This window comes from Physeter macrocephalus, chromosome 2 (genome assembly GCF_002837175.3).
Source record: "Physeter macrocephalus isolate SW-GA chromosome 2, ASM283717v5, whole genome shotgun sequence".
In the NCBI taxonomy this organism is placed as follows: Eukaryota; Metazoa; Chordata; class Mammalia; order Artiodactyla; family Physeteridae; genus Physeter; species Physeter macrocephalus.
Window position 1 is genome coordinate 100,703,289 of NC_041215.1, and position 72,089 is coordinate 100,775,377.

The window sequence follows — 72,089 nt, forward strand, 5'->3', positions numbered from 1 at the left end:
CAGGGGACGCGGGTTCGCGCCCCGGTCTGGGAAGATCCCACACGCCGCGGAGCGGCTGGGCCTGTGAGCCATGGCCGCTGAGCCTGCGCGTCTGGAGCCTGTGCTCCGCAACGGGAGAGGCCACAGCAGTGAGAGGCCCGCGTACCGCAAAAAAAAAAAAAGACACCATAAAGTGAAAAAAAACAAGTGAAAGACAAAGATTTAATTCCAGATTAAAGAATACCTACAATTAAATAAGAAAAATAGAACCCAATTTTTTAAATGGGCAAAGGATATGACAATTCAGAGAAGAAAATTCAGCAATTCAGAGAAGAAAAAAAATCCAAAAGGTTTATAAACATGAGACGATAGATTTCAACCTTGGTAGTAAGCAAATGCAACAACCATTTTTCTCCTATCAATTGGGAAAAAAATATCGGGTGTGAAGTGGACATGGGGAGACAACTAACCTCCCACAATCAACACAGCCACCTGGGAGGGCAGCTCGGTAGCATTTACCAGACGATTCTGACTATTCTGACTATACACAGAGAGGCAAGCACGGTTCTTTTCTTTTTCCCCTGGAAGGGTTAAATCAGTAACTACAAGTCCTTTGCATCCTTAGAGGAAAAGTCTATGTCTTTCCGGACACAGCAGAACTTCAATGTGTTCATACGCTAACCGGCTCTGTCTCTTTTCTCAGGCTTACCAGAGACCCTCTAGAAAAAGAGTAGGGCTAGGAAGAGATTAAGGAGAGGGGAAAAACCCCGTCCTGTCATTTAACACTTCTTAAATTGTCAGGATATTTTTACCTTTTGATAATCTCCCGTCAATAAAAATCAATGTGAATTGTTCTTTACTCATCCAAAGCTGGTTTGAATCTGCTTCTCAAAAATGGCACGAGAGTCGTGCTTTCCAACCTTTTCCACGTCGTGGCACACGATAACTGGCACTATCTGCAGGGCACGCAGGCGGCTCCAGGATTCTCTGGCCTCTGCAAAGCCTGACGAAGTGAACAGCACGGCTCCGGCTGGAAGATTCTCGCGGTTGGGAAGGTCTGTGAATACCATGCTCCCTCTAGTGGTCAGAGTACCTACCTTTCTCCCTTTAATCACGGAAGAGAAACACCTGAAATGGAGAAGACGCGCCTCACCCACGCACAAATTTACCAAGCATCTCTGTCCTAAGAAGGCAGAACTAACTCTGCAAAGTGTTTGTTAGAAAAATACCTCTTTCAACTGTCCGTAGGTACGCAGGTGGGCTTAAATAAGAAACACTTGTTTTGCTGCATTCAACGCCCCCCCCCGAAACTAGAAACTGAAATTAGTCTACACCACTACCTAGCTCTAGAAAGAGGCAACGACTGACATCCTTAGAACTCGCTATCCCAGGAGTGACTTCCTCCGGCCCTCTTGACACAGCTGCGGGCCCCTGAGTCAGAGCTGTGTTTATCAGCTTTCTCTTTCCTCTTTTCGCTTGCTTGAACTCCCTTTTCTGAACACAAACACCTGAGTGTCTTTGCTAAAATGCCAAGTGGTCTTGTTAATGGTCACTCTGATCCTAGTTTGCTTATCCTGAGTCCAAAAACAGGGTAGATTTCTTTTCGTGCATGGTGTGGGTACCTTGATAGTTCCTAGACATTCTTTTGCTCAAGGCCAAAAAAAATGGGCAGCAAGAAACACATGCTAGGGCTCCAGCTGTCCTCTCCATGCTGATGGAGAGCAGTGCAAAGGGACAGAGCTTTGGGGATATGATTGCCCAAATGTGGAGAGTGATTTTGCAATTTTTTCTCTTCAGGTAAAAATAATTAAGCTTATTTGGGGGAAAAATGTTAAAAGCTGGCATAACTGTATTAAGACAATGAAATGATGAAGTACAATTCTAAATTTATAAAATGTATGGCCATCTACTGCATATAAAAAAATCATTGTACATCCTACTGGAATTATTTATAATCAAGCAATCACATACCTTGAAATATAAATGAATTTATAAGATACGGTAACTGCCGCAAAGAACTTGTATTAGACTGTTTTGTAACCTTTAATTTTCTCATCTGAAATTTTCTCATCTCTTCGGTTTTCCTTTGTCCTTTTTAAATTCTATTTTCCCCAGCCCTTTCATGGAATTGATTCTGGCTGTTACATTTTTAATTTGATAAATCTCTCTTTTATTCTTTGAATATTCCTTTTTATAGCATTTTCTCTTCATGTATACAATATCTTCTCATCTGGGAATATTAATTACATATTCTTTAGTTTTCTACTTCCTGCACTAGTTCTGTTCCCTTGAGTTTACCCCCATCCCCTACCCATTCACTTATATGAATCTCTGTCATTTCAGAGGCTTTCTTCAAACATCTAATGATCATTAGCTGCCTGTTCAGACGAATATCAAGGTACCTCCAAGCTGACTGGGGCACAGTGAAAGTGGGAGGGGTTTGTCCACTGGGAACCCCCAGCTGTCAGTATCTACAGGTCTTTTATCTTGGGCCAGGTTTTCCTGAGAGGAATCCTCTAATCCCCTGCTTGGAGGATATTAACTTGGCTGCCAGTTTTCTGGGGGTTTAATAGGAGAAGGATGCTGAGATCACTGTTCCGTGTGTAGACTTTTACTTAATCCTCTGCTTTCGGTGTAACACTCTGTCTTCAGCTATGCCTGGTATTACTGCATCCAGAGATCCTGATTCAACAGCTCCAGAAAATAAACCACTGGTGTTCTGCAGGGCAGGGGTGAAGTGGTAACCTACTCGAGGTGAACAGGGCAACTGAGAAGATCTAACGGCTTATCAGACTTTCAGCTGTTCCACCTGTTTTTAGCCTCACCTCACCCGCCTTTGGAGGTTGCTGACGTCTCTAATGTGTGAGCCTCTCAGCTTGAATCACCTGGCGTCCGACTGCCTCTCCACCACCTCCTGTGGGCACTTCGCTTTCATTTTCCTCTGGCATATTTAGTTGCCAATTGCCTATTTGCTTTTTACTTTCCAAAATTATTTCATCTGCCTGTCTTTTATTCTCTGTGGTCTTGAGTTTATACTGTATTTTTTGTTTGGTTTGCTTTTGTCTTTGGGTTTTTTGGATTTTTTGTTTTTTGATCTTGAAACCTCTGGGGTGTCTCTGTAGACCAGTTAGTTGACCGTTTTCAGCTCTTAGCGACTTCAAGCTATGCCTCAGCTTCGGAGCCAAGCAATGCTCTTCTCACGGGGGCCCCCAGCCAATGACTGAGCAAGGTGGAGATAAATAACCCAGATCATGCTCGTCTCTGCTGAATTCTAGGCAATGACTGAGCAAAGCTGGAATGCAAGGGCCTAGCCGTGTCCACCATTAAGGAACTCTTCCAATGGGCAATCTGTGCTCCAGAGCTCCCCATTGAGCTGGCTCAGATTGTGTCGTCTTCATCAAAGTCTGATGGCTCCCGCTGCCAGGCCTGGGCCTGTTTACCTTTTGTTTTCAACACCTGCTTCCTAGAGAAGGTAATTGGCATGCTAGCTTATGTAAGAAAGAGAATCTCTTGGAAGGATACAGAGTTATCTTAGAGAATCAAATGAAGAATCCACTTGTGAAGGAAGAAGCACTCCAGGTGCCTCAGCAACAGGACTCTGCCAGACTTTCCCTTAAGGCACTGCGTTGGTGTAATTTAGTTCCAAGGACACTGAACTTCACCAGCATCTCTCAAGGCTGAGCTTCAAAATATCAGGAAGAGAGAATATGATTGGCCCAACTTGAGTCAAGTTCAATTAGCAGTGGCCAGGAGGACCTAGTACTAATTGAGGGCCATTTCCATAGAGGGAGGAAGTGCGAGCTACTAGTCATCCAAAAAAGATGTTACTGCTAGGCAGATGCCATTTGCCAGTGATTGTACAGGTGAAAATGAGGGACAATATTAGGTAGATATGTCTTATGAGCTAGATTCAGAAAAAAGAGAAATACCATTTATTCTGGGTCACCCAGAAAAAAGAGTAATCGCCCTCCCACATGTCTGCCATTTACTATTTGAAAATAACTATCATGTTTCCTTTTGAGTCTTCTATAGTCTAGGGTAGGCATCTTAATTTTCTTTCTAGAGTTCTCCATTTATTATTTTTTAAAGAACCCTCACTTTCCTATTTGTCATTTTCTGGAGAGATTTTATGTAAGTGGAATCTGATCGGAGTGAAGGAGACTCTTCCTTTTAATGAGCTACTAGTAAACTAGCCACAATCTGCATTTTAAAAATTGATGTTCATGACCTTAAGTGCTTATTTTTTTTCTAAACTCTTATTCGTAGTTCATTTAGTTTTCATTCTTGATTCATATGGGTACTTATTATAACTTTTAGTTTTTTCACATGTATAGTTGACAACCTCTTATATCTTCATCTAAATTGTTGATGTTAAGGAACCTGGTGGCATATTATCATTCGTGATTTCTCTCCAGTTGACATCAGTCTATCAAGATTCATTCTTCAGGTTTGGTCATTCTGCCGCATTTCTCCATTCAATCCACAAGCATATTACCACAGGCTTCCTCAAATACTGTTGAAATCCAGATAGATTGAAGTTACGGTAGTCGCCTGAGCCACCAAGTCCCCTTCCAAGGAAAGGGAGCACATCTAAATAACATCTCTTCTACATGCACACAAATTGGCTAGAATCACGTCAATATCATGCTCAGACGGTTTCCAGCATCTCCTCTTGCCTGTTTCAAAAATTCAGTTCATTTGATTTTCTTCTTTAGTGTGCCTCAAAAATTACAATTTGCAGTTTCAGAGCATAACAGCAGTTGCTTTGGGGACTATGGACCTGGAGATGAAACTCATTTATAGTTATCCCGTATCATATTGTTAACTACTTGGGCATTAACCCCTTCTCTTCCATGCTTTTCTACCTTGTTGAGTATTAATGCTTCTTACAGAATTAACTACTATAAGAAGCACAGTGGTCAGACAATTCTATGGTCTTACGTTGACTTTACATCACCAAACAGTAGACACATTCCTACTGTAATTGCTCTGAAGTTTTTGTTTTTGTTTTTGTTTTTGCGGTACGTGGGCCTCTCACTGTTTTGGCCTCTCCCGTTGCGGAGCGCAGGCTCCAGACGTGCAGGCTCAGCGGCCATGGCTCACGGGCCCAGCCGCTTCGCAGCATGTGGGATCTTCCCAGACCGAGGCACGAACCCGTGTCCCCTGCATCAGCAGGCGGACTCTCAACCACTGTGCCACCAGCGAAGCCTGAAGTTTTTAAAAGTCTCTCTATTGTGGATTAGACTTCATAACACTACTTACAATTCAGTGACATCGTCCCTGGTTGCTATATGTCCTTCCCTCTTGTGAAAAAAGCTGAAAAGCATGAATGTTAAACGAAAAAGAAGATGGAATAATCGTGGATCAGTTAGGACTTTTCTGGGTGCACTTAACAGACAAATTCAAGCTAGTGTAAATTTTAAAGTGAAATTTATTACAGAATCAGGGCTATCTTACAGAAAGAACCCAAGGGTAAGAATGCAGCCTTACAAAGGATGGGAATGGAGAACTGGAAAATCTCTGGGGACCCAGGGAGTGCTCTCTCCATCTCTCATCTCTGCTTCTATTAATGCACAGGCTTTTTGTCAATGGAATGGGTTAACTGCTAGTTGGCCCACAAGGAAAGCAGAAAATGTCCTCATAGCTCTCAAGTTCCAGTCCCACAGAAAGGCTCTATCTCAATTCTAAAATTCCCAGGCAAGAAGGGTGTAAACTCTTGACTGGTCCAACTTGGTTCAGGGGCGGACTCCCTGCTGAATCAACTGTGACCAGTAGAAAAGAATCTCATTGCATAAAGTGGCTATCAGGATCCCACGATGGGGCGAGGATGATGAATTATTAGCTTTTTAAAAGACACACCAATAGATGTTTCCAGGCTCTTAATAGGCAGAAGGGCACCTTCAACCAAGAGCCGAGGGGGTACGGGCAACTCTTCCCGCCATCCCCCTCCCATCTACCATACCACAGGCACTGGGCCTCCGCCACATGAGAAAACCTCTTTGAATCTCAATTGCCCAGTGTTAGCAAGAAGTAGGCGCTCAGTAAATATCTACGGAACAAATGAATGTGAATTTCTGAAGGCAGGAATTGTGAGAAACTACTGCTCTCCTGTTCTCTGGTGCACAGCTCTGGTCTCTAGAAATTGCACAGATGGCAGAATAGGACTTGAGTTCACCTCCTCTCACAAAAACACCAAAATCACAACTAACTGGTGAACAACCATTGACAAAAAAGACTCAAACCTACAAAAAAAGATCTATGCCCAAAGACAAAGAAGAAGACAAAATGAGATGGTAGGAGGGGCGCTTTTCTGGTATAATCAAATCCCAAACCTGCTGGATGGGTGACCAACAAACTGGAAAATAATTATATCACACGAGGTTCTCCCATAGGAGTTAAGAGATCTGAGCCCCACATCAGCCTCCCCAGCCTGGGGATCTGGCATTGGGAGGAGGAGCCCCCAGAGCATTTGGCTTTGAAGGCCAGTAGGGCTTGAGTGCAGGAGCTCCACAGGACTGGGGGAAACAGAGACTCCACTCTTGGAGGGTGCAAACAAGGTTTCATGTGCACTGGGACCCAGGGCAAAGCAGTGACTCCATAGAAGCCTGGGCCAGACCTACCTGCAGATCTTGGAGGGTCTCTGGAGGAGGTGGGGTCAGCTGTGGCTCACTGTTTGGGCAAAGACACTAGTAGTGGATGCCCCAGAGAATACTCATCGGCCTGAGCTCTCAGGAAGGTCGCCATTTTGACAGAGACCTGGACCTACCCAAAAGCCTGCAGGCTCCAGTGCTGGGAAGCCTCAGGCCAAATAACCAACAGGGTGGGAACACAGCACCACCCATCAGCAGACAGGCTGCCTAAATTTGTTCTTAGAAAACAGTTGCCTATAAACATACCTCTTGACATGGCCCTGCCTACCAGAGGGACAAGACCCAACTCCACCCGCCAGTGGGAAAGCACCAGTCCCTCTCACCAAGAAGCCTGCACAAGGCCTTGGATCAACTTCACCCACCAGGGGGCAGACACCAGAACCAAGAAGAATTACAATCCTGCAGCCTGAGGAATGGAGACCACAAACACAGAAAGTTAGACAAGATGAGATGGCAGACGAATATGTCCCAGATTAAAGAACAAGATAAAACCCCAGAAGAACAAATAAATGAAATGGAGACAGGCAATCTACCTCAAAAAGAATTCAGAGTAATGACAGTAGAGATGATCCAAGATCTCGGAAAAAGAATGGAGGAACAGACCGAGAAGATACAAGAAATGTTTAACAAAGAACTAGAAGATTTAAACAACAAACAGAGATGAACAACACAAAAACTGAAATGAAAAATACACTAGAAGGAATCAATAGCAGAATAAATGAGGCAGAAGAACAAATAAGTGAGCTGGAAGATAGACTGATAGAAATCACTATTGTGAAACAGAATAAAGAAAAAAGAATGAAAAGAAATGAGGACAGTCTAAGGGACTTCTGGGACATTAAATGCACCAACATTCACATTATAGGGGTCCCAGAACGAGAAGAGAGAGAGAAAGCATCTGAGAAAGTATTTCAAGAGATAATAGCTGAAAACTTTCCTAACATGGGAAAGGAAACACTCAAGTCCAGAAAGCACAGAGAGTCCCAAAGAGGATTAACCCAAGGAGGAACACAATGAGTCACACATTAATCAAATGGACAAAAATTAAAGACAAAGAGAACATATTAAAAGCAACAAGGGAAAAGCAACAAATAACATACAAGGGAATCCTCATAAGGTTATCAGCTGATTTTTCAGCAGAAACTCTGCAGGTCAGAAGGGAGTGGCACAATATAGTTAAAGTGATGAAAGGGGGACTTCCCTGCTGGTCCAGTGGGTGAGACTCTCCACACTCCCAGTGCAGGGGGCCCAGGTTTGATCCCTGGTCAGGGACTTAGATCCCACATGCACACCACAACTAAGAGTTTGCATGCCACAACTAAGAGTCCACATGCCGCAACTAAGAAGCCCGCATGCCGCAACTAAGAAGGCAGCATGCTACAACTAAGAAGCCCGTATGCCGCAACTAAGAGTGCATTCTGCAACTAAGAAGTCCACATGCTGCAACTAAAAGACCCACAAGCCACAACTAAAGATCCCACACGCAGCAACGAAGATCCTGCATGCCACAACTAAGACCCGGTGCAGCCAAAATAAAAAAAAAATAAAATAAATAAAATAAATATTAAACAAATAATTATAAATAAAGTGACGAAAGGGAAAAACCTATAACCAGGAATACTCTACCCAGCAAGGCTCTCGTTTAGATTTGATGGAGAAATCAAAAGCTTTACAGACAAGCAAGAGCTAAGAGAATTCAGCACCACCAAACCAGCTTTACAACAAATGCTAAAGGAACTTCTCTAGGTGGAAAAGAAGAGGCCACAGCTAGAAACAAGAAAATTATGAATGGGAAAGCTCACTGGTAAAGGCAAACATACAGTAAATAGAAGAGGCCACAGCTAGAAACAAGAAAATTATGAATGGGAAAGCTCACTGGTAAAGGCAAACATACAGTAAATGGAGGAAATCATCCACACACAAATATGATATCAAAACCAGCAACTGTAAGAAGAGGAGAGTACAAATGCAAGATATTGGAAATGCACTGAAAATGAAGAGACCAGCAACTTAAAACAATCTTGTATATATAGAGACTGCTATATCAAAACGTCATGAGAACCGCAAACCGAAAACTACAATAGATACACACACAAAAAAGAAAAACCAATCCAAACACAATTCTAAAGATACTCATCAAATCACAAGAGGAGAACAAAAGAGGAAGGAAAGGAAAAACAGCTGCAAAAACAAATCCAAAACAATTAACAAAATGGCAGTAAGAACATACTATCGATAATTACCTTAAATGTAAATGGATTAAATGCTCTAACCAAAAGACATAGACTGGCTGAATGGATACAAAAACAAGTCCCGTGTATATGCTGTCTACAGGAGACCCATTTCAGATCCAGAGACCCACACAGACCGAAAGTGAGGGGATGGAAAAAAGGTATTCCATGTAAATGGAAATCAAAAGAAAGCTGGAGTAGCCATACTCATATCAGACAAAATAGACTTTAAAATAAAGACTGTTACAAGAGACAAAGAAGGACACTACATAATGATCAAGGAATCAATCCAAGAAGATAAAACAATTGTAAATATATATGCACCCAACATAGGAGCACCTCAATATATAAGGCAAATACTAACAGCCATAAAAGGAGAAATTGACAGTAACACAATAATAGTGGGGGACCTTAACTCCCCACTTACATCCATGGACAAATCATTCAAACAGAAAATCAGTAAGGAAACACAGGCCTTCAATGACACATTAAACCAGATGGACTTAATTGATAGTTATAGAACATGCCATCTGAAAGCAGCAGAATATACATTCTTCTCAAGTGCACACGGAACATTCTCCAGGACTGATCACATGGTGGGCCACAAAGCGAGCCTCGGTAAATTTAAGGATACTGAAATCATATCAAGCATCTTTTCCGACCACAACACTATGAGATTAGAAATCAACTACAAGAAAAAAAAACTGTAATAAAAACACATGGAGGCTAAACAATATGTTACTAAACAACCAATGGATCACGGAAGAAATCAAAGAGGAAATCAAAAAATACCCGGAGACAAACGAAAATAAAAACACGACAATCCAAAACCTATGGGATGCAGCAAAAGCAACAGCAAAAGCAATTTTAAGAGGGAAGTTTATAGCAATACAATCTTACATCAGGAAACAAGAAAAATCTCAACTTAAAAAACCTAACCTTACCCCAAAAGCAACTAGAGAAAGAAGAACAAACAAAATCCAAAGTTAGTATCAATAGAAGGAAAGAAATCATAAAGATCAGAGCAGAAATCAATGAAAGAGAAACAAAGAAAATAGAAAAGATCAATGAAACTAAAAGCTGGTTTTTGAAAAAATAAACAAAATTCATAAACCATTAGCCAGACTCATCAAGAAAAAAAGGGAGAGGGCTCAATCAATAAAATTAGAAATGAAAAAGGAGAAGTTACAACAGACACCACAGAAATACAAAGGATCATAAGAGACTACTACAAGCAACTCTATGCCAATAAAATGGACAACCTAGAAGAAATGGACAAATTATTAGAAAGGTATAATCTCCCAAGACTGAACCAGAAAGAAACAGAAAATATGAACAGACCAATCACAAGCACTGAAATTAAAACTCTGATTAAAAAACTCCCAACAAACAAAAGTCCAGGACCAGATGGCTTCACAGGCGAATTCTATCACACATCTAGAGGAGAGTTACCACCTATCCTTCTGAAACTATTCCAAAAAATTGCAGAGGAAGGACACTCTCAAACTCATTCTTTGAGGCCACCATCACCCTGATACCAAAACCAAAGATACCACAGAAAAGAAAATTACAAGCCAATATCAGTGATGAACAAGATGCAAAAATCCTCAACAAAATACTAGCAAACCAAATCCAACAATATGTTAAAAGGATCAAACACCATGATCAATTCGGATTTATCTGAGTGATGCAAGGATTTTTCAATATCTGAAAATCAATTAGTATGATACACCACATCAACAAATTGAAGAATAAAAATCATATGATCATCTCAGTAGATGCAGAAAAAGCTTTTGATAAAATTCAACACCCATTTATGATAAAACAAAAAAACTCTCCAGAAAGTGGGCATAGAGGGAAACTACCTCAACATAATAAAGGCCATATATGACAAACCTACAGCTAACAGCATACTCAACGATGAAAAGCTGGAAGCATTTCCTCTAAGATCAGGAAAAAGACAAGGGTGCACACACTCACCACATTTATTCAACAAAGTTTTGGAAGTCCTAGCCATGATAATCAGAGAACAAAAAGAAATAAAAGGAAACCAAATTGGAAAAGAAGAAGTAAAACTGTCACTGTTTGCAGATGACATAATACTATACATAGAAAACCCTAAAGATGCTACCAGGAAACTACTAGAGCTCATCAATGAATTCAGTAACGTTACAGGATACAAAACTAATACACAGAAATCTGTTGCATTTCTATACATTAACAATGAAAGATCAGAAAGAGAAATTAAGGAAACAATCTCATTTACCATTGCATTCAAAAGAATAAAACACCTAGGAATAAACCTACCTAAGGAAGCAAAAGAACTGTACTCTGAAAACAGACACTGATGAAGGAAATTGAAGATCGCACAGATGGAAAAATAAACTATCTTCTTGGATTGGAAGAATCAGTATTGTCAAAATGACTATACTACCAAGGCAATCTACAGATTCAATGCAATCCCTATCAAATTACCCATGGCATTTTTCACAGAACTAGAACCAAAAATTTTACAATTTGCATGGAAACACAAAAGACCCCAAATAGCCAAAGCAATCCCAAGAAGGAAAAATGGAGCTGGAGGAATCAGGCTCCCTGGCTTCCGACTATACTACAAAGCTACAGTCATCAAAACAGTATGGTACTGGCACAAAAACAGAAATATACATCAATGGAACAGGATAGCACGTTCAGAAATAAATCCATGTGCCTATGGTCAATTCTTCTACGACAAAGGAGGCAACAATACAATGGAGAAAAGACAGTCTCTTCAATAAGTGGTGCTGGGAAAACTGGACAGCTACATGTAAAAGAATGAAACTAGAACATTCTCTAACACCATACACAAAAATAAACTCAAAATGAATTAAAGACCTAAATGTAAGACTGGATAATATACGGAATTCCCTGGCAGTTCAGTGGTTAGGACTGTGTGCTCTCACTACTGAGGGGCCGGGTTCGATCCTTGGTCAGGGAACTAAGATCCCACAAGCTGCGTGGCACAGCCAAAAAATAAATAAATTTTTGAAAAAGACTGGATACTATAAAGCTCTTAGAGGAAAACATAAATCATATTTTCAAATTTGATATATTTATGTCAAAGGCAGGACACTCTTTGACATAAATCATAGCAATATCATCTTGGATCCACCTCCTATAGTAATGAAAAGAATAAACAAATTGGACCTAATTAAACTTAAAAGCTTTTGCATAGCAAAGGAAACCATAAACGAAACGAAAAGGCAACCCACATTATGAAAAAAAATATTTGCAAATGATGCGACCAACAAGGGATTAATCTCCAAAATATACAAACAGCTCATGCAGCTCAATATCAAACAACCCAATCAAAAAAATGGGCAGAAGATCTAAATAGACATTTCTCCAAAGAAGACATACAGATGGCCAAAAAGCACATGAAAAGATGCTCAACATCACTTATTATTAGAGAACTGCAAATCAAAACTACAATGAGGTATCACCTCACACTGGTTAGAATGGCCATCATCAAAAAGTGTACAAACAATAAATGCTGGAGACAGTGTGGGAAAAAGGGAACCCTCCTACACTGTGGGTGGCAATGTAAACTGGTACAACCACTATGGAGAACAGTATGGAAGTACGTTAAAAAACTAAAAACAGAAATACCATATGATCCAGCAATCCCACTCCTGGGCATATATCTGGAGAAAACCATAGTTTGAAAAAGATATGGGTACCCGAATGTTCATTGCAGCACTATTTACAATAGCCAAGACACGGAAGCGACCTAAATGTCCACTGACAGGAATGGATAAAGATGTGGTACATATATACAATGGAATACTACTCAGCCATAAAAAAAGAATGAAATAATGTCATTTGCAGCAACATGGATGGACCTAGAGGTTATCATACTAAGTGAAGTAAATCAGAGAAAGAAAAATATTGTATATCACTTATACGTGGAATCTAAAAAACTGATACAAATGAACTTATTTACAAAACAAAAACAGACTCACAGACTGAAAACCAACTTATGGTTACCAGTGGGGATGTGTGGAGAGGAGGGATAAATTAGGAAGTTGGGATTAACATATACACACTACTATATATAAAATAGATAACCAACAAGTACCTACTGTATAGCACAGAGAACTGTACTCAATATTCTGTAATAACGTATATGAGAAAAGAATCTGAAAAAGAATAGATATATGTATATGTATAACTGAATCACTTTGCTGTACACCTAAAACACAACATTGTAGATCAACTATAAAATAAAAATTAAATTAAAAAAATAGAAAAAACAAAATAAAAACTTTTAATTAAAAAAAATAGGCAGAAGGCCTGGAGGATAGAAAAAATAACTGCTCATCTCCTTCTTCTTTCTAAAGTAAATTTATGCTCCATTTTTATGTTGTTACTCTGAACTGTAGCAAGTATGTTCCTCCAAAGGAACATCTCTGAGCAAGGAGTAGCTTCCTAGTGATCCTGAACATGCTATTTAATCTCTCATAAATAAGATGGGGATGACAATAACAACAATAACACCTACTTTGCAGGTGATTCTCCGACAGAATCAGAGTTAATGTATCTAAAATATCCTGCACTGTACTTAGAACACAATAGCATAGTAAAAACACTCAGCAAATGGTAGTTATGATTTTAAATGTTAAACAAACTCATGCAATTATCAGCTTTTTTTTCTTAGAAGACTGCTAGAGAGATTTATTGTGTCCTCCAAGGCTATTCAGCAGATCCTGGAGTTACAGCACAGTGAGTTTAATTCAAGAGAGAAATTTTGAACACAGAGTACTCAACTCCACAGGATTCCAAGACACAAATCTACCTGATCACTCTATCACAGTCAGCTTTATCATTACCTGCAAATGGCATGAAATAAAAAATATATATAAGCATATGAAACAATTAACTTTAATTACAAAAATAAAGTTTATTTAAATTCTATATATACACATACATACATATGTGTATACACATACAGAGTGCACCATACATTTACTTATTACATACACATTCTGCTTCTCAACTACAAAGTTATGTATACAGTGTAAACAGTGGTAAGAATTCCTAAAAAGCCCCCACTGTACTTCTTTCATCCTAAGTCTCATACTTGTTTTCCTCCCACAGTTGGACTGGGTCTTATAATCCACATGTACATTTATTATAGTATTTGTTTCCCCCTAAAAAGAAACTCTAAAAAGCTCTTATTAAACCAAGTATATCTAACAAGTACTGTTATCTTAGATTCAAGAATATGTAATATTTGAGATAAGTAAAAGGTTTTTATCTGTTTCGACTTCATCAGTAACACCTTATTCCATACGTACAATTCCCCAGTCTTCCTATTACATTCCTAGTGATCTTGAAATGGAAACCAGGTCATGGCTATTGAACCTAGTCACCTTTTCTTTTTTTCTTTTTTTTTTGGTCAGAAAGACAAACATTGATAATGCATTTTTTTATTTGCCTCAGAGCAGTTTGCTATGAATTAAGCCCAGCCTCCCAGCCCTCAGACTTTATGGCTAAGATACATGCAGGTGAAAAGTAAAAGATTAGCTCCATTACTTGTCTTCCTACCACATAACCATTTAAAATAAGTATGCAAGGAACTAAGTGAATTACATAATTATGCTGACATGACAGTCCCAATCTGTCTTTCCTCTACTAAGCAACCTCCTTTTCTATGTATTTGAAAAACTAATGGCAATAGTAACAGGGCACTAAGAAATGGATGACTGACAACAATGATATATGTAGAAATGTAGCAAACATTTCTTTCAAATAAATATATGCTCAAGGTCTGTATTTAAAGAACTGTATTGAGAGGTAATATCTCTCTTACTACTGTATTCCAAACACCTATCACAGTGCCTGGTACATAGTAGGTGTTTAATATACAGTATTAAATACACAAATGAATAAATGGTGTGAAAAAGAAGTGTATTCAACTCTATGCTGGTTCAATGGCTAATACTGTCCATTTCAGTTTTGGGGACAACTTACCAAAAAAATGGTAAGGGAAAATGACAGACCAATATAAAATTCTTGAAGGAATGATAATTTTGCATATCTACCAAAAGATCGTTATCATATATTAAAAATGAAATACACAGATAATTCTGAAATTATCATGTCCATTTTGGGGTTAATAATAAGCCCTGAGACAGAAAATACTGGTCCATGCACAGCAGCTGCCCAAGCTGCTTTCCCAGCTGAGGGGCTTTATATAGAACAATAAGTATATAAAAGCTTCTGAGCCATTCCAGTATTCCCGCTGTTCTGATATATGAGAGACAAATTGTAGGCAATATCTCTTCGTAAGTCTAACTGGTCAACTTCCATACCCTAGGGGGGAAAAATATATGAATGAGTTAGTTATATTTCAAACTGACAACCAGGACAATTTTATGGCAAATAAATAGTTTTATAAGTGTTCAAAAAACTATTAAAATTCATAATACTAAAAAAAATTTATAAAACTAGACATATACCTTGGATTTAAATTTTTATCAGGTAATGCTGATTCAGTTAATTGTTACAGTAACTGTATCATCAAATATTTTTAAATGTGTAACCAATAAGTTAAAGAAAAAAGTCTCAACCGCAAGACATGGCAGAATGAACTGTAGATGAATTAGGATTTAAGAGTAAAAAAGTGAAACCATAAAAGAAAAATACAGTTGAAAAATACAATAATATAATCTTGGGTAGGAAAAGCCCTTCTAAGTATAACAGCAAAAGTAGAAACTATAAAGAGAAAGACTGATATGACTTCATAAAAAATGTAAAACTTCTGCATGCAAAAAAAAAATCATAACACAAATGACCAGATGGGAAATAAATACCTGTACTATATAACAGAAAGGCATATAAAGAATAGGTCTAGGAGGGCATACACCAAATTGATTATAATGATTACCTTATGAGTGTTATTGCCTTTTTTTCTACTTAAATAACAAAGCAATGAACTCAATGGAATAGATTAGATCTATGTTCCTAATCTTCCCCATGCAAAATTTTGTAGTCAACTGACAAAACATCTGCAACAATTAAAAATGATACCTATAAAGCTTAAGGAGCAATACATAAAGTACTTATGAAATAAAGAACACAAAAGTATATGTATTTCATCAGCATAACTGTAAGAATATGTATTCATTTGCTTAACGGCTGAAGTTGAGCAAGGGTAATAGAAAACAGTTGTGAGGGAATGTGGGGATTATGAGTACAACTTAAAAAAATTAACAGTGAAAACATACTTTCCTTCAGAAATTAAAAATCAGGCTTTAAACACAGACTGTCATAGTATTGGCAACACTTCACCCTGTATTACATTATCTTAAAACTGCATTTATATTGGTCTTTCATTTTTATAAAGAAGTATGTTAGTTACACTTTTGAACTTGGAAATGAATAATGGCTATATTACTCAATATTCAGGCTTCCTGTCTACCATCTCACACCTGTTAACCACAGGCGCTATCTTAGGATAACTGAAATGGTCATAACCAGAAGTCAAATATGGCCACATGGTTGCTAATCAGGTCATTAAGGCCAGGATATCAAAGAATTACTTGTTGCTGAACATAATTAAGTAAGTGCATTCAATAAGGGGAAAATATATTTTAATATATAAGCTACAATTAATTTCACTGTCTGGACCGCTACACTGAGCTAACTGCGCTTATCTATAGATGAAATGAGGTGACTCCTCAGTTTTTAGAGTAAATCATGCAATACCTCTACCACGAATGGAGGGAGCTCCAGGGCCTTCTGATAATAGTGGATTGCAAGGTGAATCAGCCCCAGTTGGTGAAGGCCACGGCCCAAATTGTAGAATGATTCCTGGCAAGGCCCACGTAGACTGAGGTATCGATTAAGAAAGGAAAAGCCCTACCAAAAATAAAAAGATAAATAATTCAATAGTTCACTCATTTGACAGTATGTGCCAGGTGCAGGAATACAAATATTTTTTTTCAAAAAGACAGTGCCACCCTAAAAGAATATATGCCTGTGGTGTAGTGTCATATCACAATATAGTCAATATCTCTTCTGAAGGTGTAAAAGAGAGATTTTTTTTTTAAACTAAAGACAAAAGAATTCATAGAAAACAAAGCCAAATGTTACAACTAGCTGTTAAAAATCTGTAATCTATAAGCACACAGAATATATATTTTTATGGTTTCAAGTTGGCTTTTGTGGCATTAGAGGCCAGTAAAATTTTAGGTTTGAGATACATGTCTAAAAGCTTGACCAAAATATAAAATCCAAGCCCTTATAATGACAATTCAGAAAGTTTCATCCTCATGAGCAAACTCACTTGAGCATATCTAACATTTCTGGGTAAATGGTACCTTTTATATACCTCTCAGAACCTTAATAACCACTTAACCTTAAAAAACTTTTTTTTTCCCTCTGAAAACTTCTGACTCAATAGTTTTATGGAGAAACTGATTATTTCAGTGCCTAACTGTAATGATGCAGGCTCCCTGTGTGTCACAGTGTCCAAAAAGCAACTTGCTTCTTCACTTCTTCTTGTATTCACTTTCCCCTTTAATGCAGCTTCAACTTTTATCACACACAGAAAGCTTCAAGTTGAAAGGTGCAAGTATCTGATGTAAGTAATTAAATAAATATATTACCTGAGTTAAGAGTAAGTCAACTAATTTGTATGTACCGAAAATAAAATGCAATTTCCTGGGTGATCTTCTATGTAATAAATGGTCACAAATTTTCCTTCATAAATTAATAATAAAAATTAAGGAATTCTTTAGAATTAATGCATTCTAGGAATAAAAATTATGCTCAGTAAACAAAACATACTTTCTGCACAATAAATGAACCCATTTGAGTACATGAATATGACCTCTACTCCAATGAAAAACATGGTTCTCTGTTAAGTAACAGCAGACAAACAATCTCAGAAATATCTTATCTTCTTATTTAAAAATGAGAAATTTAAAGACAAAAATCTGAGAAAGAACGTTTTCTTTCCTTTCCTAACTACTTAAATAACAGGTATATACATGCATCAAATATATAAACATAAAAACTGAAATAGAAGCAAAAGTGCTGAGGATACAGGGGTGAACAAGACAGACAAGATCTCTGATCTCTTGGAGTTTATATTTTTACTAGAGGAGACAAGCTATGTAAAAAAGTAAACAAGAAAACAAAAAGGTAATTTCAAACTGCTTTACAAACTAAGAAGACTTTAAAAGAGCAAATTGTGATGATGTAAGGAAACAGTCACACAGGGACGTATTCATACATTATTGTATGTATATATTATTATATTTTTAAAATTAATTTAAAAATCTTAAGGACCTAGAAGGCTGGAAGCCTCTGAGGCTCCAGAATATAAGGAAGTCTGCACAGGATTCCTTAAGATTCTGCCTGTGTCTTCTTCGTTTATGATCTGGCTGCACATCCTTTTCTACATGGTTGCATAAGTCTTAGCCGGGAGTATCCGTAGATGTTGGTCCATGAGTGCTGAACATAGGAAGATGTTGGGTACTCCCAACATGTGCGCTAAGCAGGTACTACTTTTGAAGCAGAGTCACAAAAGCATTAAGTATATTCATTTTTAAAGAACATAAAATCAAGTAATGAGGAATCCAAATGAATTACCTGCACAATAAGAGCATGTCTCCTTAATACATACTTCTGAGATGCCATGTGAATAAAGGTTAGGCCTATACAGAGGCTATAGAGAGGTTCATGGGGATGGGTGCGAAAGGCTTGCACATACTGTCCTGAAAAATGAACAGTGATGTCAGATGGTGGGACAAAAACATAGTTCCTTATTTCTTCAACACTTACTCTAATATATTTTAAGGTAAACAAACATTACTGTTACTTTAACATATGCAAGGAGTACATTCTAAAATATCAACCAGGGACTTCCCTGGTGGCACAGTGGTTAAGAATCTGCCTGCCAATGCAGGGGACATGGATTCGAGCCCTGGTCCGGGTAGATCCCGCATGTGGCGGAGCAACTAGGCCCGTGCGCCATAACTACTGAGCCTGTGCTCTAGACCCCGTGAGCCACAACTACTGAGCCCGTGTGCCACAACTACTGAAGCCTGTGCACCTAGATCCCATGCTCAACAAAAAAGAGAAGCCACCGCAATAAGAAGCCCACACACTGCAATGAAGAGCAGCTCCTGCTCACCGCAACTAGAGAAAGCCTGCGCGCAGCAACAAAGACCCAACACGGGCAAAAATAAGTAAATAAATAAATAAAAATTAAAAAATATCAACCAGGTGCACATTAATTTGAATTTTAAAATAATATATAACATACAACAAAATTAGAAGGATTTACCCATGAACATATCCTGACCATGAAGATTAAATATGAGTATAAAAGTAACTTTTTTAAGGTACAGTTAGACACTTCCATGTAGAATAGTACTTCCAAAATAAACAATGTATCAATTGTGATCATAAATATATCTTATGACCTTAAATCTTTTTAAAAGCCAATGGGGGAATGTGTATTTTGGTGAATTCTTTCATAAAATTAATTGAGACCTATCTTATAAATTCAAATGTGATGGATCATGGAGGTGAGAAAAAGAAACATAGTTTTGTTTTGTTTTTTAGGTTATGGGTATTATTTTCCCAAAGGTAGCAACTACTTTGTTTTTCCTGAGAAGAGCTAAATGTATCTAATAATAAAATAAGAATTCATGGTTTTGTGAATTCCATGTATTCTATATATGTAATTGTCTCATACAAATGCCTAACTGTATGAGATAGAGGAATTTAAGCACATTTTTCTTATAAAGGTATGATCTCTAATTTATCATATAGATAAGAAAACTTCTATTCCAGAAGGAACAGCACTGTAAAATCTCTTTAGCAGCACAGATGGTAGCCTGCTGTTTTGACTTTCTAGTTTTGTGTAGTGCAAAAGTTTCTAAATATAGGAAAATAAAATAAAATCTCTATTTTATATTTTCTTAATATTAAACTAACAATTCCAAAAAAGCATACACAATGAAGGAAAGTTTCAGTGTCTGATGTTTAAGATTACTGGCTGAACAACTATAAAAACAGCAGCCATACACAAAGAAACATGAAAGTATTAAACAGCCAAAATCACAGTATATTCAGAAGTGAACTTGGCAACACTAGCTTTCAGGCAGCAGGAGATACATGTCTCACCTAAACTTTTGGTTAGGTATTTTTCTACTTGTTTGCTCCTGATTCCTTATTACAGAAATTTCCTATAAATGATTAAATTTTCCCTGAGTTTAATTAGAATTAGTAAGAGCTATGTAAATAAATCTTAATATAAAGACTTGTCTCCCACCAGTCAGAATGGCCATCATCAAAAAAGTCTACAAACAATAAATGCTGAAGAGGGTGTGGAGAAAAGGGAACCCTCCTACACTGCTGGTGGGAATGTAAATTGGTGCAGCCACTATGTAGAACAATATGGAGATTCCTTAAAAAACTAAAAATAGAACTACCATATGATCCAGCAATCCCACTCCTGGGCACATATCTGGAGAAAACCATGTTTGGAAAGATACAAGCACCCTAATGTTCACTGCAGCGCTGTTTACAATAGCCAAGACACGGAAGCAACCTGAATGTCCATTGACAGATGAATGGATAAAGATTTGGTACGTATCAATGGAATATTACTCAGCCTTTAAAAGAATGAAATAATGCCATTTGCACCAACATGGATGGACCTAGAGATTATCATACTAAGTCAGACACAGAAAGACAAATATCATATGATATTGCTAATATGTAGAATCTAAAAAAATAAAAAAGATACAAATGAACGTATTTACAAAACAGAAACAGACTCACAGACTTTGAAAACAAACTTATGGTTACCAAAGCAGAAATTGAGACTTTGGGATTGACATATACACACTACTATATTTGAAATAGATACCCAACATGGATCTACTGTATAGCACAGGGAACTCTACTCAATATTCTGTAATAGGGGACTTCCCTGGTGGTCCAGTGGTAAAGAATCCGCCTTCCAATGCAGGGAATGTGGGTTCAATCCCTGGTCAGGGAACTAAGATCCCACACATGCTGCGGGGCAAATAATCCCACGTGCCACAACCACTGAGCTCGCACACCTCAACGAGAGAACCTGTGTGCCACAAACTACAGAGCCCACATGCCCTGGAGCCCATGCACCACAACTAGAGAGAAACCCACACACCACAACGAAGAGCCCGCGTGCTGCAACTAAGACCGAATGCGGCCAAAAAAATAAAAAAGAAAAATAAATAAATAAAACAAAGAAATATTTTTTAAAAATATTCTGTAATAACCTAAACGGAAAAAAAAATTTGAAAAAGAAGAGATATATGTATATGTAAATAAGTAAGTAAATAAATAAATAAGGCAAAAAAAAAAAAAAAAAAAGACTTGTCTCCTAAAGCAGGCATCCCCAACCCATCCATGGCCTGTTAGGACCCGGGCCACAAAGCAGGAGGTGAGCGGCAGGCGAGCAAGTGAAGCTTCATCTGTATTTACAGCCGCTCCCCATCGCTCCCATTGCTGCCTGAGCTCCGTCTCCTGTCAAATCAGTGGCAGCATTAGATTCTCATAGGAGCGCGAACCCTACTGTGAACTGTGCATGCGAGGGGTCTAGGTTGCATGCTCCTTATGAGAATATAATCGCTGATGATCTGAGTTGGAGCTGAGGTGGTGATGCTAGTGCTGGGGAGCAGCTGCAAATACAGTTTATCATTAGCAGAGAGCTTTGAATGCACAGAGACCAACTGATGCAGACTCATATCAAAACTCTATCAGTGAGTGGCAAGCAAAAACAAGCTAAGGGTTCCCACTGATTCTGCATTATGGTGATTTGTATAATTATTTCATTATACATCACAATGTAATAATGATAGAAATAAAGTGCACAGTAAATGTAATGTGCTGGAATCATCCCCAAACCATCCCCACCCCCACCCCCCCTCCACCCCACCCCACCCCTGGTCTGTGGAAAAATTGTCTTCTATGAAACTGGTCCCTGGTGCCAAAAAGGTTCAGGACCACAGTCCTAAAAGAATGAACTATCAGCAAATCTTAAGTCCCTCTTTGTTACTATAGAAAGTTAAAATCAGGTAGCAAAGCATCCATAATTAATGAAAATTATTTTGAGAATGAACAAGCCTCAGCAGGGAGAGTTGTTGAGCTTTAGAGTCCTACTTTCGGACTTCCCTGGTGGCGCAGTGGGTCAGAATCCACCTGCTAATGCAGAGGACACAGGCTTGAGTCCTGGTCCGGGAAGATCCCACGTGCTGCAGAGCAACTAAGCCCGTGACCCACAACTACTGAGCCTGTGCTCTAGAGCCTGTGACCCACAACTACTGAAGCCTGTGCTCCGCAACAAAGAGAAGCCACTGCAATGAGAAGCCCAAGCACCGCAACGAAGAGTAGCCCCCGTTTGCTGCAACTAGAGAAAGCTCGCGTGCAGCAACGAAGACCCAACGCAGCCAAAATAAATAAATAGATAAATTTTAAAAACCATTCAAAGGGCTTCCCTGGTGGTGCAGTGGTTGAGAGTCCGCCTGCCGATGCAGGGGACATGGGTTTGTGCCCCGGTCTGGGAAGATCCCACATGCTGCAGAGCGGCTGGGTCCGTGAGCCATGGCCACTGAGCCTGTGCATCTGGAGCCTGTGCTCCGCAACAGGAGAGGCCACAACAGTGAGGGGCCCGCGTACCACAAAAAACAAACAAACAAACAAACAAAAAAAACCATTAAAAAAAAAAAAAGTTCTGCTTTAAAGACCTACTTTAACCTTTTGAAACCAAAGCATCATAAGAAAAATAAATATTAATTATTATAATTACTGAGAACACTTATAGCCACTTACTGTATGTGCCAGGCATTATTTTAAGTACTCTATATTAACTCATTTAATTTCCACAATAATCTACAAGGTAGGTCCAATTATTATGTCCATTTCAGAGATAAAGAAACCAAGGCAGAGGGAAGGAGACAAAGTCATATGCCAGGACACTCACCAAGTGCATGCTTAAAACTACCAGATACGAATGCATTGTGTCCATTCAAGACACACAGGGCATGATTATCTGGGTTTTTCAGCATTAAACGGAGACAAAAGCGGTGATGTCGTACATCTTGGGAATGCATGGTAACTTGATTGAAAATGTTCCAGAGCTGGGGTTTATTGACATTTTCCATTACCATTATCCTAAAATTGCAGAAAGAGGGTGAGGGTAAAAAATAATGTAAAAAGAAAAATCTTCCTGATTTTTAAGATTGAAACCTTTCAGTGCTGTCCCACCAACACTGAAATGCACCACCCCCAACAAGGGGGATGTAGTGCTTCTACATCTTGTTTCTGCTTTTCAACAAAACTTTTAAACCACAAAACAGAATCAAGAGGTTTAAGTTTCACCTCTTCTCTCCCAGCCCACTCTCATAGCTGCAGAACAATGAACACTGCATAATAATAATGTATATCAGACATTGTTAAAAGGTGTTACATACGACAACTCACTTAACTCTCACAGTAATCCTATAAGGTGGTAATATTATGATGCCTGTTTTATCACAATAAATGGGGAGACTGAGGCACAAGAGGTTAAGTAAATGGGAGTGCATGCTCTCATATACTGCTTCTGAGAATCACCAATGAACAAATTAATCTGTAAGTGACAAGAGAGTTAAAATTACACAGCTTATTAAATCTTGGACATGAGAAACTACGTCAAAGTAAATATACATGCTCCATCAAAGAATCTAATTAAAATGACTTATTGGAAAATCACCTGATATAGTTATATGCCTTTCTGAAATTTTTGTCCAGAATTGCAGCAGAGAGACCAAAGTATTCTAGCTCTTTGCGTTTTGGCCTGTCCTCATAAAATGAGTAATATTCCAATGAAGAATCCACAAGTAACTCAGCCTCCTGAAATCGGGATAGGTCACATAAGGAGTATATGGCCTTCAAAAGAAGGTTCCACCAGTCATCTTTTGTCAAAACACTCGTGAGTACAGCAAATATTGCTAAAATGAGACCAATGAAAATCAGTTAGGACACTGCACTTCCAGAAATAGGAGTATTAGAAAGAAAATTCACATGATCAATTTTATGCTTAAATTTAATAACCATGGCCCTATGGGACTGAATTCTTGCCAACATTCTTCTGACAATGATGAGGAAGGAGCTGCTTGTTTCCACTCCCTTAACATGACCCCCCTTCTGCTCCGCCTGCCTAACAACCTGCAGCCCTAGGTAATTCTCATTTCTGATTGTAAAGTCCAGCTACTTCATTTTTGTTTCTCAGTGCTAGCTAGAATATATGCTCCTTCAGGGCGAGTGTGCTTTCCATGATTGAGGTCAGATATGGGATTCTGCACCTACAAGGCATTCAAATATTTGCTAAGCAAAGGACTTCAAATTCATACTTAACAAATCTTCTCTTCCTTATTTGTCTGTAAGAAACCTCCCTTTATAGCCCTTGAAAAATACCAAAAGCCATACAATTTTTTTACTGTCTTTGATCCAGTAATTCTCTTCCTGGGAATCTATCCTAAACAACTAGTCAGAAATATGGATAAATCTATAGGCATGAGGATGCTCACTACGCTGTTACCTAGAAAAGAAAATTATCAAAAGCAACCATATAATCAAAAAATAATATGGGAATGATTAAATTATGGAACTGCTATCCAATGGAATATTACACACTCCTTAAATATAATAGCTACAAAGAGAATAGAACATGAGAAAATGTTGAGTGAAAAAAAATCAGTAAAAAGATACACGTAACATAAAGAGCCCTAGATAATCCCACCATGATGCACTGGTATAATGTGATCCCCACCATGATGAAACTAACTGACAAAACAAAAACCTTATGAACTTAAGAAAAACCAACAATGGACCTGAAATGAGGAAATACTGAAAAGAGAAAACAGCCAGGATCAGATACAGAGAAAAATATGTTAAGGAAACATAGTCCAAAATAATGTGTGCAGAGGCAGAAGCCACTGGGATAAGCCCAGAATCAATAAACTGGAGAGATGGCAGGGCTCTGAGGCTAGATTGTGAGCAGTTGAGCCCACACTCCTATCCTCTGACTCTCTTCCCCCATGACATCTTATGTCCTTATATTGTGCTTAACAGAGATTCAGCTCTTCTGGATTCCAAAACCCTGTCCACTGCACACTGCCATGTCTGTAACAATGATTTAATTAGTACCTGTGGACCTGATTAACAATGAAAAAATTTTCTGCCAGATTGATATCTCTAGTTTATAGCCTAGGTCTCTTCCAAAGTTCTCTGAGTAATAACCTCACCTAACATACTTGATCCTTTTTCAGCTAAAAATAGATGGCTTGCAAAGTCACATGACTTGAGATTGGGCCAAAGCAACTTATTTTCAGACTTTTTATGACTATTGCTACATTTGTCAAAAATAAGTTTAACAGAGAATGGAATATATGTAATTGAAGTGACTAGACAAATAAAGCAATCTGTATTATCATCTAATCACAAATTTCTTTAAATAGGGTATATTTTCCTCTTAAAAAGTCAAAATTAAAAGATTGTTTTAGGGGCTTCCCTGGTGGCGCAGTGGTTGAGAATCTGCCTGCTAATGCAGGGGACACGGGTTTGAGCCCTGGTCTGGGAGGATCCCACATGCCGTGGAGCAACTAGGCCCGTGAGCCACAACTACTGAGCCTGCACGTCTGGAGCCTGTGCTCCTCAACAAGAGAGGCCGCGATAGTGAGAGGCCCACGCACCGCGATGAAGATGGCCCTCGCCTGCCACAACTAGAGAAAGCCCTCACACAGAAACGAAGACCCAACAAAACAAAAATTAATTAATTAATTAATAAACTCCTACCCCCAACATCTCAAAAAAAAAAAAAGTTGACTTTATAAAAAAAAAAAAGATTGTTTTAGTTTTTTCACAGAAGGATCTAAGCAGATACCTGCCTTTTAATTTTTTTTAAACTGAAGTATTTACGTATAGCCTTTCTTTCTTTTTTAAAAACACCAAAAGTTTATTTTACCTTAGGGATCTAGATTAGAAAATATCATTTTATTCAAAAAGGATATATTTTCAATTAGATTATTGTCAAGTATTACTTCATGAGTTTTTTTTTTCCAACTCAGCCAAGTTTTGTGCAACAAAGTAAATGAAGGTAATTACCTTTTGCATCACAATTTGCTGACTCTTGGTCATTGTTGTCTGATATTTTGTCTCTTGACACTTTAATAAGGTAGAGATGCCTCTCTCCAGATTTGGAACTAGATATCAAACAGACTTGGGCTCTATTCATTGCTACCTGAATTAAAGATGATAATTGAGATTTTTCAGTCACATAATTTTTTAGAGAAAATCTATGGGAAAAGTGTCACAGGTGTGCCTGAAAGCTTCTTTAGTAAGGCAAAAAAAAGACCAGTCATTGTGTATATAAACGCCTAGAAGAGAATGAATAGACTTATTTTTTCCTTAACAAAGGAATGTGGGTCACACTACTCACCTTAGTAAGGAAAAAGAAAGCAATTCATATTAAGTTTATAACACACACACACACGCACGCACACACACACACACACACACACACACACACACACACAGCCACCTCCCTGTAAAAAAGCCAGACTCAGAAAGGATGTCATATCTGGAAAACATTTTTGCAAAGTGAACAATTTTGGCACATAGCAGTGTCTACAGAGCCAATACCTGATACCATGATGGTTCTCATTTTTCTAAATATGTACTAGCGAAGATTTTATTGTACAATCTACAGTAAAGTTTACACTTTCATGTAGAACTTTCAATTATATACCATTAATCTCTAAGTCTTCTTTTATCTGACTTTCACTTTAAAAAGTTTGAGTTTAACAGAGTAAAAGAGTTACAAAATGGCTATAATCTACGTTTAAACCAAATTCTAAACATTTAAAAAGTGAACAAGGCTAATATAAAGATCATTACTTACCCTTAAAAGCATGGCTAACATGGTAAGCAAGGTATCCACATAACCATACATTTTGCCTTGTGAAAACAATAGAGTAGAACGTTGAAGCAGCAACTTCAGTTCCTAAGTAAATAAGCACATGATAATAAGTGCGACAAGATTCATTTGTTGTAAATTGTTTTGTTTGCATAGAAAAGTTTTGTCTTAGAAACCAAACCTTAAGAACATTTGCTTTATGATCTCTCACAATAATTAAAATCCAATGTTTTAGAAACTATAAATTATAACATTAACAATTACAATGTTAAGTTGCTGTAACTTAAGACTCAATATCACTTTTTCAAAACCACTGAATTTAATACACTAAAATAAAACTTGGATATAAGCTGTAGGGACATCCTTAACCAAGGAGAAAGTTATAAAACATAATACACCAAGAAAAACTTCTATGTTACATGGCCTACCTGCTGTGCCGCGTTTGCATCTTGTGCTAAAGTATCAGGATCATACATTGGTTCCAGAGCTTCCAGAGCTTTCTCAGGACGGCCCAGCTGCTGCTGAAGGGTGGAAAGTGAAATTCTTGCATCCAAATGGAGGGGGGCCAGATCAACCACTTTGCCATAGCTTTCGGCAGCACGCTCCATATAGCCTAAGGCCTTTAAGCATTCTAAAATGATGTTAAAATAAAGCATTAATACGAACTACAGATTTGTAAGTGGGCCAAAATTATTTTCCATTTTAAAAGAAATTATAGCAATACAAACAAATTATAACAAGAAAGAAAATATATGCATATTTCCAGTACTTTAAAACAATTATCCCTTCTAATCTCTATTCTATGCTACAAGAATGTAATCAGTATATATATATATATACATACACACACACACACATATACATAATTTGGTATTCTGCTTTATTCACTTACTATTATGCTTTCAACATTTTCCCATGCCTTCATTGGTATTCTGACTGATTATAATATTCAATTAAATTGCTTATTTACTTAACCATATTATTTGACATTTAGGTTATTCCCAAATTTTTACTTTAATAAATAACACCACAGTAAATATCTTCATGTATATAAGCCAGAGTTCACAAATTGGCAGACCAGTTTAACCTACAGATATGCTTTGTTAGGCCACAGTGCTGTTAAAAACAGTGAATTGTCTACATTCTTTTTTTTTTTTTGTGGTATGCGGGTCTCTCACTGTTGTGGCCTCTCCTGTCGCGGAGCACAGGCTCCGGATGTGCAGGTTCAGCTGCCATGGCTCACGGGCCCATCCGCTCCGCGGCATGTGGGATCTTCCCAGACCGGGGCACGAACCCGTGTCCCCTGCATCGGCAGGTGGACTCTCAACCACTGCGCCACCAGGAAAGCCCTACATTCTTAAAAGCTAGGATTTTTTATGAAATCCAAGTTACTGGATTATTTTGAAAAATCTGGATTTGGCAACAGCGAGTCCCTTCATTCCCACTTGGTGCATCAGCCATGCTGAGAAACAGCAGCACCCTTTAGACAGGCGTCTCCAGTTCTCACCCTGCCCTGGGCCTCTCACTTACCCACTTTATTCACTTTTGCTACCTGCCAGGCTCCTGAGTTTTGTGATCTCCAATATAAACCACCTCACTCAATTATTTCCTCAGGATAAGTTCTCAGAAGTGAGGCTACTGGGCCTTATTCCTCACACTTTATGCCAATCAATCATTAAGTCCTATCATTTGAACTTGAAGATGAATTCCTGGTAAGCATTTCTTCTTTCCACCCTAATAGCCACAGCACTCACTAATCTAAGCCCTTTCACCTCTTTCCTTTTCACTGCAATGATCTCCTGATGGTATTTTGCCTCCAATTGTTTTCTCAAATCTCAGATTTCTCAAATATCTCCTGATCACTATCTTTAGGTTAAACTTTGGTAATAAAGGAAGACTACTAAATGTGGATGGATCATCGTGATGGAATTTCTCATAATTTTTCACTTCTCACTTTAAAAGATATTTTGTTATGCTACAAGCATTAAATTCCTCTAATGATCTTTCTTATCTCCTGTTCCAAATTTCTTTATGATTTTTAGATGATTCTGAGGTTTTACCTTCCACTCATCTCAAGCTACACAGGCTCAAGATGGAAAAAGCATTTATCAGTATCATGATCATAATTAAAGAGGATTTTAAAATGTCTACTGTTAGTAACAGGAGAAGTTTAAATACCACAGCCTTATGGAAGGCAATAAAAACTTCAATTCCCAGCTCATGTCTTTAAAATTCAAAACCTACAAATAACGTAACTTTTTATGATGGTATTACATTTGTATTCATGTTCACTCATCCAAATAGTAACGTGCTATCTTAATCATTAAGTGCTCTCTTTGCCATTTCATATCTGTGATATGTGTCAAAATATCCCAGAATATCAACCAATGCTACTCCAGTTATAGAGGATTTTCTACCACTATGTAATATTTTAAGAAAATATTAAAACTTTCTGCCATCATGCAATATTGGAAACAAAGACTATTCAAACTTTAATGCATCTCTTATGTTGATTCAATAGGAAATCCTATGAGAATATTTTTGGCTTTCACACATTTCTGTAAGAGATTTGGTTGTTTTTCCCAAGCTGCTTTTCCTACTCTAAATGATTTATTTCAGATTATTGTGGATTTAGATGCAATGAAATAAAATGATATGTAAAATCCAATCTTGAGCATATTTTCAGCTCAAGGAACACTGAAAATATATTAACATTTTCCTCAAAATAACATTAAATATAAATCCTTAAAAGCTCTTCAAAAATTAGATTGCTTCCCAAGTCTGACAATCTATTACTAGAAACCAGAGCCTGTGGTTAAGACAGGTAAAAGACAGGTATTTAAGGTATTTTTAACAGGGATATGTTAGTCTTTCTACTTCACTCTGGTACCATTAAGTGAATCATTCCTCCAATGCATTAGTGAGGGAAAATCACTTAGCGGTAAACCAAGACAGCTTAAAACACTGACTTTCAAAAAACTGCCCTGAAACCAGAAATACTTTCACTAAGACATTAATGTTTTATAATAATTATTACCATCTTGGGGAAATAAGTTCTTGCCTGCTTATGTGATTAAAACTTCTCCTTCCTACAAAAAAGTATTACCTGCATGCCGAAGCCAAACCACTGCGAGGTTGTATCTTTCAGAGCAGACTAGCGCACTAAGGAGGGGAAGTGCAGAATTATATTCACCAACATCCAGAAAAGCTTCAGCAACATCGAGATAGAGGTCTCCCATGTCTTCGGGATTCTGTTCCACGAGTGTTGTCAAGAGAGGCTAGACTCCAACAATTAACAGCCGGAAGTCAAACAGTCATTACAAATACACTCATCTACTTATATTTCTCTTTTTAACATATACAAAGTTATCTGAGGTAAATCTAAGAGAAGAGAGGCTTAATAAAAACAGCTTTAAATAATCACTTTTTAAATTCATTTCTGAGTCTCTGTTAAAAAGAATTCATACTGCCGTCATTCACTCATTCAGCATACTGCTTCCGAAGGCCTGTTACAAGGCAGGCATTGCAGGAACTAGGGCAACACTGACCTGCTGTGCTCTTCCTCCGGCAAGTCAATAATGCCCAGGCCTCAGGGCCTCTGTGTCTGCTGATTTTCTGGAAAGCTGTTCCCTCTGGTACCTGCCTGGCTTACTTCGTCACTTCCTTCACATCATTATTCAAATGTCACTCTTCGGAGGAGGCTTTTCTTGACCAATTTAATACAATTGTAACTCCTCCCACCCCCAGTATTCCCTATTCTTCTCTGATTTTTCTCCAGAGCACTGATCACCAACTAACATCCTATATTTTATGTATTTATTTTATTTATTATCTAACCCCATTAAAACAAAAGATCCATGAGGACAGGGATTTGTATATTATATTCAATACTTTATCCTAAGGTCTGCAAAGTAGATGCCCAATACATTTTTTTATTCAATGAAATACTTAGTCCAAAGTCGGCAAAAGAGAACAGCTGTCAGAAACTGCCAATTGTCTAAAAGGCCCAATCTCACATTCTGATCTCTGGATTATTCTCATTTTAAAAGAAAAACAAATTATCATAAGCCCATTTCCAAACACTTAGCTTTTAAAAGACATTCACACAAAATAATCTGATGTTTACTGTGACTTCCTGGTTATTAATATGAAATCTAGGGTCAACTTAAAATTTCTTGTTATCTAAACATTGTAGATTTTTGATCTAAAGTATCTTAAGTACAAATCTTAATGTTACTTACATTAAGTGGTTCAAGGATGTTGAGATGTACAAGGCAGACCATCAACTTCACTGTGATATCTATTGGCACACCATCCGGTATAGTGCAGGAAACATTCTCACCAGCTGTGGATTAGACAGACAGACAAAAAGTTCCTATATGTAATCTTAGAAAGTGGGGCAAATGAAGCAAACTATACCTTCTGTGCAAGATCTCATTCACTTCACTCAAAGCAAATGATTCTACAGTCAATTCTAAGTTTGGCCAACTCTAGTTCTAGGTTCTTACACCTCTTTCGGTCTGTCCTTTGGTAGCAATTATCCTTCCTATTCTTTTCCTAATACCTTGACCACTTACTGAAAACCTACATAAACTCCCACACCTTCTTTCAAAACTACAAAGAACTAAAAAACAAAAGTGACAAATACGGATACATGAACTTTCTTTTTCTTCTTGAATCCAAAAGCCTCTTTTTAGTCTTCACTACAAAGAGGCTGAGAAAGGGATAAAGTAAAATAGTGTGCTTAAGTCTGAAGTAGCATTTTATGTGCATGCTTATGTTTCAAGTAGAATTTTTTCAATGCTTAAGTTTGAAATAAATTAGTAGAGAGCATTTTAAGCCCTTTTTGAAAAGTAAACTGCTTCAGTTCTAAAGGTTTTTGATAAGTTGCTCGGTAATTCCTTCTTTTTTCACATAGCACTATCAAGACCCTGGGTCAATGACAAATGCCAAGTTCAAATGGATGCACTGAGAAATAAAAGGGACCGAAAACACTGTTGTTGTTGTTTTTTGTTTTTTTTTTGCGGTACGCGGGCCTCTCACTGTTGTGGCCTCTACCGTCGCGCAGGCTCAGCAGCCATGGCTCAGGGGCCTAGCCACTCCGCGGCATGTGGGATCTTCCCGGACCGGGGCACGAACCCGTGTCCCCTGCATCAGCAGGCGGACTCTCACCCACTGAGCCACCAGGGAAGCCCCTGAAAACACTTTTTTTTTAAAAAAAAAGATTACCTGTGAGTGAATACTCACAAGAAAAAGATATGGAATCTCTGTTACGAAAAAATGCTCCTTGGGAAAACTTGTTATGAGAACACTAACTATCAATTTCAAAATGCCACATTATGAACAAGAGAGGATTACGCACACTCTCCTATGCAGAGGAAACTACAACTTTTATTCTCTTCTGAAGTGCCTTCTTCTGTAGTTTTTTTTTCTAGCACAATTCCAGAAAAATCTGTAATTACCTAAAAGAATGGGGGAAGAAAAGGAAATAATACGATAGGTATGTATGAAAAAGCTTTTCACAATGCAAAGATTTGTAGTTAATTCAAATAATCCTTACAAAACATAAATAAGCTATAAAAAGCAACAGTATGTCTCTTTAAAATAGGGAACCACTGTGATACATTAACATTTTTATGTCATATTAACTAATGCTTAACTGAAAATACGTAATTTCTGTATATCAAACCAATCTAATTTTCCCAACAGATTAAGAAATGAATCATAGCAATTAGTCTGGCTGCTGAGTCCTGCTACCCTGAAGGACAGACATATCTAGCACCTGTGATAACAGCAATAGCTTTTATTATATGGTAACTACATTTTATATTTCATACGGGACTATTATAAAATCTAAATGTGTCCATACAGACTTTAAATATATAATTTTAAATATAAGTAATTTAATATATATAACTAAAATGGGAATTGTCAATTTGTAAGAATTTCTAGAACACAGAAACGTGTTCAAAACCTAACAGAGAAACACATAAGTGTTCCTACCTCCAAAGCTCTGTCATATTGTTTATTAGAAATGTATAGTTCAGCTGCAATGTTAATATCTTCCATGGAGACTAGGCCCTGGTGCTTTGAGAAAGCTTCTTCAATTATGTTAATAGCTGAAATAACATCATTGGCTTCATAGTAACTCCTAAAAAATTAATGGCAAAATGGATGAGTGCTTATTTAATTCAGATTATAAAATTCATTTTCTTACACAGACCCTCTAACTATTAACTATGATTATCATCTTCTTAAAGTTTGGGAGGAGGAAAAAAACTCTTCTTTAAAATCATAATCAGAGCTGATCCAGAGAAAAATGTGTAATGTCATACATAACATTAAGCATCTCAGTCTCCCAGAGCTACTTCATATCATTCTAGCTCACTTCCTCTGTAATGCAATACCAATGACGTTCCTACCTCAATGGGATCTACAAAGCATTGATCCTACCACTTTTTTACTGTCTCTGCACCCTTCCTGTCCTCAGTTTCCTCCTTCTCTGTGATCCAACATTATAATTACTCCATTGCACACCTCATTTCTCCTGCCCTTCTCTCCCTTTATCAAAATCATCTGATAAAACTCCAACACCGGTTAATCCAAATATGCCTCCACCACAGGCTGCCCAGCTGCCCATGCTCACTAAACTCTGAATTAATGACCACTAGCCTCAAGTGGGCCCATGGTGCTGGTCAGCAATCTTACTACAGTTACCAGTCCAGGACTTCTCAAACTTGAATGTGCACACAAGTCAACTGGGAATCTTATAAAAAGGCATATTCTGATCCAGTAGTGCTGGGGCAGGGTTGAGATTCTACATTTGTGACAGGCTCTCAGGTAATACAAATACTTCCGGTCTGTGGGGTAGCAAGACCTCAAAGACCCAGACAGCTATTTCACATCTTCTCTCCAAACCCACAAGTCTCCCATCCTCACTCTCAGCTGATGACCTCATTTCTTATTTTACAAAGAGAATCAAATCAGACATCCCACATACTCCCAACACATCTACCTACTTACCCAGACCCATGGCCATATCTTTTGCCTTCTCCTTTTATCATAAGGCCAACCCTCAACTAGATCCCATTCCCTCCAATCTATTCAAGGATATCAATCAAGCAATTGTCCCTTCTCTCATGAATCTTCAATATGTCCCTTGGTTGTAGATCATTCCCACCTGAATACAAATATACTGTAATTTTTCCCAACTTAAAAATTATCTCTTGTTCCTACAACCCATTCCAATTACCTCACCATTCTTCTGTTCCCCTAATAAATTTCTCCAAAGAGCTGCCTATCCCCCAGACTCCCCCAACCCATCTCCAATGTTCATACTCAGTCCTCATCTTATGTGATCTACCTGCAGTATTTCACACAGATGATCATCCCTCCTCCTTGAAGTGCTTTCTTCAGTAAAAAATTCTAGAATATCATGTTCTCCTAGTTTCCTCCAACTTCACTGTCCATTTCCTTACAGTCTCCCTGCTGTTTCCTCCTCATCTTCCTGACTTCTAAACACTGTAGTGCCTCTGGGTTTAGTTCTCAGAACTCTTTCCTTCTCTGTTTCCCCTCCTCCTGCCCCCTCCCCCCATCTCTCTCTCTCTCACACACACACACACGCACACACACACCTTCCCTCATACCCAATACATCAGAAAATCCTTAGAGCTCGGCCTCCAAAATACATCCAGAATCTGGTTATTTCTTACCACCTCCTACGGCTTTTACCCTGGTCCAAGCTACATTATCCCTTCCATGAATTACTACAATAATTTCCTAACTGTTCCCCCCTGCTCCATCCTTACCATTACTCAATCTATTCTCAAAAGAGCAGGCAAAATTGATGCATTTAAAATTTAAGTCAGATCAAGTCACTCTTCTACTCAAAAACTTCCAATGGCTTCCAAACTCATTCAGATTAAAAGTCAGAGACCTTATAATGACCCACAAGGACCGAGGGATCTTTTCCTGATACCTCTCTAACATTACCCCTTCCTGCGCTCCCCCTAAACCCTCAGCTTCCATGTTGTTCCCTGAGCATACCTTTGTACTTGCCATTTCCTTTGCCTATAATATTCTTCCCTAATATCTATTCCCGTATCTCCTTCAGTTCACTTTCAGGTCAGTATAACCATAACATAAAGAATTAAGTCCTTCTCTAATCCCTCGATTTAAAATAAGTCACTCCTATTCCTCAACTTATCTCCCTTCCCTGCTTCATTTATCTTAATATCACTTACCAACATCTGACATACTACATATTTAGTTGTTTATTTGCTTACTGCCTGTCTCCCCCAACTAGAATGTAAGCTCCAAAACAGCAGGAAATTTTAAAACTCATTCAATACTGAATCTCCTGGTGCCCTGTACAGTGCCTACCTAATACCTAATTTATAGGTATATATATTATATATTTATATTTCTATAAATATATAATTTATATATAAATATATATATTTATATTTCTATAAATATATAATTTATAAATATATATATATTTATATTTATAATTTATAATTATTTCTGGAGGGAAAGTAGGGACTGAGAGAAAGTCTAATCAATCAGAAGTTATAGTAACAGAATTCCATGTAGGAAAGACTTCTATGGCAGTGGCAGAACTGTTCATTACCACCCTTTCCTGACAAGATTATAAATACAAGTGGAAAACAAATTTACTCTCATAGGCCATCTAATAATTCATAAACTAGAAGCCTACTGGGCTAACCAGTATGACAGACAAAGATTTGACTAAAAGAAAGTAACCTGGGAAGATCCTCAATGTTCATCATATACATCAGGGATCGATTAAGGGTTGCCTCCCCTCAACAAATTTCCTAAAAACACTTCCAGTATTCCTATATAGCCCATCTTTGGAAGCACAGTGAGTGATCTCACAGCGAAGAATCTTCATGACAATGGCCATGGAATTAACAGGGTTAACCTAAATACCCAAATCAGAGATGAACATGGTTAATCCTAGGCTGAAATAGTAGACATCCTAGAAGAGAAAGCATACCACAAGGCATTATGTAGCCAGAACGTTCCCTGCTTTGTTTTGCTGCACAGCATATCAGAGAAGAAAATGTAGTTGGGCATATTTTAGAATAAAATATATATCATAGTCAGTAGCATGTGCCAAATCTAAAGAAAAATTTTCATCTTAAAATGTTATTCTAGTACAGGCTCAAGATAAAATGATTACAGAAGATCTCAGAGCACATACATTTCAATAGCACATTTGCAATAATTTAATATTACTGCAAATGTACATACTTCAACTAAATTATGAAAACCTGGGAACCTAGTCATCCTTTCAGAACATGCTTCATTTTTAAACTTCTGAGCATGTGAAAGATAATCATATATCCAAATTTTTCTAAACAATCACACAGTTGACTTGGAAACAGAAAAGTACTGGGGGGGAAACCTCTATATTTAAGCACAATATAAAATACAAGAAGCAAAACACTTCACTGAACCTCAGTAAAAAGTATATTCACATCAAATATATGATTTGATTTCTAAAATAAGATGATTAATGAGGGCATTTATATATATTTCACTTTGAACTTACTTTGCCATATCTCTAGCCAATTGCATAAATCGTTCTCCATCAGATGGAGACAAAAGGTTTAAAATACGCCTATAACCATCCATTGCCATTTTGTGATCTCCCATCTGTTCATAAAGGCTTGATCGCTCCCACAGATAACGGACATTAGTAGGTTCATATTTAAGTGCTAAAAAGAAAAAAGGAATATAAATAATAGATTTATCATAAAAAGGGGTTCATGGTACCTGGGTGTGACCCACCTTCTTTTCAGAAAATCTATTAAACACTCTAAACTAATTCTCCAATACAACCAAGTGGGTTATTCTGGAATAAATCTACCTTCACAGGAACTCCAGACTAGGCTTGATCTAAGACCAAACAGAACCTGAAATCTCCATATTAATCTCCATTTGGTCACTGAAGTCTAATATTAACCCTCAAGGAACAGCTTAGAACCAACACTGATCTTGGTGGGAAACTGAAGGTCCTGTTCTTCTACCAACTTTTGTGCAGTATTAGCTCACAATATAAAGAAAGTCACTAATAACCATGAAAATACAGGGAGCCCAAACACTTACCTCTGGTATAACAGAATATAAGGAATAAATATATTTCAGCTAACATCACCCCAGAAGAGCAAGTACATTGATCAAAAAACCTATTATATAACATTTTATCAAAGAAAACTAGAAAAACACTTTTATTACCTTTTGTGTAGCAAAAAATAGCCTGCTTAATATTGTCTTGTTCCAGGGACATTTCTGCCAATCTAACCCATTCTTCAGTGTCACTGGGATTTAAATGTGCAGCAATCAACTCAAACTGCAGTGATTTCTCCATGTCACCTTGGTCCTCATATATCATAGCAAGAGTAGAAAATGGCTCATAAGCCAAAGGAGCTATAAGGAATAGATAAAAAAAAAAATCCATTGGTTGAGGGAAGAGGCTTGAGCTGACGTCAATTCCATGTTTCACACTATGGATCCTTTCTCTAATATTTAAACTTTTTAAATAACTTGAGCAGAATTATACAAACCACTTAATAGAATTGAGAATTTAGAAATAGTAGACGGGATTCCCTGGTGGCGCAGTGGTTAAGAATCCACCTGCCAATGCAGGAGACACAGGTTCGAGCCCTGGTCCGGGAAGATCCCACATGCTGCAGAGCAACTAAGCCTGTGCGCCACAACTACTGAGTCTGTGCTCTAGAGCCCGCGAGCCACAACTACTGAGCCCGTGAGCCACAACTACGGAAGCCCGCGTGCCTAGAGCCCGTGCTCCGCAACAAGAGAAGCCACCACAATGAGAAGCCTGCACACCACAACGCTTGCCGCAACTAGAGAAAGCCCGCGCGCAGCAACGAAGACCCAATGCAGCCAAAAATAAATAAATAAAATAAATTTATTTATAAAAAATAAACAGATATTTGCTTTAGTATATTTTCACATTTTTAAAATATTCTTTTCTGTAAGCAAAGTGTAATTTCATGAAAAACCCTACTCTCTACCATGCCCCCTTCAAGAAAATCCCCCTTTGCTAAGGCTAAACAGGGCTCACTAACTCAGCAAGTTCATCCTAATGAGCATCAGCCACAGCAGTGGGGTTAAATCTTCATGATCCAGCTTCCACACAGAGAAGTATGGGATTAATGGACAGAAGATACGTAAGTAGCACCTAAATCCAGATTATCAAAGTGAAAGGTTAATCCACATTTCTGAAATAATGTTTTTGAATTGAGGTTCTAAGATCACAAGGGATTAAAATCAAAGGCAATTGTCAAAATAAACAATTATAAACAAATAAAGGAACAGATAATACTGAAGTAGGAACCAAACAAAATATCCTAAAGGAAAAAATTCAATTAATCTTATTTCTGATGGGGTAAAAGAGGAAAAGCAGCAACCTCAAATTACTCTAATGAATAATCCAGGAATCTTCCAAGATTTCTAAAAGGACCCTAGACTAAATGAAAGGAAATGCCAAAATACTGAAAAGATAAATTGAAAGTTCACTCTAGTACAACTATCCCTGCCACTATGCAGGGCATCATTTGGCAACACATCAGGACAGCAAAATAATAAATATAAGTGATTAGTCAAAAAGTGACTTCTGAAGATATCCTTCAGTATGCCTGAGGTTTGCAGTTTAATGGAAAGATGACAAGTATATACTGTGCCTTTTATCAAAAAGTAGATTAAAATAATCTAACACTGTCTGATTTGGAAAATAGAAGAAAAACGAATACTCTTCAAAAGTGGTTTTAAAATAATGTTTGCCATATTTTAAAAAGACTAATACTATAAAACCCTAAAACTCCGAAAATGAAACATTCAAAAACAAATTTTAAAAAAGCCTGTAAGAGTTCAATAAATATTAATGATATTTCATTGAATCATACTCTGCGATTTTCACTTTCTTGGCAATGACTCCTATTCAATGCGAAAAGTGGTAAATCACTGTTATCACAATCACCTCCAAGCTTCTGAACATATCTTCCAAATAGCACAGTGAGGTGCTCCTCCATTTGTTTTAAAAGTCAGACTATTAGGGCTTCCCTGGTGGTGCAGTGGTTAAGAAACCACCTGCTAAAAAAAAAAAATCCACCTGCTAATGCAGGGGACACGGGTTCAAGCGGAGCAACTAAGCCCGCACGCCACAACTACTGAAGCCCACATGCCACAACTACTGAAGCCCACATGCCACAACTAAAGTCCACACGCCCTAGAGCCCATGCTCTGCAACAAGAGAAGCCACTGCAATGAGAAGCCTGCACACCGCTACGAAGAGTAGCCCCCGCTCGCTGCAACTAGAGAAAGCCCGTGCACAGCAACGAAGACCCAATGAAGCCAAAAATAAATAATAAATACATTTATTTATTTTAAAAAGTCAGACTATTAAACTGCTATTGTCAATAATCCCCACATTAAACACCTTGTCTTATGATTTCCATGCACATCAATATCGCCTCTTCACGTTCTCCTCGAGCAAAGCGAATGTTGGCTTCACCCATGAGACCTCTCAGAGCTCTGGGAAGTTTACTCCGAGGCCTTTTCTCCTGTACAGAACAAAAATGACATTTAGATTCAAACAAAAAATAAATCCAACAAAACTTTCCTACAGTAGCAAGTTCAAATCACAGTAAAATATTTAAAGAAAGCAAAAATCAAACTGGTCAGGCATTACTAAATTACTAATTAGAACAAATGTGGAACTGGATGCTATAAAATGGATTTATATGTCAGGAGATTTATGATGCAATCTACTGAAGATTCTCCTTTCAAATTTATCTACTCAGAATGAACTTGGTTAAAAAAATAGCAAGTTACAATATGGACCTTTTAATAGCAAAACTACAGTACATTTTGAGACATGCAATAATTAAAGTTTTACCTTTAAAAATCTCTAAAATGAAACATAAGAAACCAGTAACAGTAGTTGTCTCATAGTAGTTCCTTTCCTACAGTTTGAATTCTTTCAGAATATATGTATAATTTAAAGATTCTTTTTCAATTTCTATGTCACATTTTTACATTCCATTTATAAATACGAAAATAAGAAACAATTTACTTTCATCATTTTCTTGGTTTCACGATTGAGAACCATCTCTAATACAAACACATCGCCTGCAGTGGGTTGCTCAGGTGTCTCCTCCTCCTCCTCCTCCTCCTCCTCCTCCTCTTCCTCCTCCTCCTCCTCATCTTCATTCTCTCCAAGCATGGAAGCAAAGACCTTGTGAACTGACTTACTGACTCCATCTGATGTTTCTCCTAAAGAAAAATACATTGAGGTTGTAAAGAAAGCTTTAGCATACTCACTAGTTGAAAGAAAAAACAAACAGTATTTTCTGGAATATAAATTTCTACCCCAGCAATACCAAACTTGAAAGAAAAACACAGACAAATGAACACTCCCAAAAACAATCCAAAGAAAAAAGCTGTCACAAAGCCATGTATTCTACTCTGTAGGAATTGCTGACTCATCCTTTAGGCCTTATCCAGACATACAGGCAAAATTAGTGGGAAATCAGAAGCACACACAGTAACTGTTAAAAGCAGAGAGGAAAAAAAAAATAAAAGAATTGTAGGACATAGACCTAAGAACTAAACAAGTCTGGTGGTACATAACTAGGAGGTATAGAACAGTGGTTTAAGGTGGTACATAACCAGGGGGTGTAGCACAGTAGTTTAAGGTGATACATAACCAGTGGGTATAGCACAGTGGTTTAAGGTGAGGTCTCTAAAGCCAAGCTGTCTAGTTTCAAACTTCATCTCCATCTATCACCAGCTATGTTACCTTGGGCAAATTACTGAAGCTCTCTGTACCTCAGTTTGCTCATTTGTAAAAGGGGTCAATAATGTCTGCCTTATAGGGTAACTCTGAGGATGAGATGAGTCCTTATATATATGTACTTAGAAAAATGCCCAGCATATAGTAAGAGCTTAATAAATGCTATTATTAAAATTAAAATACTATTATTATTTCAGGAACAAAATAACATGACATATTTCATCTGTATCTGAGGATATCACTACAGTAAAATGATTTTTCTAAGTTCAGAATGATTATCTTTTTTTTTAAAATAAATTTATGTATTTATTTATTTATTTTTGGCTGCATTGGGTCTTCATTGCTGCACGCAGGCTTTCTTTAGTTGCATCAAATGGGGGCTACTCTTCGTTGTGGTACGAGGTCTTCTCATTGTGGTGGCTTCTCTTGTTGCGGAACATGGGCTCTAGTAGTAGTGGCACGCAGGCTCAGTAGTTGTGGCACACGGGCTCTAGAGCGCAGGCTCAGTAGTTGTGGTGCACGGGCCTAACTGCTCCACAGCATGTGGGATCTTCCCGGACCAGGGCTCAAACCCATGTCCCCTGCATTGGCAGGCAAATTCCCAACCACTGTGCCACCAGGGAAGCCCTCATAATGATTATCTTGAATGATCAAGAAAAGTTAAGCTTAGAAGCCAATTTTCTGTTAAAGCAGAGACAAGTAGCATATTCTAGAAAAGCTACAACAGTTAAAATTTTAAATATATATATATTCGAAAATCCTTAAGCTTATTCACGTATGTGAAATACCTCAAACCCCAAAGATGCTGAATAAATGAGATAGTCAATACACTTAAGGAAGAAGAGAATGAAAAAAACCCACGCGTTCTGAGCAACAGAGTAATTATTATTATGAAGTCATAATGATCATCTTCAAGAATTCTAAAAACCCAAAATAAATATGAAAAAAAGGTGTAAAATAAATCAATAAAATTTATTACAGTACAGAAAAAAAAAGAGAAAAGTCATATGATCATCTTGATACAGAGAAGCATTTTTTTTTTCTTTTTTGGCCATGCTGCATGGCTTGTGGGATCTTAGTTCCCCAGCCAGGGATCATACCTGGGCCCTGGCAGTGAAAGTGCCTAGTCCTAACCACTGGACCTCCAGGGAACTCCCCCAGAGAAGCATTTGATAAAATCCAACACCTATTCCTAATAAAAATTTTAAGTCAACTAGAAATGGAAGGGAATACCTTCAGTCTGATAAACAGTACCTACAGAAAATTTTCCACAAACACAGTTAACGGTTAATTATTCAAAGTCATCAGGAATGAGACAAGTATGCCTACTATCACCATTCCTTTCAATATTTTACTGGATGTCCTGGAGGTCCTAGCTAATGTAATAAGGGAAGAGAAATAAAAGACATAAAGATTAAGGAAGAAATAAAACTGTCATTCACAGATGACATGATTATATACATAGAATATCCAAAAGAATCTTTGCATAAAAACTGTCAGAATTCATGAATTAGCAAGGTTCCTGGATACAAAGTCAATATACAGAAATTAACTGCAATTTTTATATCAGCAACAATTAACTGAAAATGAAATTAAAAGAAGTCCCTATTTGCCTGGTGCTCAAGAATAAGACTTTTGCAGTGGAATTAATTCACCAATGTATAGGAGGAAAAAGACAATGACTCTAGTGGCCATATATTCCAATTAGCAGACTTTACCTGTTCAAAACTGACCCTTCCTCTGCTCTGAATACATGTTGAGTTACCAAAGGTCTTGGTAAAGTTCTGCGACAATACCTTCCTGGGAAATTGGGAGTTTAATATCTTAAAAGGACTGATGGAATTATCTGAGCTGAGGCTAGTATGCCTGACTGCTCATGGGGAGCTAGAACGGGATTCAACTAACCACCTTTTTTTAGGGAGGGCCTAATGGCCACCTCTCAGGGGCAGCTTTAGGTAAGAAAACTGGCAGGCACCCCATGGTGTCTGGTACTACAGTTGCACCTCAAAGATGTGATGATGGAACAGCAGCTCCTCCTCTGAGCAGATAAGGAAGGACTCACAGGTTTTAGAACTATTTCAGCCCCATTTTTCACTGCACTTGCCTGGCAAGGTAAGAAACTATAATCCCAATTTTCTCTCCTCTCTACCCTTTCTTCCCCACTTGGTCCAAGGAAGCAGGAACAAAACCTGTTCGTTTTCTGTCCACCCTACCAGTGTTTTCTCTGTGTAAAGTCTCATTTGTTTGGAGGGAAAAGGACCAGCCTCTATTTCTACCCACTAGGACTAGAAAGTTTAATTAAGTTCTCAATCAGACCTTACACCCAAATCTAAATTGTAACTGATAGTTCAGTATCCCAGGTTACTTGACATGGGTAAATGGATACCATGAACTATCATCAGTATTCTGATCACTAAAAAGGTGTATCAATCACCAGAAATTAATAAATTTGCATAATAATTCATCACTTAGGCTCTCATGAGTTTAATTAGTCTGGGTGCAGCAACCAAATATAATATCCGGTCATGCAGAGCTGAGGACTGGATCCTGGAATGAGGCAACATATCAAGATACCTCTTGTGTGTGTGAGGTCCCATATGGAGCCAACTGGCCTTCCACTCTGACATTTCTATCTTATCTCCCATAATTAAAAAAGTGGTTTGGAAGCCACTTTGTATAGAAGTATAATTCATTACAATTTGGGGGAATATAGTCTAGAAGAATTAGTAATCAAGTGAGAGAGTCAATTTAAAGAATAATGACTCTAAAAGGCTCCCAAACAAACGCTGATGTTGATTTGAAACACTTCTACACAAACATAACCCACTAAAATAACCATCATCATAATCAATAATTCAACAAATATTTATTGAGCACCTCTTACACACCAAGTACTATGCTCCTAATAAGCCAGGTATCAATGACAGAATACCACTGCAGGAAAAAAAAATAACACTTTCACTAAACTATTAGGTACCCTTAACATTTAATGCATTTAAGGTAGGGATCTTAACATACCTTCATTGACATCTTTGTCCTGATATTTGGTAGAGTCAATTCCTGATGATGATGGAACTGCAGAGTCATTTGGATTTTCTTCAGCTGATGACTTGCCTTTTTCCTGAAGACTCTGTGATTGAAAATTAATTAATGATTCTAAAAACAAGTGCACATTTAGCGCTCCCCAGTTGAGAATACAGCATCTGCCTCATTCTCTATTTCTATGACTTGAGCTCTGAACACATACATATGTGGAATCTAAATTTGAATATTGCCAAAGCATTTCATAGTACTTAGGTCTCATCCTTCAGGCTGAATCAGTCGTTTGTAAAAAATAATTTTTAAAACTTTGATGATTTCATTAATCTACACATTGTATCCTTGCTTTTTAAATGAAAAGAGACGGGGCGCTATTAGTTGCATGGTTTAGGAAGGAATCCAACAGCTAATCTCAAAAGGTGTAATGACTTTTATTTTCCCTCGTACTTCAAGTGAGAAGACATGGAAAGTTCATGTATTTCCTCATAAGTATAAAAAAATATGTACCAGAGATTTTGTTATCAGACAAGAAAATTCACTCTTTTCTGTGGAAGATTACACCACACCATTTGGAGCCTCCTCAAAAATGGAAGCTCAAATCACTCTGTCTAGAAACAGAGACACTGAGGCCTGAAGAAGAGAGGTGAGTTGCGCAAGAAGACAGTGGCAAAGCTATGACTAGAACCAGAGACTGACTCCAAACTCTACTCCCCACGCCCCCCATTTAATTTACCAGCGTTATGCTACCCTCAAATAAAAAATGCACTATTTGGCAACAGAAAAAAAGATAAGTGGTTACCACCGAGACAAAAGCTTTTTGGTGGGTGAAATGTTTTAAAGAGGAGCTTAGAACAGGGACGAGGTGAGAACCCGAGTTTCGGTAATAAGGGGAAGAAACTGCTAGAAGTACCCGGCCCGCCCTATCACAGCGAATGGGGTTACTGGGTCCCCCACATCTCTCTTAAGTGTTTTAGGGCGACAAGACAGTGGGGAAGTATCCTGGCCCATTATCTCACTTTCTTCTCACGGGTTTTTCTCTCTTCTCTCCGCCTTTCGAACTCCTCAAAGGAGATCTTCCCTTCCAGATAGTCGATGAGCTCCGGGCTGAACCCCGACATGTCTGCGGGGTTCTGATGTGCAGTTCCAGGAACAGAGAGAGCGAAACGGAAAAGCAGAGGCTCCAAGACGCTACCCCCAACGCCGAGGCGCTAAAAAAAAAAGACCCGTAGTCCTTCCGGGAAACCTGCCCGGCCTGCGCTGCAACCGCGGCGCTCGGGTTCCGCAGGAGCTTCTGGCCCCGCCTCTTCCTGGCGGCGTGGGCGTGGGCAGGACCCGGACTGGGCCGCGGCTGGACCCTCCCGGCAACAGGGTCGCTTCGCTTGTTGCTGGGCTCAGGCTTCCGGTTTAAGCTTATTAAGGAGTTGGAAAAAAAATGTGTTTTAAGGAAATGTTCCGTTATCTACATCATTTCCCGGAATTCTCCATTAAAATTCTGACTCTCAAGCCATTTCTTTTTTGAATGTTTTTTAAATTAATTTAATCTTTGGTGTAGTGATTTTTTTTTCTTAATTTAACCATTTGCTCTGCCACGTGCACGTTCCACTTTCCAGCTCTGCCCTGCCACAGAAAGCTAAAGTCCTCCCACAATTTATGGTTTAATCTCCTCCAATCAATGGCACCATTAGTTTTCCCCTCTTCCACAAATCCTCAAGCTCGCCCCTTCCTCAGACTCCTCAGTCTGTAAATAGGTCATCTAGACTTCACGTCCCACCTCTAATTCTCACGCAAATTTTCTTCTTTTCTTAACTGTTAAACTTTTAGAGAGAATCAAATATTTTCTATGATTAGCATACGCTATTGCCCATTTACTATACAGGACGTGTACCGTCTTATGCATATTACATTCATATCTCAATCCTTTTGGATTGTATTTATTATTTTATGTTATTCCTAATGTCAACGTTCTGTATCTAATACGAAGTAGAGCCAAGATTCTATCTGACTCCAAATCCCCTACTTGGAATTAATATGATATACTGCCTCTCCTCAGTGGAACGCTTCTTCAGCTCCTACACACTCCTGTGGTTTATATTTTACCTTGTCTTATAACTACTTCTCTGCTGTCCTCTTCTGAAGACACTAGCTAGCTGTCAACATCTTGAGAACAGCACTACCTGATACATCTTTGTGAACTCTCCTCTGCAGGCTAGTAATCTATGCTCAAAACACATTTATGAATTCAACTGGATGGAACAACTGAAAGTGCCTTGGGAATGGGCAAGGGATAAGAGGTACGGAATGCAGCTCAATACGAAGCTGACGTTAGGGACAAGTTACAGGGAGCCCATCACCTGGCTTGGCCATTGGTGCCTCTTTATGACAATCCAAATGAGGAAAAGCAACAGTTGGATGGGAGAATGAGGGGCCAGGACCTGTAAGAGGGGAACTTCCAGGTGAGAGAAAAAATCTCACAGCTGGAAGTCATTCCTTTCTCATGATAAAGGATCCTGAGGGCCCTATCTGGGTATAAAATATGGGAGGCTAGGAGGGTGGGTTGGGTTAAGGTAATCCACAGAAATCCCTAATAGGTAAATTCCCCCCTGAATTTCTCCAGGCTGTCAGGGAACTGCATTTGAGAGGAAGTCGAGTCTCTAGTCCTAACTCTCCTAGGGGAAAAGAAGGAAATCAAAAGGAGCAAATCTGGTCACCTGTTAAGGAGAATGTTCTCCTAAGACCCAGATGGCTTAGACTAGCTTGTTTTGTTATTGGCTGCCTGGAATACGGGAATAACAATTGTGATGATATAGATTCACACTGCAGAGATTTGCAACAGGGAGCAAGGGGTGGGAGAAGAGTTTTTCTGCTGTGGAACACCTTGATGATGTGACAGGTTTTTGTTTGTTTGTTTTTTTAACAGGTCAGAATGTAGCAACAGGTCTTGAAATTGGAATCTTTCTGCTTTTCTTTTCTCCGCTTTGTTGTAAGTGATGTGTCCCCTGGTGAGTCAGAGGCATCCACATTACCTTGAGATGAAATGGAATTGTTATAGCAGTAATGAAAATAGCAAGAAGAAACTTTTCAGACTGATTTCTGAGAATCAAAATGGAATGTCTGAAGAAAGCAGAACACTGAATTTATACCATGACGAGAGCATGAAGAGTACACAGGGAGGTAATGACTCCCTCCTTTCTCAAGGGGAGGAGCCAGGATGGGGTGTGACACTTTTGGGGAGACAATTTTCCCATGGTTCTCTCACTTTTCTGCAAAAACTTGTGACTGCTTTCACTCTGGACTATCTTTTCAAGGATGTCTGGAGAACAGCCTTGAAAGATAGAGATATTGTCTCCCTCTGGGACAGAGGGCAGATTTGTTTTCTGACCAGTATGATAATGTTTCCCTCTGGGGCAAAGGTTGGGCATGTTTGGGCATGTAGCCCCCTTGTCAGAGTGGGAATTTCCTAAGTTTGAGGTTCCTCAGCTGTGGCACAAACCAACTAGTGCCCAGTAAACACCTGGACTCATGCTGCCTGCTGAGCCGTGAATAATAAAGTCCATTGCCTTAGACCCACTGGTCTCAGGGCCCACCAGGATCTGTGAAATTGTAGCAGCCAGTGTGTAGCTTGCAAATCGGGTAAAATCTCACACGCTTAATAGTTCTTGACCACACTAGACCCAGGATAGGGGACAATAGGCCATGTCCTAGGGATGGCGAATGGGATACTCATCAAAGAGGAGCAGAGTCAGTGTTGAGAGACTGTCAAGGACCTATGTAGAGAAGGACCACAGACCCCTTGGGAGCCTAGATCACCTGCAGAACACTTACTTTCATTGCAGGAAACACTACACTTCGGCTGTTTTCCTAACGACAGTTCTCGGCCAAGAACAAAATCACTTCCCCAGTGGCCTTTTAGAAATGTGAATAGGGAGGTTTTGGTGGTCAAAATAATAGTGCAGGGGTGGGGAAATCACTAATATACCGCTGTACATTGTCTGGGGACCAGGTGTGCTGAATGGTCACCACGAAGACTTGTCCTTCCCCAACTGACAATACCATCACTGATAAGAAACTCTAGTCTAGTGGAGTGTAGGCCTCCCATCAACAGCTACCTGCCAGTTGTGAGGAATTTTCCAGCAGAAGGATGCATGTCCCGCGCTGCGACTTTGCAAGCTCATAGCTAAAAGTCCCCTGGGGGTGCCCTTCCTTTTCAGAGGCCTTAAAACTAATAAACATTCCCTTTGTGGAGGTCTTGACAACCAGAGCAGGAGTGGTGAAAGGTACTTGAGTGGAATTGGACAGGGGTGAAGCACTCCCGACCACTCTACCATTTATCTGAACAGGCTTATTTTTATGAGGAATAGCTCATCAATAATTACTTATAGGACTTCCCTGGTGGCGCAGTGGTTAAGAATCTGCCTGCCAATGCAGGGGACATGGGTTTGAGCCCTGGCCCGGGAAGATCCCACATGCCACAGAACAAGTAAGCCCGTGCGCCACAACTACTGAGCCTGCGCTCTAGAGCCCGCGAGCCACAACTACTGAGCCTGCGTGCCACAACTACTGAAGCCCGCACACCTAGAGCCCGTGCTCCGCAACAAGAGAAGCCACCGCAATGAGAAGCCCGCGCACTGCAACTAGAGAAAGCCAAGGCGCAGCAACGAAGACCCAAGGCAGCCAAACATAAAATTATAAATAATAATAACATATCTTTTAAATGGTAAAACAAAAAAGTCTGGCATTAACTAGAAGCAGCTTCCATAACTGTGTGACTAATAGCAAAATAACACACATTTATTTCAATTCAGCAAGTATTTATTGAGTGCTTGCTACATGCAAGGCATCGTACTAGGTGCTGGAGAAATACAAATGGCTTAGATAGGATCTTGGCTCACAAATACATCACAACCCTCCAGGGAAAACACTTATACAACGAATTACAATAGAACCTATTGAACCAGATATAGAATCTGTTCTTGCATAAATATTTTATTCTTTTTTTTTTTTTTTTTTTTTTTTTTTTTTTTTGCAGTACCCGGGCCTCTCACTGCTGTGGCCTCTCCCGTTGCGGAGCACAGGCTCCGGACGTGCAGGCTCAGCGGCCATGGCTCACGGGCCCAGCCGCTCCACGGCATGTGGGAGCTTCCTGGACCGGGGCACGAACCCGTGTCCCCTGCATCGGCAGGTGGGCTCAACCACTGCGCCACCAGGGAAGCCCCATAAATATTTTATTCTTGATATTCAATATGAATCATCCACAAAAAAGCCACAGAAAACTATTTTGGAATGTACAGACTAGTGTTTTTAGGATTACAGTGTTTCCTTCTAGTGCAGTGTTCCTTTTGCAGAAATCAGAGAAAATGATGCAGCTCTTCATAAAGAAAAGTAGCTATTTCAGATGAGAATGTGAGATTCAGAATAATTCAGCCTCAGGTGGGGAGGGGTGGGTGGAGGAAGGGGGTTGGTTATGAAAGAAGGAAAATCCACCTGTTTCTACTCTCCCTTCCTGAGGTTGTGTGTGGAAGAGCCAGAGGTGAGGCATGGCTAGGATATCTGGTGTAGCACAATGTCCACCTCTGAACATCGTGGCAGAGAACATCTCCCAGAGGCCCAAGAGACTCCTAAAATCCCAAGTTTCTTTGCCTTCCATTTCAACTTAATTGTGGATCTTCATCACTTACTCTCCCTTGACATGTAACTAAGACTGTGAGGTCTTTCAATAGCATATGCTGACAATGGGAATGCATCTTCCTTTTAGGAAAAGGATAAATTTAAAACCCAAATTCCTGTTACATATAATGAACTAAAGTAAAAATGAGCAATGTCCCTTTCAAATAAAAACAGATTGATAAAAGGTAAACATAGAAGACAAGCTTAAAGGAAACATAATTTAGAAGATCATTTCTCTTGACTTTATGGTGTTTCTGTAATCCTTGCAATATATGCCGTGCTCTACACTGGTATCTATGGTTATTGACAGGGAAAAAAAACCCATGCACATAAGTCACATATGTCCCAAAGCTCAAGCTATTTACGTAGCTTGAGCTATGTAGAATAAAATGTAGAATAAAATCATTACAAATTAACAAAAATGGAGGGAAAAAACACACAAAAGTTTAGCCATGACCACGAATCAATTTTTCTAATGAGAAGCTTCATCTGTAGTTTTAAAACCACCAGACATCTGAAAGAAAACATTATAACGAAATGGAAAATGAAGATTATACGATTAACACAAGACCCAAAGATCAACATAGTTCAGTGAAAACTCTTTTTGTCTTCATTTCCTAATGAGAGTTGTTAGGAAAGGAGAGCTTGTATTTATGAAATATCCTCCAAATCAGAAACTTTGCTTCTTTTGCAAAGTTGAATAATTATTATATTACAATATCACAAACTGGGCGCTTTCTCTTTTTTCCTGCCCTTAAACATTTCCTTGTTTCATGCTCACACGAAAGTATTTGATGTTTTCTGTGATACTTTTTATAAGAAATCCATATATGCAATTTATAGATGACTAAACTGAGGCTTACAAACAGCTTGTATGCAATACTGTCTCATACTGAAATAGGTACTTGGTATTAATAATTATTCTCTGTTTTAGTGTCTGTTACCCTAGGGCCTGAGTGTGAAAAATACTCAAGGGATCCTTCATTAATATACTTTTGTTTATTCTATTTTATTTTCTCATTGTAGGACAGTTCTCAAGTGCATATGCCACATGGTAAATTGCATCCTCTTAGAATAACAATCATTGTTTTAAAAAAATCATCACATTTAAAAGAGCTAATCATCAAAATCCTTTCACAATCATAATGAAGTACAACAATGGTTTGCTTCCTCACAATTTCATCCATATATGCCCATGAAAGAATGGGAGTAGATTTTAATTATGATTCGGTTCCCTTTATTATTCAGCCAAATGAAAAGCTAACAGACTAGAATCATAGTATATTTTCTTTGACTGCACCATACCTGTTCCTTTTTAAATGGTAGGTATTTATTTGATAGGAATGCTAAAGTAATAAGAATAGTAAAACTCAAATCTTAGACATAAATTTCTAATTTTTTTCCTAGGAAGTGCCATCTTTACTAATATTCTACCATTTTTCCCTCTCTAGGTGAGGAAGTTCAAGCTCAAATATATGCTTAATACTTTCTCCCAAAAGAAACCATTCTTTTAAATTTTTACTATCCATTTTTTTTTTTTTTTTTTGCGTTACGCGGGCCTCTCACTGTTGTGGCCTCTCCCGTTGCGGAGCACAGGCTCCGGACGCGCAGGCCCAGCGGCCATGGCTCAAGGGCCTAGCCGCTCCGCCGCATGTGGGATCCTCCCGGACGGGGGCGCGAACCCGCGTCCCCTGCATCGGCAGGCGGACTCTCAACCACTGCGCCACCAGGGAAGCCCTTTACTATCCATTTAATCCAACTGTACAGCTCAATATATTTCTTTACCGATGATTTTCCACATAATTTAGCTCTATGACCTGGTCTGAAAAAAGATATAGGTATAAGTATGTGGTTTTTAATTCTATTTCATAATTCTATTGAGTGTAGTTCTACTATTTTAATATATATCTCCCCAGAAAACTATGCTTTAAAAATCATACCTGTCATTTCTTTTTAAAACCAGACTGTAAAATATATGAACCAAATCAGAGTATTAACAGTGATGAGTATCATCAGAACTGAGCAGATATTTACATGAAGAAATAAAATCATTTTTCAAAACCTCTTTATGACTTTATGACTGAGTTGTATGTTTAGACAGATGCTGGGAATAAAGGGATAAGTTTTACCTGCACTCAGAAGAAACATTCAGACTTTGAGGTAATTGGGGAAGGAGTTTTTCTGTTCTTCATAATCTGCAAATGCAGAAGCAATAAGTTCTGATTGGAAAGAGAGAGGTCCGGGATTCTCGTTCATGGAGGAAATATTTAAAAACATCCCAAGATCAAGACCTCTTCCTTTAAAATATGCCTGAAGGGTTCTGAAAAACTGAAGAGAGAAAGAAAACGTTCAATGTCATTTATCATTTAAACACTCCAAATACTCAAAGATGAGTATATTTCCCCTCTCATTTTCCCCCCAAATTGACTTTAGAGCTAACCTAGGAGGCAGGAGGTGGAAAACTCAGAAACACAAGCTGTGGCTCCTTCTCCCCCTTCCCCCTCCTTTCTACCTGACATTTCAACTCTAAACAAAGATAATTCACCATTCTTGAATATCAATTATTTAACAGCCCACAGTGAGAAGATTCATTGCCCATCTCTGAGTACTGAAGTCAGAGATGAAATTGAACTCCACGGTGATCAGAGCTCAGGTGTCTCCTCTCCGATTGATGGTGAGATAGGTCCCAGTCATTTCAGACGTGGGGTTTTCAGCTGTGTATTCTGTGAATACATAGAAGCTGTGCAAACTGCTATTTGATTGTTTTAATCCTATATTGTTATATTTCACATCATTTTCTTTAGAAAAACGATATTTTGAAATCGTAATGTCATCATGTTTACTGTATTTGGCATATTTTTAAAAGAATTTTTACTGGTATTTTGAATTCTATTTCCTAGATAACGTTATGTTGAAAATAATGCCTAGCAAATTGAAAAGAATGCAGGTCGACGTTCAGTTTTTGCAATGGAGCTTTGCAAGTAGTGGTTATGTGAGAATCTGTTTTGTTATCAGTTCAACCTAAGCTGTGCAAAACGTAATTCCCTGTTATGCTCTTGATTCTGTATATATCAATATATTAGAAATTAAGGCTATGAAGTCAATGTGTATATAATATTTACAAATGTAATGTGCTATGTGTGTATAAGATCATTTCTAAATATAAATTTGTTTCTCCGTACAGAAACAAGTGTAAATTGGCTAGAACACCAGCCACTAGGCTAGCAAAATTCTTCTCTGGTCCTGCCGGGGAAGCTTCTCAGCCCTTGGCAGCCTCCTCTCCACCGTGCTCTAGCAGAGTGCAGGGTGCATAACTCCAGGAAGGTGCCGATTTCACCCTGCAGCCTGGCATGTCCCAGTGGCTGTTCTTACCAGATCTCTGTTTCTAGGATTGTTGAGGGGATTCCATTTTTCTTCGTTTTTCAACATGCCTCCATGCACAAGCCCAACTAGCACCAGGGCAACAGCCAGCAGCAGGAGTGCTTTGGGCATTGTGGAAGGAAGCTGAGTGAAAGGAAGGATGAGGGAAATGTCAATGGCCAGAGAGAGAGAGAGATTGAAGGAGGGAGAAAGAGGAGAAGGGAGGGCAAAAGTAGAAAAGAGAAAGAAGAAACATTTTCAAAGGGAGACAAGGAAGAAGAAATAGTATATTGGTTCACCTGAATTTTGCAGCCCTCTTTTTTTCCACATTCATTTCTTAATGAACCCCCCTAAAACCAATTATTAGCTTAAAGGAGTCCATGATAAGGAGAATGTTATACAGTGATAAACAAAGCAATTATGAATACAACCTAGAAAGTGAGTATGGCTTTTCATCTGAAAAAAATTGCACTTTGTTCTCTCCAAAGAAACTGCAATTCTTAACAATAACAACAAAAAACGAAAAAACAACCAATCTTAAATTACTTTAAGTGTTAAGACAACAGTCTTAAAAAAAAGAGAGAGAAAAGAAAAAAATATACACCCCGAACTGAAAGATGCACCTTACACACAGGTCTGAGACAGACACACACCACACCAGTGTAAGTAGAGATTGTATCCCACCCCAAGGTGTGAAATGGAAATGAAACACACAGAAAGAGCTACCAGGAGTAGCTGGTAGTAATAAAGCTTACCAGGAGTTTGGTTTTGCCTGGCCCTGGTTGTTTACCCTGCCTACAATCTGCAAGGCGATTCATGGATACTTATAACCAGTGGATCGGCTGCAGGTGGGAGTCATTGACGTGAACGGGGCGGGGTGGGGCTCAAAAATAACGATTCCATTTTCATCCACAGCTCAAAGACCCTTGAGAATCACATCTTCAGGCTTCTTCAGGGTTAACAGTGAAGCTATTAGTCCTAAATACAGCAGACTCTCCTCCAACCACCGAACATTTCATTTGGATGTTACAGAACACACAAGGCACTTCCACACAGCAAAATGGCTTACTCCTTTTTCACTTTTAAGAGGTGTATACACAGCAGCTGGGAATATGATGATGATTATCCCACCTAATAGCATGCTCTTTTGGAGCTATCAGCCTTTCAAATTAATCACATTTTTTAAACAGAAAATTCTATTGCAAGAGACAAAATTGCTCTTTGTGACCCATACCTTATATTTCTTCTTAGAATCTCAAGAAGCTTTACAAGTTTTAAATAGTGGTATGGTTAATCATAATACCCTTTCAAAATAGAGCAAAAAGATAGCACATGTTTTGTGGAAAAAAGAAAAATTACCTTACCTATAGCATCCCCTTGCTAAATAAATGCCATCCGCAGAAAATGGTAGGGTTGAGAAACTGGACTTGATGAACTGAAGTTGCTTTGGTTCCAATAATTCAGAACAATCCAGAACAAGCTCTTTGTTGAGAAGGCTAGTAATCTGGACTGGAAATTAGAATACCTGGCTACTATCTCAGTCTTGCCATTTTGACCTTGGGAGGGTCATTGTGACCTTCATTTATTCACGCCTTTGTTTATTCAACAAATTTTTACTGAGTGCCTACTATGTGCCAGGCACTGCACAAGGCTTTGGGGATAAAATAGTAAGAATAATAGATTCCCTGCCCTCATGGAATTAACAGATTAGTGGGCAAGACAGACACTAATCAATCCATTATATAACAAAGTGTATAAATATCAATGATGATACTTTCTATTGAGATTATGGCACTATGACAGGGTAGAACAGGTGGATTCGATGCAGTCTCAGGGATCAGGTAAGGCTTCTGTGAAGAAGTGACCTTATGTCTGGTAGATGAGTAGAGTTACTTAGGCAACCTAGGGAGGACAGAGGGAGAAGAGTTTCAGACAAAGTGAACAACTGTACTAGACCTTGTGGCTGGAAGGAACATGGCACATTAATGCAACTGAAATTAAGTCAGTATCTGAGGAGTATAAGGAGCAAGGTGGGGGGCTGATGCAATTTGGGCCTTTAGAGGTAGTCAGATTATGATCTTTCTGCTGCAAACAATGCTAACTGACTGAAAAGTTTTAAGCATCCAAGTGACTTGATAACAGACTTGCAATTTTAAAAAGCTATTCTGGTTGCACTGTGGAGGACAAACTGAGCTAGAAAAGAGGGAGACCAGTTAGGTGGCTACTGCAATAGTCCAGGCAGGACAAGATGTTAACTTGGATTAGGGTGGTAGCACAGATGCAGAGTTGTGGATGGATCTGAGAGATATTTAGAAGGTACTGATAATGTACTGGATACTATGGGAGGCAGAGCTAAGGGGAAGAGAGTTTCAAGGCCAATCCCTAGGTCTCAGGATTATGCAGCTGAGCGGACTACAGTGCCATTAGCTGACATATCAAACACCGGCATGAGGAGATGAGGCTCATGAGTTCCAGGTGGGACACATTGAATTTGAGGAGCCTTGGAGATCTCCAAGTGGGGATGGGGAATATACAGTTGGATACACAGGCCTGAAGCTCAGAGGAGAGGTCTGGAAAGGAGATGTAACTATCGGAGTTGTAAATATGGCATGTAAAGGATGAGATTACCTCAGTGAAGATTAGCAAATGAGAAGAAAAGGTGACATAGGACTTGAGCTTTGAGAAATTTTAACATGAACCAGCCCTACACCAGAATCTATATGAAGGAGACCCTGGAGGTAGGGGGAAAACCAGGAGAGGATGGGAGCAAGAGAAGAAAATGTTTCAAGAAGGGACAAATTGGGTAAATGAGGACTTAAAAGGATCCATAGAGCATTAGAGATGTTTGGGTAGATGGAGGGAGGTGAAGGTGAGATTAGAAGGGAGTCGATGGACAGGAAAGAGAGAATGAATCCATCAAGCTCTTGAGAAGTTTACCTGTGTGTGTGTGTGTGTGTGTGTGTGTGTGTGTGTGTGTGTGTGAGAGAGAGAGAGAGAGAGAGAGAGAGAGAGAGAGAGGGAGGAGAGAGGCAGTACCTGGAGGGGAAATAGAAATAAGAGAAGGTGTTGATTTTATTGTTAAGACTTGAGTCTGTTGAAATGTCAGTGGTCAAGTGAGTAAATGAATACCCTGGAATTTCATTACATCAACTCTCCTTAAAACTCCGGGACTTTGGTACGGTTTTCAGAGCAGAAACAGAGACACAGATGTAGAGAACAAATGTATGGACACCAAGGGGGGAAAGTGGGGGTGGGGGTGGTGGGAGGAATTGGGAGATTGGGATTGACATGTACACACTGATGTGTATAAAATGGATAACTAATAAGAACCTGCTGTATAAAAAAAATAAAATAAAATTCAAAAATTTAAAAAAACAAAACCAAAAACTTCAGGACTTTGAAGTTAAAGCACCTAATAATATTGAAGTATTAAGTGTTGAGATTATTGACACTGTAAACTCCTTAAACAGTGCTCACCTTTACGTTCCCCCAGTACCAGCATTGAGCCCAATGCATAGACAATGCACTTGCAGAGCACAGGCTCCGGACGCGCAGGCTCAGCGGCCATGGCTCACGGGCCCAGCCGCTCCGCGGCATGTGGGATCTTCCCGGACCGGGGCACGAACCCGCGTCCCCTGCATCGGCAGGAGGACTCTCAACCACTGCGCCACCAGGGAAGCCCGACAATGAACTTTTTAAATGGGAAAGACTGAATAAATCAGAAAAGATTTGCATAACCATTTACCTATGAATAATTTCTAACTTTAGATCCATTTGTATAAAACCATAGCTCATTTGTTTTAAGAGCTCCCCATTTAAGAAATATTTAGATTCTCAAAAGAGCAATGGACTAAAAGTAACACACACATATTGTCATCTTGTTCACTAAGACTGGAGTTTTCCTGATTGTTAAAAGAAGTTATATATTTAAATAAAACTATTTTAAGTTCTTATAATTGTTTCTTAATTTCAAATCTCTGTCCTGAAAGGCAAAAGCTGATGACATTTTTTTCAGAATGTATCAACACAGTACTAAGTAGGTATTTTGCAATTATTCAGTTGATAAGTTCAATCAAAAGAGAGGAAAAAAACCCAGGAGGTTCGGGTTCCCAAACCATTAATTTCTAGTCTAAATTGTCCCATTTGGCCTCTTCATTAAATAGAGTGTGTGTAAAAGTAGCAGTTGGGATAGTCAGCCTTCCACCCCTAGACGCATCTGAATGAAGATCTTTGCTGGCATTTCTCAACCAGAAATTAAGAGGAAAATAGAGTACTCAGCACAGGGCTTCCACATAAAAGAAATCCAATAAATATGTAGTGACTGAATCACAAACTTAATTAGATTATAAATTCAAACATAATGGTAGAACTACCATACGACCCAGAAATCCCACTACTGGGCATATACCCTGCGAAAACCATAATTCAAAAAGAGTCGTATCACAATGTTCATTGCAGCTCTATTTACAATAGCTAGGACATGGAAGCAACCTAAGTGTCCATCGACAGATGAACGGATAAAGAAGATGTGGCATTTGAGGACACAGGGAGGGGGAAGGGTAAGCTGGGAGAAGTGAGAGAGTGGCGTGGACATATATACACTACCAAATGTAAAACATAGCTAGTGGGAAGCAGCTGCATAGCACAGGGAGGTCAGCTCGGTGCTTTGTGACCGCCTAGAGGGATGGGATAGGGAGGGTGGGAGGGAGGGAGACGCAAGAGGGAAGAGATACGGGGATATATGTATATGTATAGCTGATTCACTTCGTTATAAAGCAGAAACTAACACACCATTGTAAAGTAATTATACTCCAATAAAGATGTTAAAAATAAATAAAAATAAATTCAAACATATGGTAAAGATGAGGAGAGGAATGAAGAGGATATTGTGGCAGGCACAGAGGAATTTTAGAACTATTGGACTGTTGGACTCTATAACCTATTCAAACCCTTCTTGTCCTTATTAGGAAAAAAAAAAAGAGCTGGTATAGCTATTTAGCTGTATCGTGAACAGGGACGAGAATTTTACCTCCTTTTTCTTCCCTCTGGTCTGAGTAAGGGAAAGGGAAAATTACTGTTTATAGACTGCTTCCTCAGTGATGATGAGAACTTCAGAGGTAACAGAAAGGTTGCTTACATGACTAATAGAGTATGCGAGGCAGCTTTCTGCTCACAGCAATCGTAACTGCTTTTTGTGGCAGTGGGCAGATTTCAGTTTGAAAATAGACTAAAGAGAAGAGGGGGAAAAGGGATAAGGCTCTTGCCAAGCATAGAACAGAAGCAAAGAGAACCCACTGTGACCTCGATGGATGAGAGAGCCTCATCCTTCATATCCTGGGGCCACATAAAGTTTCCAGATCCTGTGAGACCCTTGGGGAGGTGAGGGAAGGTCCAGAAACCGCTGAAATTGGATCTTCGCTCCCCAACCCCATTCGGAAAGGGGCTTAGAGCAGACAAGTTGGTTTTAAAAAACCCATGACATTCTCTAACACCTCCACAAGACAGCTGACTGTTTGTTCCTTCTGGCAGTATCAGTACAGGATAAGTACCTCTGACTGTAGAGAGCTGACCCTCAGAATTCTCTAGCTATTCACTATGGAAAAATCTGTCTTATTCTTTGCTGTCCTCTATTTTGTTTAAAAAATGTGAAAGGAGTATTTTGAAGAGAAAAAGAGATCTTCCTCCAAAAACATGTTACAGCTGTTTAGGGCCAGGGTGTGTGCCAATCCTAGAAGCCAAGGCTAAGTGGGGTGGCCATCCTTCCCTGAGAGCATTTGCTTTCAAGCCCAGCTTGGTCTCAAGGCCTCTGCTTTCGTCAGATCTCCGTTATCATCAGCTGGGGCTTCAGCAGTGGCCTCCCTTCTTCCCAAGGTCTCTTCCCTGGTTGGTCTTCCTCCCTGCCACCAGCCTTCCTGAAACACAAACACCATGGGCTAGTTAGAGAGGGACAGCCAGCACATATCTTTCAATGCTGCCCCAAGTTCCAGCTATTTCTCCTGTAACTAAGATGAAGTAGAGGCAACAAAAGGTAGAAATTATGACAATCAGGGCTTCTCTGGTGGCGCAGTGGTTGAGAATCCTCCTGCCAATGCAGGGGACACGGGTTCGAGCCCTGGTCTGGGAAGATCCCACATGCCGCGGAGCAACTGGGCCCCTGAGCCACAATTACTGAGCCGGCGCGTCTGGAGTCTGTGCTCCGCAACAAGAGAGGCCGCGATAGTGAGAGGCCCGCGCACCACGATGAAGAGTGGCCGCCGCTTGCCACAACTAGAGAAAGCCCTCGCACAGAAACGAAGACCCAGCACAGCCATAAATTAATTAATTAATTTTTTTAAAAAAGTAAATGCTATATGTAATTCTTAAAAAAAAAAAAAGAAATTATGACAATCATGCTTGATCTGAAACCAGCTGGGAGACACAGAGCAAGAAAATGGACATCTAGATTCACAAGGTGACTGAAGTATCAACCAAACTCTCTCAGCCTGGGTTTGAGAACCAGGTCCCAAAACCCATGCCACCTCAGGCCACATTGGTATCTCCAAAGTCATAAGTAAGTTAAGGATTTTTCCTAAAATATAAAAGGTTAAATCATTTCTTATGACTTTGCAAAAAGCTTTTCAGCAGGCAGTATGTTTTTGTAGCAGAGAGCCCGAGGTAGTTGGTAACAAGTTTGTTTTTGCAACTGACCCTGGTGGAGAGACAACAGAAAAAAAAGGTCACACAGCTCAAAAAAAGCTTACTACCATTACATCCACCTCTAGTGGCTTCAGGATGCCCATAAGACAAAGTCTAAGCTCTTGACTTTGATGTAAAGACCCTCAATATGACCCAGTCCTACCATTCAAGCCATTTGACCTCTCTAATGAACACCACCCACACATATACCTCCGTGCCTTTGAACACACTGTTGCTTCTGCCTGGAATGCCTTCTCTAACCCTTGTGTGATCTCAGAACTTCTCCCTGTCCTTCAAGGCCCAGCTCAAAGGTCACATCTTCTGAGAAAAAGAAACCACTTAGTTACTTCAACAGCTTTTACCTTGCTGAATTTGGATGATGATAGTTGCTTCCACATGTCTCGTTGTTCCAAGGTGAGCTCCTTAAAGTTGGCATCATGTCTTTTTATCATTGATTCTTCAGAGTTTGGCATAAGGCTTGGCATAGAATAGGCCAGCATATCACAAATGCTTATAGAATTAATCATTCTTTAGGTAAAACTTGAGTTCAGATTCTTGCAATTTTCTTTTGAAATTTGAGCCTTGTTACATTTCTATTTTGTACTGTTCATCTAAAGATTTACATAATGCCATATTTTAATAAGGAGGGAAGAGATAACTGTAAATAAGGAGGGAAGAGATACCTGTAGGTAGGCAATAAATATTTTTTGATTTGACTTGAATATTCAGTGGACTGGTAAAGTGTAAATTAACATTCAGTCTAGCTGTTGCACACAAACCAACGGTGACTGGAGTGTGGCACTTTTATGACCACACATGCCTTTCTATTTAAATTGTTCTGGAGCTGAGGCCACAAGCCAAGGAATGTGGGCAGCCACCAGATGCTGGAGAAGGAAAGGAACAGATTCTTCCCTAGAGTCTCCAGAGGGAGCATGGCCTTGTCCACACCTTGATTTTGGCTCAGTGATACTGATTTCAGACTTTTGGCCTCCAGAACTGTGAGAGAGTAACTTTCTGTTGTTTTAAGCCACGCAGTTTTTGGTAATTTTTTACAGTAGCCATTGGAAACTAAGACAAGGAATGTCAAGATGTCAGGCCAATCACAAAGGAGACAGACCCATAACTCACCACAACTGCTTTAGCCTCTACTGAATACATTGCACCATGGAGAGACCTAGAAGCTGTCTCTATTCCCTTTTAAGAAAGGTGAAGCTTCTTCTGTCTTCCAGTTCACAATACAAAATGGATTTGGGTTGAAATGTCTATTATGAACCTGAGGTTCTACATGAGGAAAACTATACTGTAAAATGTCTTTTTGATATGAAAGGGATGAGAAAAGTTTCCATCTTAGACTATTAAATTAGAGAAGACCCCACCCCTGAGTTATATAATTTTGTAAAGGACCTCATATTTTAACCCATTGATAAAATTATTTAAACACCTAGAAGAAACACCATTCTTAAAATACCACCTAAATTTCCAGGTACATATTTTGCATGATAAAGGGAGTAGTTTCAGAAAAGGGGAAAAATTGAGGACAATTCAGAGGGGTATTTCTTTGGATATTTTGGGGCATAATGGGCAAATGATTCCCTTTCTTAGTGCTATTCATCAATTGTGAGCTCTGAAATAGAGCCAGTGAGTTTTTATTTTTGAAAAATCAACAAACCCCTCTCCCTAAAACAATCCCCCCACAAATCGATGGTTAGTTCCTAGTATTCTGGGAGCTCTTTAGTTCTCTAGGTGCATAAAGTGTTATACAATTACGTTAAACAAAATAAAATAAACAGCAGACCTTTACTCTTCAAAAGTGCATTCTGGGGGCTTCCCTGGTGGCGCAATGGTTGAGAATCCGCCTGCCGATGCAGGGGACACGGGTTCGTGCCCCGGTCCAGGAAGATCCCACATGCCGCGGAGCGGCTGGGCCCGTGAGCCATGGCCGCTGTGCCTGCGCGTCCGCCATGGCCGCTGAGCCTGCACGTCCGGAGCCTGTGCTCCGCAATGGGAGAGGTCACAACAGTGAGAGGCCCGCGTATCGAAAAAAAAAAAAAAAAAAAAAAAGTGCATTCTGTAAGTCTAGCCCTGGGGAAACTCCCAAGAAATCTCAGCAGCAGAGATGATGTCATCTTAATCCTCCAACAATAATGTGCTTCCAAGTGGCAATGAGGACGTTCTAGGTTTCTGCTAAAAATACTACCTCCTGACTTCCGTCTTTAAAAATTCTACTTCTAAAAATTCGGTTTTTTGAGGTTTTATGATTGAGTTGTAGAAGTATTTTATATATTCTGAAAACAAATCCTTTACAGAAATATGTTTCTCTGTCTGTGGTTTGCCTGTATACTTTCTTAATGATGTCTTTTGATGAGCAGAAGTCTTTAATTATGATGAACTATTATTTAACAATTTTTTTTTTTTGGCTGCGTTGGGTCTTCATTGCTGCACGCGGGCTTTCTCTAGTTGCGGAGAGCAGGGGCTACTCTTAGTTGCTGTGCATGGGCTTCTTATTGTGGTGGCTTCTCTTGTCATGGAGCACGGGCTCTAGGTGCGCGGGCTTCAGTAGTTGTGGCACGTGGGCTCAGTAGCTGTGGTGCACGGGCTTAGTTGCTCCACGGCACGTGGGATCTTCTCGGACCAGGGATCAAACCCGTGTCCCCTGAATTGGCAGGCGGATTCTTAACAACTGCACTACCAGGGAAGTCCCCTATAATTTAACAATTTTTAAATTGTCATTGCTTTCTTTAACCTAACTATGCACGTTTGCCTACCACCACATCTCAAAGTTTTCTCCTATATTTTCTTCTAGAAGCTTTATAGTTTAGCTTTTACATTTAGGTTTATGATTCATCTCAAGTTAGTTTTGTATATGATGTGAGGAAGGGTCCAGGCTTATTTTTTTTCCCATATAAGTATCCAGTTACTCCAGAACTGTATGTTAAAAAGATTTTCTTTCCCCTTTTGGAATGTTTTGGCACCTTTGTCAATAATCAATTGACCATAAACACGTGGGTTTATTTTTGAACTCTTTGTTCTGTTCCACTGATGTACTTACTACTTATCTGTCCTTTTGCCCATACCACACTCCCTTGATTACCGTAGCTTTATAGTAAGTCTTGAAGTCACTTATTGGTGTGATTCTTTTCCAAAATTGTTGTGACTGTTTGAAATTGTTTGCTTTTCTATATACATTTTAGAATCAGCTTGTAGAGTTTTAGAAAAATAGCCTGCTGGAATTTTTATTGAAATTGCATTTAATATATATATCATTTTGGAGAAAAATGACATCTTAAAAATAGTGAGTCTTCCAATCAATGAATATTATCTCTCTTTATCTTCGGGCTTTAAAATGTTCTTTAAGCAATATTTTGTAGTTTTTGGTGGAGAGGCCTTGTACATATTTTAATTTATTCCTAAGTATCATAATATAAATGGCATTTTATAAAAATTATTTTAAAGTTGTTTTTGAATATGGAAAATATTTTTGGTATATTGACCTTAAATTCTGTGACCATACCAGTCCTAGTAGTTGATTTATATATTCCTGAGGGCTTTTATAAATTACTGGATTTGATTTGCTGGTATTTCATTAAGAACTTTCACAGTTATATTAACAAGGAATGTTGGTCAGTAACTTTTTGTAATTTCTTTGTCATGCTTTGATATCAGGCTATGCTTGCCTCATAACATGATTTGGGAAGTGGTCCCTCCTCTTTTATTTTCCAAAAGAGTTGTCAACATTGGTGTTACCCAATGTTCAACAGAATTAAAACTTCAATACAATTCACCACTGAAATAAACTGGGCCTGGAGTTTTTTTTGTGGGAAGCTTTAATTTTTCTAAGTCAGGTTTATTAGCACGTAACTTATATATCCTTTTCAGTAAAAAGTTCCACAAATTTTGTATAGCTATGTAACCACCATCACAATCAAGATTTAGAACATTTCCATCACCCCCAAAATTCCCCTCAAGTCCCTTTGGAGTCAGTTCCCTTGTAACCACTCTTATGTTTTCTGTCACTACAGTTTTTCCTTTTTCTCTCATATAAGTAGAATCACATAATATGGCATGTTAGCATACTGAACTTAAGAGTCATCAATATTATTTCACATATCAGCTGTTCACTTCTTTTTACTTGCCAAGTAATATTCTATTTTATGGATGTGCCACAAATTTTCTATCCATGCACCAGTTGACAGACACTTGGTTTGCTTCCAGTTTGGGGAAATTATTAATAAAGCTGCTATAAATATCTATATACAGGTCTTTGTTTTGACAAGGGTTTTCATTTCTTTTGAGTAAACATATGGAAGTGGTATTGCTGGTTCATATGCTAAAGGTATGTTTCACTTTCTAAGAAATTGCTGCACTGTTTTCTAAAGTGACATTCTATTTTGCATTCCCACCAGCAATGTATGAGAATTCTAGTTGCTTCAAATCTTTACCAGCACTACTGCCAGTTTTTGAAAATTTTTATTTTAGGCATTGTGGTTATAATTAGCATTTTTCTAGTGACTATGTTGGGCATATTTTCATGTACTTAGTTTGTCACCCATGTATCTTCTCTGGTGACGTGTTTAAGTATTTTGCTCATTATAAATTTAGTTGTTTTCTTGTTGGTGAATTTGGAAAATTCTTTACATATATTTTAGATACAAGTTCTTTATCAGATGTATGTTTGGTTTTCTCTCACTTGCGAATTGTGTTTTCGTTTTCTTAACACTGTTTTTGAACAGTGTTGAAGTTTTAATTTTTGGTGAAGTCTAATTCATCGATTTTTGTCTTTTATGATTTGGGCTTTAAAAATATTTTAAAATTTCTATTTTAATTTCTCCATTGGCATTCTAGCTATACCTCTTTGAATTATTATTTTAATGGTTGCTTTAGGGATTATAATATGTAATCTTACACATAAGGAACCACAGGTAATAATACTTTAAAATTAGCTGGGGTCAATTGTAAAAAGAAAAACTTCGATTATTTCTGAAAGTTTTTCTAAATGTATTAATCTATTTAGTAAATATAATAACTGCACCATAATTAAAATTTCTGTTATATAAAACTCCATTATATACAAAAGTAAGGAGAAAAGAATAATGCAAGTCCACATACTTATCACTCAGCTTCAACAATTATCAACACATAGGCAATTTTGTTACAGACATAATTTTTGTTGTTGTTAAATCAGGATTTTGAATTATATTGGGTCACTGTTATGATTACTCATTTGAAAAAATATTTAACAAATTTCTACCATGTAAAATATGCATTGTTAAGTGTGGACTACAAATAGGTGTATGGAAAGGGACACGATCCCTGCCTGCTAGGAGCAAACAATCTATATGGAGAAACAGCATGGTGTGGTGGAGTTTCAGAACCAAATTTAATGATGTTCAAAACTGGACCCTGCCATTCTCCTGGGCAAATATTATTTAATCTCTCTGTACCTCAATTTCCTCATCTGTGAAGTAATCCTACTTTGCAGTGTTGTTGTAAGATTTAGAAATGATACAAATAAAGGGCACCTGACACGTAGATGCTAAATGAATGTCACTATTATTAAAAACTGCACATAATGTGACCTAATGTGATGATTCCCATAGGATATGAAACTATGACAGCAAGAGCTAGAAGTAGGGATAAGAAGATTAGTCCTGACTGCCAATTGGTAGATTTTTACGGATAAAATTTTGACAGCAAAGATGTGGGAGGAAGAAGTTCTTGAGCAAAGGCAGCGAAGTAGCAAAAGGAAGAAGACAAAGGAGATGCAGTAGCCAAGTGTGCGTGTGTGGCAGACTTGGCTCATTGTTTCCTTTTATCCCTTTTGTTATGGGCAGAATTGTGTTCCCCTCCCCCCAGAGTTTCATATGTTGAAGTCCTAACCCCCACATTGATCTTGGACTTCTCAGCCTCCAGAACTTGAAGAAATGAATTTCTGTTGCTTAAGCCACGGAGTCTGTGGAATCCTATTATAGCAGCCCAAGAAATACACCTTTCTTCTTAGATGTCGTTTGGGGTAGCACAAACCCAGCTTAAAAACTTGATTCCGCCGTCTCCCTTGCATTTCTTTAGTGGTGATGCGATATTATTCTGGCCTGTGAGCTGTAAATGGAAGTCCCTGAGATTGGGAAAGGGAGAGGAGAGGGGGAATTCTTTCCAAATAAAAGGCAAAATTCCTTTTGCTCCTTTCCCCTCCTTCCTGGAACGGAAATATCACGCAGCCACGGTCTTGTTATGAAAGCCACATATTAAGGATGGAGAACAAATGCGATAGAAGGAACTTTGGTTCTTGATGACTTCATGGCGTCTTATCCTGGACTTTCTACCTGAAAATTTGATTGTTTTAGCAACTATTTCTCAGGCTTCCTGTTTCTTGCAAACTAATCCTAACTGAAACAGCCTGTGTGGGGAGGAGATGGGTGTCTTTAGGAAACGGTAGGAGAGAAGGCTGGAAATGGATCAAACTGTCAAGGAGTTCAGACTGTTTCCTATCAAACATGGGGGAAGATTAAAAGGTTTTGAAAAAGAGAGTGATAATGCTAAATTGCTGTTTAAAAAAGGATTAATGGGAAGATGCAGGATAAAAAGGAAGAGGGTGAGACAATGAGAAGATCATTTGTGAAGCTGCTGCAAAATTAGGAATACTAGTAATGATGGTCTGAATTAGGGTGGGAGTCAGAAAAGAGTGAACTAATGTAAGGGTGGCCCTAAAGTGCTGGACTCTTCAGGGCCTGTGGTATGCAAGGAGGAACTAGATGGTAGGCAAAGGAGACATGATCAAAACGAATGGAGGTTCAACTTTAGTAGCTGGAGGATTTAAGAGAAATTTGGAAACTGAAAGGAGTTGTTAATTAGGGAGGGCGAGAAATCATAAGGTTAAATTTCAACAATGAGTTGCAACTGAATTTGTTTAGTTTGGAGGAAACTAGAGATTGAAGAGCTGGAAGAAAGCACCTATCATTTCTTGTACACAAAGGTGTCAGATGCATTTGGTTCATTATCTAATGTAATGGTAATATTTAAGATAATATTATTGTCACAATTTATGGATGAGGATACAGTCTCAGGGAGGCTAAATACATTACCACTGATTGAGAAATACTTAGATATGGAACTGAGGGAGCAAGTCTATCTGACTTGGTGAATCATCAACCAAGAATATAACACTGAAGTCACAGATGAAATCTCTAAGGGAAAAATATAGAAAGAGTAATAAGGAAAGCTGTGGGCATATCGTTGGAAACATTTTTTTCCAAAGCAAAAGGAGTAACTAGTATGGTCAGAAAAGATTTTCAGAGAGTAGGAAGTGAACTAGTATTGATAATTACATATTGCAGAACTCAGTCTGGTTTGAATTCTACTACGGGCAAATTGCTTAATTTCTCTGAGACTATTTCTTTTCTTGTAATGGAGGATAATAATCCTCCCTCTAAAGGTTTTTATGGAGAATGAAATGAGAAACTGAACGTGAATGTGTCTGGCATGGATTCTGGTACAACAGGTACTTAGTGAATGTCTGCTGAAAGAATAAAGTATAGGTGACAAGGTGGTCTGTAGAAACCCCACAATATGGTCTGGAATGTTTTTATTAAAAGAAATTGCTTATACTTTTTAGTTTTTCTATGATTTGTTTCTTTTCTTTCAAAGTTGAATTACAGAGTATATTTCTGATTAAGGATTCCAGTTAGTTGCATTTTGGCACCTAAAGATCTTACTGCATTTTAGTCTCACTGGAACAATAAAAAAAAGTTAATTTAAAACTATAAGGTACTGCAACAGGACGAAGAAAAAACAAAATGGAGATTCAGAAAATCAATCCATTCTCCACTTGGTCCGCTGTAGTTAAGGTACCTAGGATCTTGGGGAAAATGAAAATTAAGATAGGCTATTGGCTGGCAGCAACTTAAGACATTTTGGTTGTGTTCATAATATGCTACACACAGGGAGTCAGGCAAGGTCCCACGTCAAATCTAACACAGAAAGAGGCTTGTCTACCACATCCAATTAGTTGCTAACCCCTAAAGAGTCCCCTTACATTGTTTCACTCTTTTTTTGGCTCCCAACCTAGTTTAAATCATCATTACTAGTATTCCAAATTTTGTAGCAGTTTGATAAATGATCTCCTTATCCTTGTCTCACCTACTTCCCTTCTATCCTGCGTATTTTATTCCCATTAATTTTTTTACACACAAAGATTTTACAAACTTCAGTATCAGAAAAGAACTCCCCAATGCTGGCTCTTCCAGTTTCATTCCTGTCTACCCTACCCAATAGATCACAGCTGAAGGATTGTAAGTTATGACATTTAAGGTGCCCTACTCAATTCCTTTGGTCATTAAATGTTTCTAACAGTAAGCCAGCTTGGAGCTAGGCGTTATTTCTGTACCCCAAGAAGGCTATCGGGGAAACAATGCCTCATGTGTGTTTTCATGTTTCTGCATGGTTTGGCTTCCTGAGCAAAGGAAACTGACATGCTATAAAGACATGTCTCCTTTTCCCAGAAACATTTACTCTCCAGTGCTCTTCTTCCCCTTGCCTCCTGTTTGGTGGAGCCACACGCTTACATTTTATGGGAAGATGAAACCTGGAGCCGTCTGTTTACGTTCTAAAAGACTGTAAAACATTTGGGAACAAAGGCTTTACTTCCTCTCTCAGGAGGGGAAGAGGGCAGCATGTAGCTTATATAAACTCCCAGCTTTATAATTTCAGAGTTCCTTTCCTGTGGTGCAGAACAAAACAGAAAACCCCATTTGAACATTCAGGGTTCACCTGACCCTCCTCAACTGCCCTCAAGGGGGAAGAATGGGGCAAGGAGAACTGCCGTGGTTATTGCTTTAAGTAATAATAGTTGGTTCCTGATCCAGAAACCTCATTTTTTTGCTTTCAGGATAATATAAATATAGATATTAAAACCTACTAAAGATAACCTCAAAGGCTTACAAAAATATATTCTAAAGTAAATTTCTTCAGAAGGGGGTTGTGTACAATCTAAGTGGTGTGCAAGGCAACATGTTGGGATGTGGGAGGAAAACAATTCATTTTCATGTTTTTAATCTAACAAATTAATGTACCAGCATTTTATACATGAATTGATACCAATGCCCTTACTCAGCCTTCTTCATAGCTGATCATACGCAGAGCGTGAGATATATTCTGAGAGAAGAGTGGGAATTCTACAGTTTGTTGGAGGATGACAGGGCACCCCACTGGTTTTCTTCATTCACTTGTTTAAGCATATTGTGACATGGTACTATCGATGAGCCAGTTAAAATCCATGCATTATATTAAGTATTTATCACATTATCTAGTTTTAACTAACATAACTATCACAAAATAAGCAGCTTAAAAATATACCTTACAAGACAATACTCCTTACAACAAAATTTGAAAATAATACCATTAATGCAAACCAACAAAAGAAAATTTACCAGTGTCTACACTTCTACTCTTTTGTCAGGCTCATTAAGCATTAAAAACAACAGGGACTTCCCTGGTGGTCCAGTGGTAAAGAATCCGCCTTCCAATGCAGGGGACGTGGGTTCGATCCCTGGTCAGGGAACTGAGATCCCACGTGCCACGGGACAACTCAGCCCACGTGCCACAACTACCGAGCTTGCGTGCCTCAACTAGAGCCCACGCGCTCTGGAACCCGTGCACCACAACTACAGAGCCCATGTGCCCTGGAGCCTGCCCACCACAACTAGAGAAGAGAAAACCCGCATGCCACAACTAGAGAGAAGCTCACATGCCGCAGCGAAAGATCCCGAATGCTTCAACTAAGACCCAACACAGCCAAAAATAGATAAATAAATAAATAATAAATCTTAAAAAAAGAATTAAAAACAATAATTTAACCATATCTGATAAGTTATTCCTCTATTAAAATTACATATATTAATTACTGTATAAAATAAAATTATATGTAAAAGTTACATATAATTAAAGTTTACATATTATAATAGTAGTATTATGTTTATGGGGGTAAAGTTCAAACTTTTTTAATGATAAGGGTGTGCAATCAAAAACGTTTGGAGATCACTGTCCAAAACAATCATATTTCCTTTTACAGTACTCTGTGGATCTGTAATTTATATATGTAACTAAACCTTTTATTTATTCTACTTAAAAATTAGCTAGGACAAAGATTTTTTAAATGCAGTGAATGTTACACATTCCTAGTTTAAAATACAACTATATTGCACACTTTGGTTTTCTAAAAAGAGTAAACCAAGTTCCTTTCTTAACTAAATTCCTTTTTTCTCCAGTAGGTCAAACGTTTTATAGAAAGGTTTTCTTCCTCTCTCCTCCATCCCAATCTTGTATCACTTTCTTAAGGGCAACCAACCGTCTCTGTAATGTCTACCACATGAAATACTGTTATTTCCTGTAAGCCAGGGAACAAAAAGAGTGCGAATCATGAAGTTTCCTCTTCAAACACCTTCTCACTAAATATCTGCAATTCCAGAGTAAAAAGGTCTTTATTGTTTCAGTCAAATCTTACATTCCAGTCCCTAGATCATTCTAGCTGTTTTTCTCAACCTTCTATAATTCTTTCTTGATCAGAATGGCACAAATACTAAGGGTAAAAAACATAATGATTGAATCTCTTTTAGCATGTGAACATACCTTATAGAGCTATTTGATACTGAGGATAGGCTGATTTACATACATGGATATTCAAATGAGCACACAACTGCAAAACCTGAAGATTTCCATTTACACAGTATACTACGATTTAAGCACATCTAGGAAGTCTAATGAAACTCAATTCTTTCTCTAAACATATTCAAGAGAAAAGCAAATCACCAGAAGTATTTTTTAAAGTTCAATTTTAATATTTTATGTAATGTTGTTTGAGTTGATCATTACTCTTGACCTATACCCAGTATGAACTTCTCTCTATTAAGTACAGTAAAATGTTTCCATTCACTTGATAAGGTAAGCTAGTCTACTATTCCTTAATTTCAGGCCATATCCAAGTTCTAACTGTTGAAAAGAAACAAGAAAGAACAAAACAATCTCTAAACTAATTATAATCTCTCTCTCTCTCTCTCTCTCTCTCACACACACACACACACACACACACACACACACACACACACACACACACACACTAACCCAGGGATGGGAGACTGTTTTCATCTCTAAGCGTTGTTTAAAACTCACTCTAAGAATTGAGGGGCTTTTCTTTCCCTGAAATATTTTATATTTATCAGCTCTTTCAATTAAAACTATGGAAAAAATATTATTTAAGCACAGCAATTATGAAAAAGACTTTAGTTCCCTAATATTGCATGGTAGGCATACTTCTAAAATGCCCCCAAGAGTCTCACTCTCTAGTGTATACACCTTGTATCATCCATGCCTCTTGAGCGTGAGCGGACAATGTGTATATGGGAATATGATGTTACCTTATATGGCAAAAAGGATTCTGCAGGTATAATTACGGTTGAACTTGAGTTAATCAAAAGAGAAACTATCTCAAGTGGATCTGAGCTGCTAAAAAGAGACCTCTAAATCCGGGTCTAAAGGTCAGAGACGAAGGTGAAGAGATTCAAAATGTGAGAGGAATTCTCCTGCTGGACTTGAAGGAGTAAACCAACCTTTTGTGGAGGGCTACACAGCAGGGAAAGCCACAGGGAGCTAAGAAGTTGACAGCCAGCAAGAAAACAGGAACCTCCACCTGGAACAACCTGAATGAGTCTCAGATGGGACTGCAGTCCTGTTACCTTGATTTCCGAAGTGTGATTCTGAGCAGAGAACCCAGCTGGTCTGTGCCCAGACTTCTGACCTACAGAATTGTGAGTAAATAAATAGGTGTTGTTTTAAGCTGTTAAATTTGTAATCTATCTATCTATCTACCTACCTACCTATCCATCTATCTTACAGAAAGAAAGTGAAGATGAAGTGGGAATTGATTAAAGAAAAACTAGTGGGAAAGGCCTATGAGGCTTTCATGCTGTACACTCTAGTGGCCTCCACGTTGGGTGGTTTCAAGATAATCCTCTAAGTATCCAAGGAAAATATCAATATTAAAGCTTCTAGTTGTATATTTCTCATCTTTAAACATCTACCCTTTGGGGTATATTTAATAACATACACAATGTTAACACATGCAGATAATTTATAAATGTTCATATATTTAGAGATGCTGGTTAAAATAATTTAGAAAACATTGTTCTAATCAATGTGTAAGAAGACACTAATCCCTCAAAAGATGTCCTACCCCATTTGACTCCTGTCATCCATTCTATAATAAAGTTTAGATCTATACTAAATTCTCAAATTATGTAGTGTCACTTTAGTATCTTGTAATCCTGAAGACAGCCTTTCTAGTTGCTTCTAGGAGCTCTAACAAGTTAATTTTATTGACTAAAGCAATGTTCGAGGCACTTGTTAAAACAGAATCCCAGGTCTCCTCCCTACGGATCAAATTTAGTAGTTCTAAGATGACCAGGGAATCTGTTTTCAAAAAATGTCTAAATTATTCTCGCGTAATTTGGGAAATGGGGCACCCAAGAATATATATTAAGTTAGCATAAGAAAAGTGGAAAGCATGGTCTCTGGGAGAAACATGACTGTGCAATTCTTTAAAATAGAACCATAGGGCTTCCCTGGTGGCGCAGTGGTTGAGAATCCGCCTGCCGATGCAG

The 72,089-nt window shown here is 38.6% G+C and overlaps 2 protein-coding genes across 3 annotated transcripts in view; both read right to left on the minus strand.

Annotated features, from left to right (window-relative positions):
* Positions 1 to 13,851: 13,851 nt before the first annotated feature.
* On the minus strand, positions 13,852 to 44,925 carry GTF3C3 (general transcription factor IIIC subunit 3). Of its 2 annotated transcripts, XM_007116330.4 has the most exons (18): positions 44,760 to 44,925; positions 43,723 to 43,834; positions 39,985 to 40,184; positions 39,349 to 39,472; positions 37,125 to 37,316; positions 36,439 to 36,604; positions 32,865 to 33,012; positions 32,224 to 32,323; positions 31,103 to 31,206; positions 29,968 to 30,139; positions 27,290 to 27,492; positions 26,847 to 26,948; positions 26,051 to 26,186; positions 23,658 to 23,895; positions 22,887 to 23,077; positions 18,500 to 18,624; positions 16,610 to 16,762; positions 13,852 to 15,214 (listed from the first exon to the last, which is right to left on the minus strand). In XM_007116330.4, the coding sequence occupies exons 1-18, from the start codon at positions 44,859 to 44,861 to the stop codon at positions 15,092 to 15,094; spliced, it is 2,691 nt and encodes an 896-aa protein (XP_007116392.2). In that variant the 5' UTR covers positions 44,862 to 44,925; the 3' UTR covers positions 13,852 to 15,091. The 2 variants fall into 2 exon arrangements, with proteins under 2 accessions (XP_007116392.2, XP_054945193.1); XM_055089218.1 differs by lacking the exons at positions 13,852 to 15,214; positions 16,610 to 16,762; positions 18,500 to 18,624 and adding an exon at positions 22,363 to 22,535 and having other exon boundaries at positions 44,760 to 44,917.
* Positions 44,926 to 57,343: 12,418 nt separating this feature from the next.
* PGAP1 (post-GPI attachment to proteins inositol deacylase 1) overlaps positions 57,344 to 72,089 on the minus strand; it is an 87,756-nt gene continuing 73,010 nt past the window's right edge. Inside the window, exon 27 of the mRNA XM_007116332.3 lies at positions 57,344 to 58,679. Coding sequence (XP_007116394.1) covers positions 58,583 to 58,679 — 97 coding nt within the window. The 3' untranslated portion in view covers positions 57,344 to 58,582. The remainder of the gene's footprint in view (positions 58,680 to 72,089) is intronic.

Excerpts from the sequence above, each read along its gene's own strand:
- GTF3C3 (XM_007116330.4), bottom strand. The coding sequence starts at position 44,861 with ATGTCGGGGTTCAGCCCGGAGCTCATCGACTATCTGGAAGGGAAGATC. Across the intron at positions 40,185-43,722 it reads GGACAAAGATGTCAATGAAG|GAGAAACATCAGATGGAGTC; the intron begins GTATGTTAAGAT and ends ATTTTTCTTTAG. Across the intron at positions 16,763-18,499 it reads GACATGCTCTTATTGTGCAG|GGCTTTTCCTTTCTTAATCG; the intron begins GTAATTCATTTG and ends TATTTTTGGTAG.